Source organism: Aegilops tauschii, chromosome 4, assembly GCF_002575655.3.
Source record: "Aegilops tauschii subsp. strangulata cultivar AL8/78 chromosome 4, Aet v6.0, whole genome shotgun sequence".
Lineage (NCBI taxonomy): Eukaryota > Viridiplantae > Streptophyta > Magnoliopsida > Poales > Poaceae > Aegilops > Aegilops tauschii.
The window spans coordinates 474,650,006-474,722,094 of record NC_053038.3 but is presented as its reverse complement, the minus strand read 5'-3'; the positions used below and the strand labels follow the sequence as shown (position 1 = coordinate 474,722,094).

At 46.0% G+C, this 72,089-nt stretch overlaps 3 protein-coding genes and 1 long non-coding RNA gene across 27 annotated transcripts; 2 read left to right on the top strand and 2 right to left on the bottom strand.

Annotated features, from left to right (window-relative positions):
* The first annotated feature begins 42,676 nt into the window (after nt 1–42,676).
* Nucleotides 42,677–45,436, top strand: LOC109748626 (protein indeterminate-domain 7-like). Its single transcript, XM_020307655.3, has 3 exons — nt 42,677–42,818; nt 43,433–43,829; nt 44,245–45,436. The coding sequence occupies exons 1-3, from the start codon at nt 42,677–42,679 to the stop codon at nt 45,158–45,160; spliced, it is 1,455 nt and encodes a 484-aa protein (XP_020163244.2). The 3' UTR covers nt 45,161–45,436.
* A 6,147-nt stretch (nt 45,437–51,583) lies between these two features.
* LOC109748627 (uncharacterized) lies at nt 51,584–51,967 on the bottom strand. Its single transcript, XM_020307656.1, has one exon. The coding sequence runs from the start codon at nt 51,965–51,967 to the stop codon at nt 51,584–51,586; it is 384 nt and encodes a 127-aa protein (XP_020163245.1).
* Nucleotides 51,968–55,564: 3,597 nt separating this feature from the next.
* LOC109748635 (uncharacterized) lies at nt 55,565–62,180 on the bottom strand. Of its 24 annotated transcripts, XR_012182504.1 has the most exons (13): nt 61,510–62,125; nt 60,943–61,048; nt 60,581–60,620; nt 60,432–60,496; nt 59,499–59,637; nt 59,343–59,412; nt 58,878–58,934; nt 57,923–58,192; nt 57,501–57,754; nt 57,309–57,394; nt 57,117–57,162; nt 56,366–56,465; nt 55,565–56,094 (listed from the first exon to the last, which is right to left on the bottom strand). It is a non-coding gene; the product is annotated as an uncharacterized lncRNA (long non-coding RNA). The 24 variants fall into 24 exon arrangements; XR_012182521.1 differs by lacking the exon at nt 58,878–58,934 and having other exon boundaries at nt 57,099–57,162; nt 60,432–60,500; nt 61,481–62,180; XR_012182506.1 differs by lacking the exon at nt 58,878–58,934 and having other exon boundaries at nt 57,099–57,162; nt 61,481–62,180.
* A 651-nt stretch (nt 62,181–62,831) lies between these two features.
* LOC109748633 (uncharacterized) lies at nt 62,832–63,767 on the top strand. Its single transcript, XM_020307661.4, has one exon. It carries the CDS (start codon nt 63,094–63,096, stop codon nt 63,475–63,477), a length of 384 nt encoding a protein of 127 aa, XP_020163250.1. The 5' UTR covers nt 62,832–63,093; the 3' UTR covers nt 63,478–63,767.
* The last annotated feature ends 8,322 nt before the right edge of the window (nt 63,768–72,089 follow it).

Here is a 72,089-nt window from a genome sequence, read left to right as displayed (position 1 = left end):
AGTAGGACTCCCCCTTTTCCTAGTCCAACTAGGAGGGGGAAGGGGGAAGGAAGGAGAGGGAGAGAGGGAGGGAAAGAGGGGGCGCCGCCCCCCTCCTTGTCCAATTCGGACTCCTCAAGGGGGGGGGCATGGCCAGCCCTAAGGCCCCCTCCTCTCTCTCTCACACAAGGCCCATGTTGGCCCATTAGTTCCCTCGGGGGTTCCGATAACCCCGCGGCACTCCGATAATTATCCGGTGACCCCCGGAACTCATCCGGTATCCGAATATAGTCATCCAATATATCAATCTTTATGTCTCGACCATTTCGAGACTCCTCGTCATGTCCTGATCATATCCGGGACTCCGAACTATCTTCGGTACATCAAAACACATAAACTCATAATACCGATCATTAAGCATGCAGACCCTACGGGTTCGAGAACTATGTAGACATGACCGAGACACGTCTCCGGTCAATAACCAATAGCGGAACCTGGATGTTCATATTGTCTCCCACATATTCTACGAAGATCTTTATCGGTCAAACTGCATAACAACATACGTTGTTCCCTTTGTCATCGGTATGTTACTTGCCCGAGATTCGATCGTCGGTATCTCAATACCTAGTTCAATCTCGTTACCGGCAAGTCTCTTTACTCATTCCGTAATGCATCATCCCGCAACTAACTCATTAGTCACATTGCTTGCAAGGCTTATAGTGATGTGCATTACCGAGAGGGCCCAGAAATACCTCTCCGATACACGGAGTGACAAATCCTAATCTCTATCTATGCCAACTCAATAAACACCATCGGAGACACCTGTAGAGCACCTTTATAATCACCCAGTTACGTTGTGATGTTTGGTAGCACACAAAGTGTTCCTCCGGTATTCGGGAGTTGCATAATCTCATAGTCATAGGAACATGTATAAGTCATGAAGAAATCAATTGCAAATAAACTAAATGATCAAGTGCTAGGCTAACGGAATGGGTCAAGTCAATCACATCATTCTCTAATGATGTGATCCCGTTAATCAAATGACAACTCATGTCTATGGCTAGGAAACTTAACCATCTTTGATTCAACGAGCTAGTCAATTAGAGGCATACTAGTGACACTCTGTTTGTCTATGTATTCACACATGTACTAAGTTTCCGGTTAATACAATTCTAGCATGAATAATAAACATTTATCATGATATAAGGAAATATAAATAACAACTTTATTATTGCCTCTAGGGCATATTTCCTTCAGTCTCCCACTTGCACTAGAGTCAATAATCTAGTTCACATCGCCATGTGATTTAACAACAATAGTTCACATCGCCATGTGACCAACACTCAAAGGGTTTACTAGAGTCAATAATCTAGTTCACATCGCCATGTGATTTAACACCTATAGTTCGCATCGCCATGTGACCAACACTCAAAGGGTTTACTAGAGTCAATAATCTAGTTCACATCGATTATGTGATTAACACCCAAGAGTAATAAGGTGTGATCATGTTTTGCTTATGAGAGAAATTTTAGTCTATGGATCTGCCACATTCAGATCCGTAAGTACTTTGCAAATTTGTATGTCTACAATGCTCTGCATGGAGCTACTCTAGCTAATTGCTCCCACTTTCAATATGTATTCAGATTGAGACTCAAAGTCATCCGGATCGGTGTAAAAGCTTGCATCGACGTAACTCTTTACGACGAACTCTTTATCACCTCCATAACCGAGAAATATATCCTTATTCCACTAAGGATAATTTTGACCGCTGTCCGGTGATCTACTCCTAGATCACTATTGTACCCTCTTGCCAAATTCATGGTGAGGTACACAATAGGTCTGGTACATAGCATAGCATACTTTATAGAACCTATGACTGAGGCATAGGGAATGACTTTTCATTCTCTTTCTATTTTCTGCCGTGGTTGGGTTTTGAGTCTTCACTCAACTTCACACCTTGAAACACAGGCAAGAACTCCTTCTTTGACTGTTCCATTTTGAACTACTTCAAAATCTTTGTCAAGGTATATACTCATTGAAAAATCTTATCAAGCGTCTTGATCTATCTCTATAGATCTTGATGCTCAATATGTAAGCAGCTTCACCGAGGTCTTTCTTTGAAAAACTCCTTTCAAACACTCCTTTATGCTTTCGAGAAAATTCTACATCATTTCCGATCGACAATATGTCATTCACATATACTTATCAGAAAGGCTGTAGTGCTCCCACTCACTTTCTTGTAAATACAGGCTTCACCGCAAGTCTGTAGAAAACTATATGCTTTGATCAACTTATCAAAGCGTATATTCCAACTCCGAGATGCTTGCACCAGTCCATAGATGGATCGCTGGATCTTTGCACACTTTGTTACAACCTTTAGGATCGACAAAACCTTCTGGTTGCATCATATACAACTCTTCTTTAAGAAATCCATTTAAGGAATGCAGGTTTGACATCCATTTGCCAAATTTCATAAAATGTGACGATTGCTAACATGATTCGAACAGACTTTTAAGCATCGATACAAGTGACAAAATCTCATTGTAGTCAACACCTTGAACTTGTCAAAAACCTTTTTCGACAAGTCTAGCTTTGTAGATAGTAACACTACTATCAGCGTCCGTCTTCCTCTTGAAGATCCATTTATTCTCTATGGCTTGCCGATCATCGGGCAAGTCAACCAAAGTCCACACTTTGTTCTCATACATGGATCCCATCTCAGATTTCATGGCCTCAAGCCATTTCGCGGAATCTGGGCTCATCATCGCTTGCTCATAGTTCGTAGGTTCGTCATGGTCAAGTAACATGACCTCCAGAACAGGATTACCGTACCACTCTGGTGCGGATCTTACTCTGGTTGACCTACGAGGTTCGGTAGTAACTTGACCTGAAGTTACATGATCATCATCATTAGCTTCCTCACTAATTGGTGTTGGAGTCACAGGAACAGATTTATGTGATGAACTACTTTCCAATAAGGGAGCAGGTACAATTACCTCATCAAGTTCTACTTTCCTCCCACTCACTTCTTTCGAGAGAAACTCCTTCTCTAGAAAGGATCCATTCTTTGCAACGAATGTCTTGCCTTCGGACCTGTGATAGAAGGTGTACCCAACAATCTCCTTTGGGTATCCTATGAAGACGCACTTCTTCGATTTGGGTTCGAGCTTATCAGGCTGAAGCTCAAAAGCATCGCAACCCCAAACTTTAAGAAACGACAGCTTAGGTTTCTTGCTAAACCATAGTTCATACGGTGTCATCTCAACGGATTTAGATGGTGCCCTATTTAACGTGAATGTAGCTGTCTCTAATGCATAACCCCAAAACGATAGTGGTAAATCGGTAAGAGACATCATATACTGCACCATATCTAGTAAAGTACGGTTACGACGTTCGGACACACCATTATGCTGTGGTGTTCCAGGTGGCATGAGTTGCGAAACTATTCCGCATAGTTTTAAATGAAGGACAAACTCGTAACTCAAATATTTGCCTCCGCGATCAGATCGTAGAAACTTTATTTTGTTGTTACGATGATTCTCCACTTCACTCTGAAATTCCTTGTGTTGGGGAACGTAGTAATTTCAAAAAAATTCCTACGCACACGCAAGATCATGGTGATGCATAGCAATGAGAGGGGAGAGTGTTGTCCACGTACCCTCGTAGACCGAAAGCGGAAGCGTTAGCACAACGCGGTTGATGTAGTCGTACGTCTTCACGATCCGACCGATCAAGTACCGAAGGCACGACACCTCCGAGTTCAGCACACGTTCAGCCCGATGACGTCCCTCGAACTTCGATCCAACCGAGTGTTGAGGGAGAGTTTCGTCAGCACGACGGCGTGGTGACGATGATGATGTTCTACCGACGCAGGGCTTTGCCTAAGCACCACTACAGTATTATCGAGGTGGACTATGGTGGAGGGGGACACCGCACACGGCTAAAAGATCAAATCAATTGTTGTCCCTTTGGGGTGCCCCCCTGCCCCCGTATATAAAGGAGCAAGGGGGGAGGTGCGGCCGGCCAGGAGGAGGCGTGCCAGGAGGAGTCCTACTCCCACCGGGAGTAGGACTCCCTCCCTTCCTTGTTGGATTAGGAGAAGGGGGGAAAGAGGAGGGAGAGAGGAAGGAAAGGGGGGCGCCGCCCCCCTCTCCTTGTCCTATTCGGACTAGGGGGGAGGGGCACGCGGCCCTGCCCTGGCCGCCTCTCCTCTTCTCCACTAAGGCCCACTATGGCCCATTAAGCCCCCGGGGGGTTCCGGTAACCCCTCGGTACTCCGGTAAAATCCCGATTTCACTCGGAAGATTTCCGATATCCAAATATAGGCTTCCAATATATCAATCTTCATGTCTCGACCATTTAGAGACTCCTCGTCATGTCCGTGATCACATCCGGGACTCCGAACAACCTTCGGTACATCAAAACTCATAAACTCATAATATAACCATCATCGAAACTTTAAGCGTGCGGACCCTACGGGTTCGAGAACTATGTAGACATGATCGAGACACGTCTCCGGTCAATAACCAATAGAGGAACCTGGATGCTCATATTGGCTCCCACATATTCTACGAAGATCTTTATCGGTCAAACCGGATAACAACATATGTTGTTCCCTTTGTCATCGGTATGTTACTTGCCCGAGATTCGATCGTCGATATCTCAATACCTAGTTCAATCTCATTACCGGCAAGTCTCTTTACTCGTTCCGTAATACATCATCCCGCAACTAACTCATTAGTTGCAATGCTTGCAAGGCTTATAGTGATGTGCATTACCGAGTGGGCCCAGAGATACCTCTCCGACAATTGGAGTGACAAATCCTAATCTCGAAATACGCCAACCCAACAAGTACCTTCGGAGACACCTGTAGAGCACCTTTATAATCACCCAGTTACGTTGACGTTTGGTAGCACACAAAGTGTTCCTACGGTAAACGGGAGTTGCATAATCTCATAGTCATAGGAACATATATAAGTTATGAAGAAAGCAATAGCAATAAACTAATGATGTGATCCCGTTAATCAAATTACAACTCATGTCTATGGCTAGGAAACATAACCATCTTTGATCAACGAGCTAGTCAAGTAGAGGCATACTAGTGACACTCTGTTTGTCTATGTATTCACACAAGTATTATGTTTCCGGTTAATACAATTCAAGCATGAATAATAAACATTTATCATTATATAAGGAAATAAACAATAACTTTATTATTGCCTCTAGGGCATATTTCCTTCAGTCTCCCACTTGCACTAGAGTCAATAATCTGGATTACACAGTAATGATTCTAACACCCATGGAGTCTTGGTGCTGATCATGTTTTGCTCGTGGAAGAGGCTTAGTCAACGGGTCTGCAACATTCAGATCCGTATGTATCTTGCAATTCTATGTCTCCCACCTGGACTAGTTCCCGGATGGAATTGAAGCATCTCTTGATGTGCTTGGTTCTCTTGTGAAATCTAGATTCCTTCGCCAAGGCAATTGCTCCAGTATTGTCACAAAAGATTTTCATTGGACCCGATGCACTAGGTATGACACCTAGATCGGATATGAACTCCTTCATCCAGACTCCTTCATTTGTTGCTTCCGAAGCAGCTATGTACTCCGCTTCACACGTAGATCCCGCCACGACGCTTTGTTTTGAACTGCACCAACTGACAGCTCCACTGTTCAATGTAAACACGTATCCGGTTTGCGATTTAGAATCGTCCGGATCAGTGTCAAAGCTTGCATCAACGTAACCATTTACAATGAGCTGTTTGTCACCTCCATAAACGAGAAACATATCCTTAGTCCTTTTCAGGTATTTCAGGATGTTCTTGACCGCTGTCTAGTGATCCACTCCTGGATTACTTTGGTACCTCCCTGCTAGACTTATAGCAAGGCACACATCAGGTCTAGTACAAAGCATTGCATACATGATAGAGCCTATGGCTGAAGCATAGGGAACATCTTTCATCTTCACTCTATCTTCTGCAGTGGTCGGGCATTGAGTCTTACTCAACTTCACACCTTGTAACACAGGCAAGAACCCTTTCTTTGCTTGATCCATTTTGAACTTCTTCAAAACTTTGTCAAGGTATGTGCTTTGTGAAAGTCCAATTAAGCGTCTTGATCTATCTCTATAGATCTTGATGCCCAATATATACGCAGCTTCACTGAGGTCTTTCATTGAAAAACTCTTATTCAAGTATCCCTTTATGCTATCCAGAAATTCTATATCATTTCCAATCAGCAATATGTCATCCACATATAATATCAGAAATGCTACAGAGCTCCCACTCACTTTCTTGTAAATACAGGCTTCTCCAAAAGTCTGTACGAAACCAAATGCTTTGATCACACTATCAAAGCGTTTATTCCAACTCCGAGAGGCTTGCACCAGTCCATAAATGGATCGCTGGAGCTTGCAGACTTTGTTAGCTCCCTTTGGACCAACAAAACCTTCCGGTTGCATCATATACAACTCGTCTTCCAGAAATCCATTCAGGAATGCAGTTTTGACATCCATTTGCCAAATTTCATAATCATAAAATGCGGCAATTGCTAACATGATTCGGACAGACTTAAGCATCGCTATGGGTGAGAAGGTCTCATCGTAGTCAATCCCTTGAACTTGTCGAAAACCTTTTGCAACAAGTCGAGCTTTATAGACAGTAACATTACCGTCAGCGTTAGTCTTCTTCTTGAAGATCCATTTATTCTCAATTGCTTGCCGATCATCGGGCAAGTCAACCAAAGTCCACACTTTGTTCTCATACATGGATCCCATCTCAGATTTCATGGCCTCAAGCCATTTCACGGAATCTGGGCTCACCATCGCTTCTTCATAGTTCGTAGGTTCATCATGGTCCAGTAACATAACTTCCAGAATAGGATTACCATACCACTCTGGTGCGGATCTTACTCTGGTTGACCTACGAGGTTCAGTAATAACTTGATCTGAAGTTTCATGATCATCATCATTAACTTCCTCACTAATTGGTGTAGGTGTCGCAGAAACCGATTTCTGCGATGAACTACTTTCCAATAAGGGAACAGGTACAGTTACCTCATCAAGTTCTACTTTCCTCCCACTCACTTCTTTCGAGAGAAACTCCTTCTCCAGAAAAATTCCGAATTTAGCAACAAAAGTTTTGCCTTCAGATATGTGATAGAAGGTGTACCCAATAGTCTCCTTTGGGTATCCTATGAAGACACATTTCTCCGATTTGGGTTCGAGCTTATCAGGTTGAAGCTTTTTCACATAAGCATCGCAGCCCCAAACTTTAAGAAACGACAACTTTGGTTTCTTGCCAAACCACAGTTCAGAAGGCGTTGTCTCAACGGATTTTGATGGTGCCCTATTTAACGTGAATGCGGCCGTCTCTAAAGCATAACCCCAAAACGATAGCGGTAAATCAGTAAGAGACATCATAGATCGCACCATATCTAGTAGAGTACGATTACGACGTTCGGACACACCATTACGCTGTGGTGTTCCGGGTGGCGTGAGTTGCAAAACTATTCCGCATTGTTTCAAATGAAGACCAAAATCATAACTCAAATATTCTCCTCCACGATCAGATCGTAGAAACTTTATTTTCTTGTTACGATGATTTACAACTTCACTCTGAAATTCTTTAAACTTTTCAAATGTTTCAGACTTATGTTTCATTAAGTAGATATACCCATATCTGCTCAAATCATCTGTGAAGGTGAGAAAATAACGATATCCACCACGAGCCTCAATATTCATCGGACCACATACATCTGTATGTATGATTTCCAACAAATATGTTGCTCTCTCCATAGTTCCAGAGAACGGCGTTTTAGTCATCTTGCCCATGAGGCACGGTTCGCAAGTACCAAGTGATTCATAATCAAGTGGTTCCAAAAGTCCATCAGTATGGAGTTTCTTCATGCGCTTTACACCGATATGACCTAAACGGCAGTGCCACAAATAAGTTGCACTATCATTATCAACTCTGCATCTTTTGGCTTCAATATTATGAATATGTGTATCACTACTATCGAGATTCAACAAAAATAGACCACTCTTCAAGGGTGCATGACCATAAAAGATATTACTCATATAAATAGAACAACCATTATTCTCTGATTTAAATGAATAACCGTCTCGCATCAAACAAGATCCAGATATAATGTTCATGCTTAACGCTGGCACCAAATAATAATTATTTAGGTCTAAAACTAATCCCGAAGGTAGATGTAGAGGTAGCGTGCCGACCGCGATCACATCGACTTTGGAACCATTTCCCACACGCATCGTCACCTCGTCCTTAGCCAATCATCGCTTAATCCGTAGCCCCTGTTTCGAGTTGCAAATATTGGCAACAGAACCAGTATCAAATACCCAGTTGCTACTGCGAGCATTAGTAAGGTACACATCAATAACATGTATATCACATATACCTTTGTTCACCTTGCCATCCTTCTTATCCGCCAAATACTTGGGGCAGTTCCGCTTCTAGTGACCAGTCTGCTTGCAGTAGAAGCACTTAGTCTCAGGCTTAGGTCCAGACTTGGGTTTCTTCTCCTGAGCAGCAACTTGCTTGCTGTTCTTCTTGAAGTTCCCCTTCTTCTTCCCTTTGCCCTTTTTCTTGAAACTGGTGGTCTTATTGACCATCAACACTTGATGCTCCTTTTTGATTTCTACCTCCGCAGCCTTTAGCATTGTGAAGAGCTCAAGAATTGTCTTATCCATCCCTTGCATGTTATAGTTCATCACGAAGCTCTTGTAGCTTGGTGGCAGTGATTGGAGAATTCTGTCAATGACGCTATCATCCGGAAGATTAACTCCCAGTTGAATCATGCGATTATTATACCAGACATTTTGAGTATATGCTCACTGACAGAACTATTCTCCTCCATCTTGCAGCTATAGAACTTATTGGAGACTTCATATCTCTCAATCCGGGCATTCTTTTGAAATATTAAAACTCCTGGAACATCTCATATGCTCCATGACGTTCAAAACGTCGTTGAAGTCCCGGTTCTAAGCCGTAAAGCATGGCACATTGAACTATCGAGTAGTCATCAACACGTGACTGCCAGGCATTCACAATGTCTGCAGTTGCTGGCGCAGGTGGTACACCTAGCGGTGCTTCCAGGACGTAATTCTTCTGTGCAGCAATGAGGATAATCCTCAAGTTACGGACCCAGTCCGTGTAATTGTTACCATCATCTTTCAACTTTGCTTTCTCAAGGAACGCATTAAGATTCAACGGAACAACAGCATGGGCCATCTATCTAGAATCAACATATACAAGCAAGATACTATCAGGTACTAAGTTCATGATAAATTCAAGTTCAATTAATCATATTACTTAAGAACTCCCACTTAGATAGACATCCCTCTAATCCTCTAAGTGATCACGTGATCCATATCAACTAAACCATGTCCGATCATCACGTGAGATGGAGTAGTTTCAACGGTGAACATCACTATGTTGATCATATCTACTATATGATTCACGCTCGACCTTTCGGTCTCCGTGTTCCGAGGCCATATCTGTTATATGGTAGGCTCGTCAAGCTTAACCTGAGTATTCCGCGTGTGCAACTGTTTTGCACCCATTGTATTTGAACGTAGAGCCTATCACACCCGATCATCACGTGGTGTCTCAGCACGAAGAACTTTCGCAATGGTGCATACTCAGGGAGAACACTTACACTTTGATAATTTAGTGAGGGATCATCTTATAATGCTACCGTCAAACAAAGCAAGATAAGATGCATAAAAGATAAACATCACATGCAATCAATATAAGTGATATGATATGGCCATCATCATCTTGTGCTTGTGATCTCCATCTCCGAAGCACCGTCATGTTCACCATCGTCACCGGCGCGACACCTTGATCTCCATCGTAGCATCGTTGTCGTCTCGCCAATCTTATGCTTCTACGACTATCGCTACCGCTTAGTGATAAAGTAAAGCATTACAGGGCGATTGCATTGCATACAATAAAGCGACAACCATATGGCTCCTGCCAGTTGCCGACAACTCGGTTACAAAACATGATCATCTCATACAATAAATTTAGCATCATGCTTTGACAATATCACATCACAACATGCCCTGCAAAAACAAGTTAGACGTCCTCTACTTTGTTGTTGCAAGTTTTACGTGGCTGCTACGGGCTTAGCAAGAACCGTTCTTACCTACGCATCAAAACCACAACGATAGTTTGTCAAGTTGGTGCTGTTTTAACCTTCGCAAGGACCGGGCGTAGCCACACTCGGTTCAACTAAAGTTGGAGAAACTGACACCCGCCAGCCACCTATGTGCAAAGCACGTCGGTAGAACCAGTCTCGCGTAAGCGTACGCGTAATGTCGTTACGGGCCGCTTCATCCAACAATACCGCCGAACCAAAGTATGATATGCTGGTAAGCAGTATGACTTATATCGCCCACAACTCTATCTTCTGCAGTGGTCGGGCATTGAGTCTTACTCAACTTCACACCTTGTAACACAGGCAAGAACCCTTTCTTTGCTTGATCCATTTTGAACTTCTTCAAAACTTTGTCAAGGTATGTGCTTTGTGAAAGTCCAATTAAGCGTCTTGATCTATCTCTATAGATCTTGATGCCCAATATACAAGCAGCTTCACCGAGGTCCTTCATTGAAAAACTCTTATTCAAGTATCCCTTTATGCTATCCAGAAATTCTATATCATTTCCAATCAACAATATGTCATCCACATATAATATCAGAAATGCTACAGAGCTCCCACTCACTTTCTTGTAAATACAGGCTTCTCCAAAAGTCTGTATAAAACCAAATGCTTTGATCACACTATCAAAGCGTTTATTCCAACTCCGAGAAGCTTGCACCAGTCCATAAATGGATCGCTGGAGCTTGCACACTTTGTTAGCTCCTTTTGGATCGACAAAACCTTCTGGTTGCATCATATACAACTCTTCTTCCAGAAATCCATTCAGGAATGAAGTTTTGACATCCATTTGCCAAATTTCATAATCATAAAATGCGGCAATTGCTAACATGATTTGGACAGACTTAAGCATCACTACGGGTGAGAAGGTCTCATTGTAGTCAATCCCTTGAACTTGTCGAAAACCTTTCGCAACAAGTCAAGCTTTATAGACAGTAACATTACCGTCAGCGGTAGTCTTCTTCTTGAAGATCCATTTATTCTCAATGGCTTGCCGATCATCGGGCAAGTCAACCAAAGTCCACACTTTGTTCCATACATGGATCCCATCTCATATTTCATGGCCTCAAGCCATTTTGCGGAATCCGGGCTCACCATCGCTTCTTCATAGTTCGTAGGTTCGTCATGGTCTAGTAACATAACCTCCAGAACAGGATTTCCGTACCACTCTGGTGCGGATCTTACTCTGGTTGACCTATGAGGTTCAGTAACAACTTGATCTGAAGTTCCATGATCATCATCATTAACTTCCTCACTAATTGGTATAGACGTCACAAGAACCGGTTTCTGTGATGAACTACTTTCCAATAAGGGAGCAGGTACGGTTACCTCATCAAGTTCTACTTTCCTCCCACTCACTTCTTTCGAGAGAAACTCCTTCTTTAAAAAGGATCCATTCTTAGCAACGAATGTCTTGCCTTCGGATCTGTGATAGAAGGTGTACCCAACAGTCTCCTTTGGGTATCCTATGAAGACACATTTCTCCGATTTGGGTTCGAGCTTATCAGGTTGAAGCTTTTTCACATAAGCATCGTAGCCCCAAACTTTAAGAACGACAACTTTGGTTTCTTGCCAAACCACAGTTCATAAGGCGTCGTCTCAACGGATTTTGATGGTTCCCTATTTAACGTGAATGCAGCCGTCTCTAAAGCATAACCCCAAAACGATAGCGGTAAATCAGTAAGAGACATCATAGATCACATCATATCTAGTAAAGTACGATTACAACGTTCGGACACACCATTACGCAGTGGTGTTCCGGGTGGCGTGAGTTGCGAAACCATTCCGCATTGTTTCAAATGTAGACCAAACTCGTAACTCAAATATTCTCCTCCACGATCAGATCCTAGAAACTTTATTTTCTTGTTATGATGATTTTCAACTTCACTCTGAAATTCTTTGAACTTTTCAAATGTTTCAGACTTATGTTTCATTAAGTAGATATACCCATATCTGCTTAAATCATCTGTGAAGGTGAGAAAATAACGATACCCGCCGCGAGCCTCAATATTCATTGGTCCACATACATCAGTATGTATGATCTCCAATAAATCACTTGCTCGCTCCATAGTTCCGGAGAACGGCGTTTTAGTCATCTTGCCCATGAGGCATGGTTCACAAGTACCAAGTGATTCATAATCAAGTGATTCCAAAAGTCCATCAGTATGGAGTTTCTTCATGCGCTTTACACCAATATGACCCAAACGGCAGTGCCACAAATAAGTTGCACTATCATTATCAACTCTGCATCTTTTGGCTTCAACGTTATGAATATGTGTATCACTACTATCGGGATTCATCAAAAATAGACCACTCTTCAAGGGTGCATGACCATAAAAGATATTACTCATATAAATAGAACAACCATTATTCTCATATTTAAATGAATAACCGTCTCGCATCAAACAAGATCCAGATATAATGTTCATGCTCAACGCTGGCACCAAATAACAATTATTTAGGTCTAATACTAATCCCGAAGGTAGATGTAGAGGTAGCATGCCGACGGCGATCACATCGACTTTGGAACCGTTTCCCACGCGCATCGTCACCTCGTCCTTGGCCAGTGTTCGCTTAATCCATAGTCCCTATTTTGAGTTGCAAATATTAGCAACAGAACCAGTATCAAATACCCAGGTGCTACTGCGAGCTCTGGTAAGGTACACATCAATAACATGTATATCACATATACCTTTGTTCACCTTGCCATCCTTCTTATCCGCCAAATACTTGGGGCAGTTCCGCTTCCAGTGACCAGTCTGTTTGCAGTAGAAGCACTCAGTCTCAGGCTGAGGTCCAGACTTGGGTTTCTTCTCTTGAGCAGCAACTTGCTTGCTGTTCTTCTTGAAGTTCCCCTTCTTCTTCCCTTTGCCCTTTTTCTTGAAACTGGTGGTCTTATTGACCATCAACACTTGATGCTCCTTCTTGATTTCTACCTCCGTAGCCTTTAGCATTGCGAAGAGCTCGGGAATTGTCTTATCCATCCCTTGCATGTTATAGTTCATCACGAAGCTCTTGTAGCTTGGTGGCAGTGATTGAAGAATTCTGTCAATGACGCTATCATCCGGAAGATTAACTCCCAGTTGAATCAAGTGATTGCAGTACCCAGACATTCTGAGTATATGCTCACTGACAGAACTACTCTCCTCCATCTTGCAGCTGTAGAACTTATTGGAGACTTCATATCTCTCAATCCGGGCATTCTTTTGAAATATTAACTTCAACTCCTGGAACATCTCATATGCTCCATGACGTTCAAAACGTCGTTGAAGTCCTGGTTCTAAGCCGTAAAGCATGGCACACTGAACTATCGAGTAGTCATCAGCTTTGCTCTGCCAGACGTTCATAACATCTGGTGTTGCTCCTGCAGCAGGTTTGGCACCTAGCGGTGCTTCCAGGACGTAATTCTTCTGTGCAGCAATGAGGATAATCCTCAAGTTACGGACCCAGTCCGTGTAATTGCTACCATCATCTTTCAACTTTGCTTTCTCAAGGAACGCATTAAAATTCAACGGAACAACAACACGGGCCATCTATCTACAATCAACATAGACAAGCAAGATACTATCAGGTACTAAGTTCATGATAAAATTAAGTTCAATTAATCATATTACTTAAGAACTCCCACTTAGATAGACATCCCTCTAATCCTCTAAGTGATCACGTGATCCAAATCAACTAAACCATAACCGATCATCACGTGAAATGGAGTAGCTTTCAATGGTGAACATCATTATGTTGATCATATCTACTATATGATTCACACTCGACCTTTCGGTCTCAGTGCTCCGAGGCCATATCTGCATATGCTAGGCTCGTCAAGTTTAACCTGAGTATTCTGCGTGTGCAAAACTGGCTTGCACCCGTTGTAGATGGACGTAGAGCTTATCACACCTGATCATCACGTGGTGTCTGGGCACGACGAACTTTGGCAACGGTGCATACTCAGGGAGAACACTTTTATCTTGAAATTTAGTGAGAGATCATCTTATAATGCTACCGTCAATCAAAGCAAGATAAGATGCATAAAAGATAAACATCACATGCAATCAATATAAGTGATATGATATGGCCATCATCATCTTGTGCTTGTGATCTCCATCTCCGAGGCACCGTCATGATCACCATCGTCACCGGCACGACACCTTGATCTCCATCGTAGCATCGTTGTCGTCTCGCCAATCTTATGCTTCTACGACTATCTCTACCGCTTAGTGATAAAGTAAAGCATTACAGGGCGATTGCATTGCATACAATAAAGCGACAACCATATGGCTCCAGCCAGTTGCCGATAACTCAGTTACAAAACATGATCATCTCATACAATAAAATTTAGCATCATGTCTTGACCATATCACATCACAACATGCCCTGCAAAAACAAGTTAGACGTCCTCTACTTTGTTGTTGCAAGTTTTACGTGGCTGCTACGGGCTGAGCAAGAACCGTTCTTACCTACGCATCAAAACCACAACGATAGTTTGTCAAGTTGGTGCTGTTTTAACCTTCGCAAGGACCGGGCGTAGCCACACTCGGTTCAACTAAAGTTGGAGAAACTGACACCCGCCAGCCACCTGTGTGCAAAGCACGTCGGTAGAACCAGTCTCGCGTAAGCGTACGCGTAATGTCGGTCCGGGCCGCTTCATCCAACAATACCGCCGAACCAAAGTATGACATGCTGGTAAGCAGTATGACTTATATCGCCCACAACTCACTTGTGTTCTACTCGTGCATATGACATCTACGCATAAAACCAGGCTCGGATGCCACTGTTGGGAACGTAGTAATTTCAAAAAAAATCGTACGCACACGCAAGATCATGGTGATGCATAGCAACGAGAGGGGAGAGTGTTGTCCACGTACCCTCGTAGACCGAAAGCGGAAGCGTTAGCACAACGCGGTTGATGTAGTCGTACGTCTTCATGATCCGACCGATCAAGTACCGAACGCACGGCACCTTCGAGTTCAGCACACGTTCAGCCCGATGACGTCCCTCGAACTCCGATCCAGCCGAGTGTTGAGGGAGAGTTTCGTCAGCACGACGGCGTGGTGACGATGATGATGTTCTACCGATGCAGGGCTTCGCCTAAGCACCGCTACAGTATTATCGAGGTGGACTATGGTGGAGGGGGGCACCGCACACGGCTAAAAGATCAAATCAATTGTTGTCCCTTTGGGGTGCTCCCTACCCCCGTCTATAAAGGAGCAAGGGGGGAGGTGCGGCCGGCCAGGAGGAGTCCTACTCCCACCGGCAGTAGGACTCCCTCCCTTCCTTGTTGGATTAGGAGAAGGGGGGAAAGAGGAGGGAGAGAGGAAGGAAAGGGGGGGCGCCGCCCCCCTCTCCTTGTCCTATTCGGACTAGGGGGGGAGGGGCGCACGGCCCTGCCCTGGCCGCCTCTCCTCTTCTCCACTAAGGCCCACTATGGCCCATTAAGCCCCCGGGGGGTTCCGGTAACCCCTCGGTACTCCGGTCAAATCCCGATTTCACCTGGAACATTTCCGATATCCAAATATAGGCTTCCAATATATCAATCTTCACGTCTCGACCATTTCGAGACTCCTCGTCATGTCCGTGATCACATCCGGGACTCTGAACAACCTTCGGTACATCAAAACTCATAAACTCATAATATAACCGTCATCGAAACTTTAAGCATGCGGACCCTACGGGTTCGAGAACTATGTAGACATGACCGAGACACGTCTCCGGTCAATAACCAATAGCGGAACCTGGATGCTCATATTGGCTCCCACATATTCTACGAAGATCTTTATCGGTCAGACCGCATAACAACATGTGTTGTTCCCTTTGTCATCGGTATGTTACTTGCCTGAGATTCGATCATCGGTATCTCAATACCTAGTTCAATCTCGTTACCGGCAAGTCTCTTTACTCATTCCGTAATACATCATCCCGCAACTAACTCATTAGTTGCAATGCTTGCAAGGCTTATAGTGATGTGCATTACCGAGTGGGCCCAAAGATACCTCTCCGACAATCGGAGTGACAAATCCTAATCTCGAAATACGCCAACCCAACAAGTACCTTCGGAGACACCTGTAGAGCACCTTTATAATCACCCAGTTAGGTTGTGACGTTTGGTAGGACACAAAGTGTTCCTCCGGTAAACGGGAGTTGCATAATCTCATAGTCATAGGAACATGTATAAGTCATGAAGAAAGCAATAGCAACATACTAAACGATCGAGTGCTAAGCTAACGGAATGGGTCAAGTTAATCACATCATTCTCCTAATGATGTGATCCCGTTAATCAAATGATAACTCATGGCTATGGCTAGGAAACATAACCATCTTTGATCAACGAGCTAGTCAATTAGAGGCATACTAGTGACACTCTGTTTGTCTATGTATTCACACAAGTATTATGTTTCCGGTTAATACAATTCTAGCATGAATAATAAACATTTATCATGATATAAGGAAATAAATAATAACTTTATTATTGCCTCTAGGGCATATTTCCTTCACCTTGAACTTTTCAAATGTTTCAGATTTGTGTTTCATTGAGTAGATATACCCATATATGCTCAAATCATCTATGAAGGTCAGAAAATAATGATACTTGTCGTGAGCCTCAACACTCATTGGACCGCATATATCAGTATGTATTATTTCCAATAAGTCAGTAGCTTGCTCCATTGTTCCGGAGAACGGTGTTCTAGTCATCTTGCCTATGAGGCATGGTTCGCAAGTATCATATGATTCATAATCAAGTGATTCCAAAAACCCATCAGCATGGAGCTTCTTCATGTGCTTTACACCAATATGACCTAAACAGCAGTGCCACAAATATGTTGCACTATCATTATTAACTTTGCATATTTTGGCTTCAATATTATGAATATGTGTATTACTACGATCGAGATTCAATAACCCATCGAGTGTATGACCATAGAAGGTTTTATTCATGTAAATAGAATAACAATTATTCTTTGACTTAAATGAATAACCGATTTGCAATAAACATGATCCAATCATATTCATGCTCAACGCTAACACCAATTAACATTTATTTTAGATTCATCACTAATCCCGAACGTAAAGGGAGTGTGCGATGGTGATCTTATCAACCTTGGAATCACTTCCAACACACATCGTCACCTTGCCCTTAACTAGTCTCTGTTTATTTTGCAACTCCCATTTCGAGTTACTACTTTTAGCAACTAAACCAGTATCAAATACTGAGGGGTTGCTATAAACACTAGTAAAGTACACATCAATAACATGTATATCAAATATACTTTTGTTCACTTTGCCATCCTTCTTTTCCGCCAAGTATCTAGGGCAGTTCCACTTCCAGTGACCATATCCTTTGCAGTAGAAGCACTCAGTTCCAGGCTTGGGTCTAGCTTTGGGTTTCTTCATGGGAGCAGCAACTTGCTTGCTATTCTTCTTGAAGTTCCTCCTTATTTCCCTTTGCCCTTTTTCTTGAAACTAGTGGTCTTGTTAACCATCAACACTTGATGCTCTTTCTTGATTTCTACCTTCGCTGGTTTCAGCATCGCGAAGAGCTCGGGAATAACTTTCATCATCCCTTGCATATTATAGTTCATCACGAAGTTCTAGTAACTTGGTGATAGTGACTAGATAACTTTGTCAATTACTATCTTATCTAGAAGATTAACTCCCACTTGATTCAAGCAATTGTAGTCCCAGACAATCTGAGCACATGCTCACTGGTTGAGCTATTCTCCTCCATCTTGTACGCAAAGTGCTGTCAGAGGTCTCATACCTCTCGACACGGGCATGAGTATGAAGTACCAATTTCAACTCTTGGAACATCTTATATGCTCCATGGCGTTCAAAACATTTTTGAAGTCCTGATTCTAAGCCGTAAAGCATGGTGCACTAAACTATCAAGTAGTCATCACATCGAGCTTGCCAAACATTCATAATGTCTGCATATGCTCCTCAATAGTTCTGTCACCTAACGGTGCATCAAGGACACAATACTTCTGTGCAGCAATGAGGATAATCCTCGGATCACGGACCAAGTCCGCATCATTGCTACTAACATCTTTCAACTTAGTTTTCTCTAGGAACATATCAAAAATAAACGGGGAGCAACATCGCGAGCTATTGATCTACAACATAGATATGCTAATACTATCAGGACTAAGTTCATGATAAATTAAAGTTCAATTAATCATATTACTTAAGAACTCCCACTTAGATAGACATCCCTCTAATCATCTAAGTGATCACGTGATCCAAATCAACTAAACCATGTCCGATCATCACGTGAGATGGAGTAGTTTTCAATGGTGAACATCACTATGTTGATCATATCTACTATATGATTCACGCTCGACCTTTCGGTCTCAGTGTTCCGAGGCCATATCTGCATATGCTAGGCTCGTCAAGTTTAACCCGAGTATTCTGCGTGTGCAAAACTGGCTTGCACCCATTGCATGTGAACGTAGAGCTTATCACACCCGATCATCACGTGGTGTCTCGGCACGACGAACTTTCGCAACGGTGCATACTCAGGGAGAACACTTGTACCTTGAAATTTAGTGAGAGATCATACTATTCTAGCATGAATAATAAACATTTATCATGATATAAGGAAATATAAATAACAACTTTATTATTGCCTCTAGGGCATATTTCCTTCAGTTTATTCATGTGTCAGTTTACTTTGTCTACATCATGTCATCTTGCTTAAGGCGTTACTCCGTTCTTTATGAACTTAATATTGTAGATACATGCTGGATAGCGGTCGATGTGTGGAGTAATAGTAGTAGATGTAGACAGGTGTCGGTCTACTTGTCTCGGACATGATGCCTATATACTGTTGGGGAACGTAGCAGAAATTCAAAATTTTCTACGCATCACCAAGATCAATCTATGGAGTAATCTAGCAACGAGGGGAAGGGGAGTGCATCTACATACCCTTGTAGATCGCGAGCGGAAGCGTTCAAGAGAACGGGGTTGATGGAGTCGTACTCGTCGTGATCCAAATCACCGATGATCCTAGCGCCGAACGGACGGCACCTCCGCGTTCAACACACGTACGGAGCAGCGACGTCTCCTCCTTCTTGATCCAGCAAGGGGGGAGGAGAGGTTGATGGAGATCCAGTAGCACGACGGCGTGGTGGTGGAAGTAGCGGGATTCCAACAGGGCTTCGCCAAGCGCTGCGGGAGGAGGGAGGTGTGTCACGGGAGGGAGAGGGAGGCGCCAGGGCTTAGGTATTGCTGCCCTCCCTTCCCCCCACTATATATAGGGCCACGGGAGAGGGGGTGGCGCAGCCTTGGCCCTTCCTCCAAGGAAGGGTGCGGCCAGGGAGGAGTCCTTCCCCCCCAAGGCACCTCGGAGGTGCCTTCCCCCTTTAGGACTCTCCCTTTTCCTTATCTCTTGGCGCATGGGCCTCTTGGGGCTGGTGCCCTTGGCCCATATAGGCCAAGGCGCACCCCCTACAGCCCATGTGGCCCCCCGGGGCTGGTGGACCCCTTTGGTGGACCCCCGGACCCCTTTCGGCACTCCCGGTACAATACCGATAAAGTGCGAAACTTTTCCGGCGACCAAAATAAGACTTCCCATATATAAATCTTTACCTCCGGACCATTCCGGAACTCCTCGTGATGTCCGGGATCTCATCTAGGACTCCGAACAACTTTCGGGTTACCGCATACTAATATCTCTATAACCCTAGCGTCACCGAACCTTAAGTGTGTAGACCCTACGGGTTCGGGAGACATGCAGACATGACCGAGACGACTCTCCGGTCAATAACCAACAGCGGGATCTGGATACCCATGTTGGCTCCCACATGCTCCTCGATGATCTCATCGGATGAACCACGATGTCGAGGATTCAATCAATCCCGTATACAATTCCCTTTGTCAATCGGTATGGTACTTTCCCGAGATTCGATCGTCGGTATCCCGATACCTTGTTCAATCTCGTTACCGGCAAGTCTCTTTACTCGTTCCGTAACTCACATCATCCCGTGATCAACTCCTTGGTCACATTGTGCACATTATGATGATGTCCTACCGAGTGGGCCCAGAGATAACTCTCCGTTTACACGGAGTGACAAATCCCAGTCTCGATTCGTGCCAACCCAACAGACACTTTCGGAGATACCTGCAGTGCACCTTTATAGCCACCCAGTTACGTTGTGACGTTTGGTACACCCAAAGCATTCCTACGGTATCCGGGAGTTGCACAATCTCATGGTCTAAGGAACTGATACTTGACATTAGAAAAGCTCTGAGCAAACGAACTACACGATCTTGTGCTAGGCTTAGGATCGGGTCTCGTCCATCACATCATTCTCCTAATGATGTGATCCCGTTATCAACGACATCCAATGTCCATGGTCAGGAAACCGTAACCATCTATTGATCAACGAGCTAGTCAACTAGAGGCTTACTAGGGACATGGTGTTGTCTATGTATCCACACATGTATCTGAGTTTCCTATCAATACAATTCTAGCATGGATAATAAACGATTATCATGAACAAGGAAATATAATAATAACCAATTTATTATTGCCTCTAGGGCATATTTCCAACAGTCTCCCACTTGCACTAGAGTCAATAATCTAGTCCACATCACCATGTGATTAACACTCACAGGTCACATCACCATGTGACCAACATCCAAAGAGTTTACTAGAGTCAACAATCTAGTTCACATCTCTATGTGATTAACACTCAATGAGTTCTGGTTTGATCATGTTATGCTTGTGAGATAGGTTATTTAGTCAACGGGTCTGAACCTTTCAGATCCGTGTGTGCTTTACGAATATCTATGTCATCTTGTGGATGCTACCACGCGCTACTTGGAGCCATTTCAAATAACTGCTCTACTATACGAATCCGGTTTACTACTCAGAGTTATCCGGATTAGTGTCAAAGTTTGCATCGGCGTAACCCTTTACGACGAACTCCTTTTCACCTCCATAATCAAGAAAATTCCTTAGTCCACTAGATACTAAGGATAAGTTCGACCGCTGTCATGTGATCCATTCCCGGATCACTATTGTACCCCTTGACCGACTCATGGCAAGGCACACTTCATGTGCGGTACACAGCATAGCATACTGTAGAGCCTATGTCTAAAGCATAGGGGACGACCTTCGTCCTTTCTCTCTCTTCTGCTGTGGTCAGGTCTTGAGTCTTACTCAATACTCACACCTTGTAACACAGCCAAGAACTCCTTCTTTGCTGATCTATTTTGAACTCTTTCAAAATCATGTCAAGGTGTGCGTTCTTTGAAAGTATCATCAGGCGTCTTGATCTATCTCTATAGATCTTGATGCCCAATATGAAAGCAGCTTTATCCAGGTCTTCCTTTGAAAAACTCCTTTCAAACAACCCTTTATGCTTTCCAGAAATTCTACATCATTTCGGATCAACAATATGTCATTCACATATACTTATCAGAAATGTTGTAGCGCTCCCACTCACTTTATTGTAAATAAAAGTTTCTAACAAACTTTGTATAAACCCAAAAACTTTGATCACTCCATCAAAGTGTATATTCTGACTCCGAGATGCTTGCTCTAATCCATGGAAGGATCGCTGGAGCTAGCATACATTTTAGCATCCTTAGGATCGACAAAACCTTTCTGATTGTATCACATACAACCTTTCCTTACGAAAACTGGTAAGGAAACTTGTTTTGACATCCATCTGCCAGATTTCATAAATGCAGCTCATGCTAACATGATTCCGACGGACTTAAGCATCGCTACGGATGAGAAAATCTCATCGTAGTCAACTCCTTGAACTTGTGAAAATATTCTTTGCCACAAGTCGAGCTTCATAGATGGTAACATTACCGTCCATGTCCGTCTTCTTCTTAAAGAACCATTTATCTCAATGGCTTGCCGATCATCGGGCAAGTTCACCAAAGTCCATGCTTTGTTCTGATACATGGATCCTATCTCGGATTTCATGGCTTCTAACCATTTGTCGGAATATGGGCCCACCATCGCTTCTCCATAGCTCGTAGGTTCAGTATTGTCTAACAACATGATATCTCAGACAGGATCACGTACCACTCTGAAGTAGCACGCATCCTCGTCGTCCTACGAGGTTTGGTAGTGACTTGATCCGAAGTTTCATGATCACTATCATAAGCTTCCACTTCAATTGGTGTAGGTGCCACAGGAACAACTTCCTGTGCCCTGCTACACATTAGTTGAAGTGACGGTTCAATAACCTTATCAAGTCTCCACCATCCTCCCACTCAATTCTTTCGAGAGAAACTTTTCCTCGAGAAAGGACTCGTTTCAAGAAGCAATTACTTTTGCTTCCAGATCTGAAATAGGAGGTATACCCAACTGTTTTGGGTATTTCTATGAAGACGCATTTATCCGCTTTGGGTTCGAGCTTATCAGCCTGAAACTTTTTCACATAAGCATCGCAGCCCCAAACTTTTAAGAAACGACAACTTAGGTTTCTCTAAACGGTGTCGTCTCAACGGAATTGCGTGGTGCCCTATTTAAAGTGAATGCGGTTGTCTCTAATGCTTAACCCATAAACGATAGTGGTAATTCGATAAGAGACATCATGGTATGCACCATATCCAATAGGGTGCAGTTATGATGTTCGGACACACCATCACACTATGGTGTTCCAGGCGGTATTAATTGTGAAACACTTTCCACAATGTCTTAATTGTGTGCCAAACTCGTAACTCAGATACTCATCTCTATGATCATATCACAGACATTTTATCCTCTTGTCACGACGATCTTCAACTTCACTCTGAAATTACTTGAAGCTTTCAATAATTCAGACTTGTGTTTCATCAAGTAAATACACTCAGCATCTACTCAAACCATCTGTGAAGTAAGAACATAACGATATCCACTACATGCCTCAGCACTCATTGGACTGCACACATCAAAATGTATTACTTCCAACAAGTTGCTCTCTTGTTCCATCTTACTGAAAACGAGGCCTTTCAGTCATCTTGCCCATGTGGTATGATTTGCATGTCTCAAGTGATTCAAAATCAAGTGAGTCCAAACGATCCATCTGCATGGAGTTTCTTCATGCATATATACCAATAGACATGGTTCGCATGTCTCAATCTTTTCAAAAACGAGTGAGTCCAAAGATCCATCTACATGGAGCTTCTTCATGCGTTCTATACCAATATGACTCAAATGGTAGTGCCACAAGTATGTGGTACTATCATTACTATTTTATATCTTTTGGCACGAACATGTGTATCACTGCAATCGAGATTCATTTTAGGTGCAAGACCATTGAAGGTATTATTCAAATAAACAGAGTAACCATTATTCTCCTTAAATGAATAACCGTATTGCGATAAACATAATCCAATCATGCTCAACGCAAACACCAAATCTTGATGGTAGAGGGAGCATGCGATGCTTGATCACATCAACCTTGGAAACACTTCCAACACACATCGTCATCTCACCTTTAGCCAGTCTCCATTTATTCCGCAGCTTTTATTTCGAGTTACTAACACTTAGCAACCGAACCGGTATCTAATACCCTGGTGCTACTAGGAGTACTAGTAAAGTACACATTCATATAATGTATATCCAATATACTTCTGTCGACCTTGCCTGCCTTCTCATCTACCAAGTATCTGGGGTAGTTCCGCTTCAGTGACCATTCCCCTCATTACAGAAGCACTTAGTCTCGGGTTTGGGTTCAACCTTGGGATTCTTCACTAGAGCAGCAAATGATTTGCTGTTTCATGAAGTATCCCCTTTGCCCTTGCCCTTCTAGAAACTAGTGGTTTTACTAACCATCAACAATTGATGCTCCTTCTTGAATTCTACTTTCGCGGTGTCAAACATCGCGAGTTGCTCAAGGATCATCATCTATCCTTGATATGTTATAGTTCATCACGAAGCTCTACTAGCTTGGTGGCAGTGACTATGGAGAACCATCACTATCTCATCTGGGAGACTAACTCCCACTCGATTCAAGAGATTGTGGTACTCAGACAATCTGAGCACATGCTCAACGATTGAGCTTTTCTCCCTTAGTTTGCAGGTTTAAGAAACTTGTCAGAGGTCTCATACCTCTTGACGTGGGCACTAGTCCGAAATCCCAATCTTAGTCTTCGGAACATCTCATATGTTCTGCGACGTTTCAAAAAACGTCTCTTGTGCAACAATTCTAAACCGTTGGCATTACGCACTGAACTATCACGTAGTCATCAAAACGTGCATGTCAGATGTTTCGTAACATCTACAGACGACGCTGAGGTTCAGCACACCGAGCGATGCATTAAGGACATAAGCCCTCTGTGCAGCAATGAGGACAATCCTCAGTTTATGGACCCAGTCCGCATAATTGCTACTACCAACTTTCAACTAAATTTTCTCTAGGAACATATCTTAAACAGTAGAACTAAAGCGTAAGCTATGACATAATTTGCAAAGACCTTTTGACTATGTTCATGATAATGAAGTTCATCTGATTAATGAACTCCCACTCAGATAGACATCCCTCTAGTCATCTAAGTGATACATGACCCGAGTCAAACTAGGCCGTGTTCGATCATCACGTGAGACGGACTAGTCATCATCGGTAAACATCTCCATGTTGATCGCATCTACTATACGACTCATGTTCGATCTTTCGATCTCTTGTGTTCCGAGGCCATGTCTGTACATGCTAGGCTCGTCAAGTCAACCTAAGTGTTTCGCATGTGTTCCGAGGCCATGTCTGTACATGCTAGGCTCGTCAACACCCGTTGTATTCGAACGTTAGAATCTATCACACCCGATCATCACCTGGTGCTTCGAAACAACGAACCTTCGCAACGGTGCACAGTTAGGGGGAACACGTCTCTTGAAATTTTAGTGAGGGATCATCTTATTTATGCTACCGTCGTTCTAAGCAAATAAGATGTAAACATGATAAACATCACATGCAAATCATAAAGTGACGTGATATGGCCAATATCATCCTGCGCCTTTGATCTCCATCTTCGAGGCGCGGCATGATCACCTTCGTCACCGGCATGACACCATGATCTCCATCATTGTGTCTTCATGAAGTTGTCTCGCCAACTATTACTTCTACTACTATGGCTAATGGTTAGCAATAAAGTAAAGTAATTACATGGCATTTTCTGTGACACGCAGGTCATACAATAAATTAAGACAACTCCTATGGCTCCTGCCGGCTGTCATACTCATCGACATGCAAGTCGTGATTCCTATTACAAGAACATGATCAATCTCATACATCACATATATCATTCATCACATCCTTTTGGCCATATCACATCACATAGCATACCCTGCAAAAACAAGTTAGACGTCCTCTAATTGTTGTTGCATGTTTTACGTGGCTGCTATAGGATTCTAGCAAGAACGTTTCTTACCTACGCAAAAGCCACAACGTGATATGCCAATTTCTATTTACCCTTCATAAGGACCCTTTTCATCGAATCCGATCCGACTAAAGTTGGAGAGACAGACACCCGCTAGCCACCTTATGCAACTAGTGCATGTCAGTCGGTGGAACCAGTCTCACGTAAGAGTACGTGTAAGGTCGGTCCGGGCCGCTTCATCCCACAATGCCGCCGAATCAAGATAAGACTAGTAACGGCAAGTAAATTGACAACATCAACGCCCACAACTACTTTGTGTTCTACTCGTGCATAGAAACTACGCATAGACCTAGCTCTGATACCACTGTTGGGGAACGTAGCAGAAATTCAAAATTTTCTACGCATCACCAAGATCAATCTATGGAGTAATCTAGCAACGAGGGGAAGGGGAGTGCATCTACATACCCTTGTAGATCGCGAGCGGAAGCGTTCAAGAGAACGGGGTTGATGGAGTCGTACTCGTCGTGATCCAAATCACCGATGATCCTAGCGCCGAACGGACGGCACCTCCGCGTTCAACACACGTACGGAGCAGCGACATCTCCTCCTTCTTGATCCAGCAAGGGGGGAGGAGAGGTTGATGGAGATCCAGCAGCACGACGGCGTGGTGGTGGAAGTAGCGGGGTTCCAACAGGGCTTCGCCAAGCGCTGCGGGAGGAGGGAGGTGTGTCACGGGAGGGAGAGGGAGGCGCCAGGGCTTAGGTATTGCTGCCCTCCCTTCCCCCCACTATATATAGGGCCAAGGGAGAGGGGGGCGCAGCCTTGGCCCTTCCTCCAAGGAAGGGTGCGGCCAGGGAGGAGTCCTTCCCCCCCAAGGCACCTCGGAGGTGCCTTCCCCCTTTAGGACTCTCCCTTTTCCTTATCTCTTGGCGCATGGGCCTCTTGGGGCTGGTGCCCTTGGCCCATATAGGCCAAGGCGCACCCCCTACAGCCCATGTGGCCCCCCGGGGCTGGTGGACCCCCGGACCCCTTTCGGCACTCCCGGTACAATACCGATAAAGTGCGAAACTTTTCCGGCGACCAAAATAAGACTTCCCATATATAAAGCTTTACCTCCGGACCATTCCGGAACTCCTCGTGATGTCCGGGATCTCATCTGGGACTCCGAACAACTTTCGGGTTACCGCATACTAATATCTCTATAACCCTAGCGTCACCGAACCTTAAGTGTGTAGACCCTACGGGTTCGGGAGACATGCAGACATGACCGAGACGACTCTCCGGTCAATAACCAACAGCGGGATCTGGATACCCATGTTGGCTCCCACATGCTCCTCGATGATCTCATCGGATGAACCACGATGTCGAGGATTCAATCAATCCCGTATACAATTCCCTTTGTCAATCGGTATGGTACTTGCCCGAGATTCGATCGTCGGTATCCCGATACCTTGTTCAATCTCGTTACCGGCAAGTCTCTTTACTCGTTCCGTAACTCACATCATCCCGTGATCAACTCCTTGGTCACATTGTGCACATTATGATGATGTCCTACCGAGTGGGCCCAGAGATAACTCTCCGTTTACACGGAGTGACAAATCCCAGTCTCGATTCGTGCCAACCCAACAGACACTTTCGGAGATACCTGTAGTGCACCTTTATAGCCACCCAGTTACGTTGTGATGTTTGGTACACCCAAAGCATTCCTACGGTATCCGGGAGTTGCACAATCTCATGGTCTAAGGAACTGATACTTGACATTAGAAAAGCTCTGAGCAAACGAACTACACGATCTTGTGCTAGGCTTAGGATTGGGTCTCGTCCATCACATCATTCTCCTAATGATGTGATCCCATTATCAACGACATCCAATGTCCATGGTCAGGAAACCGTAACCATCTATTGATCAACGAGCTAGTCAACTAGAGGCTTACTAGGGACATGGTGTTGTCTATGTATCCACACATGTATCTGAGTTTCCTATCAATACAATTCTAGCATGGATAATAAACGATTATCATGAACAAGGAAATATAATAATAACCAATTTATTATTGCCTCTAGGGCATATTTCCAACATATACATGATCATTGCCTTGGATATTGTCATGATTATTTGCTTTTCTATCAATTGCCCAATAGTAATTTGTTTACCCACCGTATGCTATTTTTAAGAGAGAAGCCTCTAGTGAAAACTATGGCCTCGAGGTCTACTTTTGTCATAAATTAAAATCCAAAAAAACCTTGTTGCAATTTTTCTTTACTTTATTTGTGTTTTATTTATCTATCAATCACTACAAAATTTAATCTTTGCAAATAACCACCGAGGGATTGACAACCCCTTGTTCGTGTTGGGTGCAAGTATTTGTTATTTTGTGTGCAGGTACTGCTAACGAGGTGTTGCGTGGTTCTCTTACTGGATTGATAACCTTGGTTCTTAACTGAGGGAAATACTTATCTCTACCGTACTGCATCACCCCCTCCTCTTCGGGGAAATCCCAACGCAGCTCACAAGTAGCACTACGTCACGGGGATGCTGGAACACAATAATGAGAAAGAAGAACAAAACCGGTAACGAGGATAAATGTATAGTTAGCATGTGATGACTCAGGAGGATACCGATGCATCCCGGGTCTTGTGAAGTATCGTGAAGCAAAGGGGACAACACATGATAACTAAAGGTTCACTCGAATATCACTCGTGTCCTCATAGGGATCGATATGGACGTCCACGTTTCCGCTATCGGTCATTGAACGAAGGGGTTTCATTCATGTCTATGAGTTACCGTACCTACAGGGTCACAAGCTTAAGGAAATCATGATATGCCGAGTGTTAGTAGGACGGGAGTGATTAGAATATATTTGTGAAATTGTTTCATTAATATTTAGAATAATTTGAAGTCATAAAGATTGATATTCTTATCCAGGTGTACATGTTCGGTTCCATGTGGTGTGGCGCCGAGCAAATTTTTCTCTAGGGTTTTGTTGGGCTCACCGGGGGTTGGCACCGCACAACATGGTGCCAAACATGTACACGTCGGCGCCACTTAGTTTGGCGCCGAGGTTGTTTGACGCCATGTTGTGCAGCGCCGACCCTAGGGGCCAGATTGCAAAATAGTTTTGCCCAGCGGCGAGACGTGCCCGAAGTCGCTCAAAGGGGCAAATTTGTCAAAAAATACACAAATAGTTTTGCCCAGCGGCTAGACGTGCCAAGTAGTACTGAAATCGCGTCTCATGTACTTAGTTTTAGTTCAACTAAGACTAAAATATTCCGATTGCAAAGTTTGCCTCCAAATCTCTTATGGAAATATGCCATAAATACAATAGTATTTTTATTATTAATTCCAAGTTTATAATTAAGAGTTTATATTCTATGCTATAACTGTTATGGTTCTTGAATATGTGATTTGGAGGAAAACTCATAAGCACGTGTAAAATGATAAATGGTAAAACTTGTTTTCTAGTCTAGCCTCTAGGACTAGCTCAACTGTTATGTGATGATTATGTTATCTTGATCATGGGCATTTTTTTAGTGTAACAAGGATGCCAACAACAGTGAGGGTATGATTTTAGTAGAACGATCATATCGAATTGACCCAACTTGTTTGTTATACTTTGAGATGTTATCGTCACAAGCCTACAGTTATAACACAGAGAGTTAATGTATGCTTTAGTTTCTACGACCATGAGAGTAAAGTCACTTCATACTAGATGAGACACTTTGGGGTTGCTACAACGTTGTCTATAACACGGTGATCATAAGGACAACTTACAGGGTTTATCGAAAAGTATGAAAAGGGGATAGATATCTCAAGCGTGGGATTTGCTCCTCCGATGATGGACAGATATTCTTAGGGACCTCGGCGTGACGACATCTATCATTGTTTGGCATTGGAATATGACAATGAGAAAGAAGAACAAAACCGACAACGAGGAGATTGATATAGTGAGCATGGGTAAGACTCATAGGGATACCAACATATCTCACCATGGGTTTTGTAATGTATCATGAAGCAAAGGGAATATCATATGGTAACGAAACGTTCAGTCGAATATCTGTTGGAAATATGCCCTAGAGGCAATAATAAATGGTTATTATTATATTTCTTTGTTCATGGTAATTGTCTATTATTCATGCTATAATTGTGTTATCCGGAAATCGTAATGCATGTGTGAATACATAGACCACAACGTGTCCCTAGTAAGCCTCTAGTTGACTAGCTCGTTGATCAACAGATAGTCATGGTTTCCTGACTATGGACATTGGATGTCATTGATAACGGGATCACATCATTAGGAGAATGATGTGATGGACAAGACCCAATCCTAAGCATAGCATAAAAGATCGTGTAGTTTCGTTTGCTAGAGCTTTTCCAATGTCAAGTATCTTTTCCTTAGACCATGAGATCGTGCAACTCCCGGATACCGTAGGAGTGCTTTGGGTGTGCCAAACGTCACAACGTAACTGGGTGACTATAAAGGTGCACTACGGGTATCTCCGAAAGTGTCTGTTGGGTTGGCACGGATCGAGACTGGGATTTGTCACTCCGTGTGACGGAGAGGTATCTCTGGGCCCACTCGGTAATGCATCATCATAATGAGCTCAATGTGACTAAGGCGTTAGTCACGGGATCATGCATTGCGGTATGAGTAAAGAGACTTGCCGGTAACGAGATTGAACAAGGTATTGGGATACCGACGATCGAATCTCGGGCAAGTAACATACCGATTGACAAAGGGAATTGTATACGGGATTGATTGAATCCTCGACATCTTGGTTCATCCGATGAGATCATCATGGAACATGTGGGAGCCAACATGGGTATCCAGATCCCGCTGTTGGTTATTGACCGGAGAGGCGTCTCGGTCATGTCTGCATGTCTCCCGAACCCGTAGGGTCTACACACTTAAGGTTCGGTGACGCTAGGGTTGTAGAGATATGTGTATGCGGAAACCCGAAAGTTGTTCGGAGTCCCGGATGAGATCCCGGACGTCACGAGGAGTTTCGGAATGGTCCGGAGGTGAAGAATTATATATAGGAAGTCCAGTTTCGGCCACCGGGAAAGTTTCGGGGGTTATCGGTATTGTACCGGGACCACCGGAAGGGTCCCGGGGGTCCACCGGGTGGGGCCACCTGTCCCGGAGGGCCCCATGGGCTGAAGTGGGAAGGGAACCAGCCCATAGTGGGCTGGGGCGCCCCCCATGGGCCTCCCCCCTGCGCCTAGGGTTGGAAACCCTAGGGTGGGGGGGCGCCCCACTTGACTTGTGGGGTAAGTTACCCCCCTGGCCGCCGCCCCCCCTCCAGATGGGTTCTGGCCGGCGCCCCCCTCCCAGGGGGCCTATATAAAGGGGGGGAGGGAGGGCAGTAGCATTACAGCCTTGGGCGCCTCCCTCCTCCCCTGCTACACCTCTCCCTCTCGCAGAAGCCTGGCGAAGCCCTGCCGAGACCCGCTACATCCACCACCATGCCGTCGTGCTGCTGGATCTCCATCAACCTCTCCTTCCCCCATGCTAGATCAAGAAGGAGGAGACGTCGCTGCACCGTACGTGTGTTGAACGCGGAGGTGCCGTCCGTTCGGCACTCGGTCATCGGTGATTTGAATCACGGCGAGTACGACTCCGTCATCCACGTTCATTGGAACGCTTCCGCTCGCGATCTACAAGGGTATGTAGATGCACTCCTTTCCCCTCGTTGCTAGTATACTCCATAGATGGATCTTGGTGAGCGTAGGAAAATTTTAAAATTATGCTACGATTCCCAACAGTGGCATCATGAGCCAGGCCTATGCGTAGTTACTATGCACGAGTAGAACACAAAGCAGTTGTGGGCGTTGATGTTGCCAATTCTTCTTGCCGCTACTAGTCGTATCTTGTTTCGGCGGTATTGTAGGATGAAGCGGCCCGAACCGACCTTACACGTACGCTTACGTGAGACAGGTTCCACCGACTGACATGCACTAGTTGCATAAGGTGGCTAGCGGGTGTCTGTTTCTCCCACTTTAGTCGGAACGGATTCGATGAAAAGGGTCCTTGTGAAGGGTAAATAGAAATTGGCATATCACGTTGTGGTCATACGTAGGTAAGAAACGTTCTTGCTAGAAACCTACAAGCCACGTAAAAAACTTGCAACAACAATTAGAGGACGTCTAACTTGTTTTTGCAGCATGTGCTATGTGATGTGGTATGGCCAGAAGATGTGATGAATGATATATGTGATGTATGAGATTGATCATATTCTTGTAATAGGAATCACGACTTGCATGTCGATGAGTATGACAACCGGCAGGAGCCATAGGAGTTGTCTTTATTATTTTGTATGACCTGCGTGTCATTGAATAACGCCATGTAAATTACTTTACTTTGTTGCTAAACGCGTTAGCCATAGAAGTAGAAGTAATCATTGGCGTGACGACTTCATGAAGACACAATGATGGAGATCATGATGATGGAGATCATGGTGTCATGCCGGTGACGAAGATGATCATGGTGCCCCGAAGATGGAGATCAAAGGAGCATAATGATATTGGCCATATCATGTCACTATTTGATTGCATGTGATGTTTATCATGTTTTTGCATCTTATTTGCTTAGAACGACGGTAGTAAGTAAGATGATCCCTTATGATAATTTCAAGAAAGTGTTCCCCCTAACTATGCACCGTTGCGAAGGTTCGTTGTTTCGAAGCACCACGTGATGATCGGGTGTGATAGATTCTAACGTTCGCATACAACGGGTGTTGACGAGCCTAGCATGTACAGACATGGCCTCGGAACACACGCAATACACTTAGGTTGACTTGACGAGCCTAGCATGTACAGACATGGCCTCGGAACACGGAGGACCGAAAGGTCGAGCATGAGTCGTATAGAAGATACGATCAACATGGAGATGTTCACCGATCTTGACTAGTCCGTCTCACGTGATGATCGGACACGGCCTAGTTAACTCGGATCATGTTTCACTTAGATGACTAGAGGGATGTCTATCTGAGTGGGAGTTCATTGAGTAATTTGATTAAATGAACTTAATTATCATGAACTTAGTCTAAAATCTTTACACTATGTCTTGTAGATCAAATGGCCCACGTTGTCCTCAATTTCAACGCGTTCCTAGAGAAAACCAAGCTGAAAGATGATGGCAGCAACTATACGGACTGGGTCCGGAACCTGAGGATCATCCTCATAGCAGCCAAGAAAGATTATGTCTTAGAAGCACCGCTAGGTGAAGCACCAATCCCAGAGAACCAAGACGTTATGAACGCTTGGCAGCAGCGTGCTGATGATTACTCCCTCGTTCAGTGCGGCATGCTTTACAGTTTAGAACCGGGTCTCCAAAAGCGTTTTGAGAAACATGGAGCATATGAGATGTTCGAGGAGCTGAAAATGGTTTTCCAAGCTCATGCCCGGGTCGAGAGATATGAAGTCCCCGACAAGTTCTTCAGCTGTAAAATGGAGGAGAATAGTTCTGTTAGTGAGCACATACTCAGAATGTCTGGGTTGCATAACCGCTTGTCTCAGCTGGGAGTCAATCTCCCGGATGACGCGGTCATTGACAGAATCCTCCAGTCGCTTCCACCAAGCTACAAGAGCTTTGTGATGAACTTCAATATGCAGGGGATGGAAAAGACCATTCCCGAGGTATATTCAATGCTGAAATCAGCGGAGGTGGAGATCAGAAAAGAACATCAAGTGTTGATGGTGAATAAAACCACTAAGTTCAAGAAGGGCAAAGGTAAGAAGAACTTCAAGAAGGACGGCAAGGGAGTTGCCGCGCCCGGTAAGCCAGTTACTGGGAAGAAGTCAAAGAATGGACCCAAGCCTGAGACTGAGTGCTTTTATTGCAAGGGAAGTGATCACTGGAAGCAGAACTGCCCCAAATACTTAGCGGACAAGAAGGCCGGCAACACCAAAGGTATATGTGATATACATGTAATTGATGTGTACCTTACCAGTACTCGTAGTAGCTCCTGGGTATTTGATACCGGTGCGGTTGCTCATATTTGTAACTCAAAACAGGAACTACGGAATAAACGGAGACTGGCAAAGGACGAGGTGACGATGCGCGTCGGGAATGGTTCCAAGGTCGATGTGATCGCCGTCGGCACGCTACCTCTGCATCTACCTACGAGATTAGTTTTAAACCTCAATAATTGTTATTTAGTGCCAGCTTTGAGCATGAACATTGTATCTGGATCTCGTTTAATTCGAGATGGCTACTCATTTAAATCCGAGAATAATGGTTGTTCTATTTATATGAGAGATATGTTTTATGGTCATGCCCCGCTGGTTAATGGTTTATTCTTGATGAATCTCGAACGTGATGTTGCACATATTCATAGTGTGAATACCAAAAGATGTAAAGTTGATAACGATAGTCCCACATACTTGTGGCACTGCCGCCTTGGTCACATTGGTGTCAAGCGCATGAAGAAGCTCCATGCAGATGGACTTTTGGAGTCTCTTGATTACGAATCATTTGACACGTGCGAACCATGCCTCATGGGTAAGATGACCAAGACTCCGTTCTCCGGAACAATGGAGCGAGCAACCAACTTATTGGAAATCATACATACCGATGTTTGCGGTCCAATGAGTGTTGAGGCTCGCAGAGGATATCGTTATGTTCTCACTCTCACTGATGATTTAAGTAGATATGGGTATGTCTACCTAATGAAACACAAGTCTGAAACCTTTGAAAAGTTCAAGGAATTTCAGAGTGAGGTTGAGAATCAACGTGACAGGAGAATAAAATTCTTACGATCAGATCGTGGTGGAGAATATTTAAGTCACGAATTTTGTGCGCACTTAAGGAAATGTGAAATCGTTTCACAACTCACGCCGCCTGGAACACCTCAGCGAAACGGTGTGTCCGAACGTCGTAATCGCACTCTATTGGATATGGTGCGATCTATGATGTCTCTTACCGATTTACCGCTCTCATTTTGGGGCTATGCTTTAGAGACTGCCGCATTCACTTTAAATAGGGCTCCGTCGAAATCCGTTGAGACGACACCATATGAATTATGGTTTGGGAAGAAACCTAAGCTGTCGTTTCTAAAAGTTTGGGGATGCGATGCTTATGTCAAGAAACTTCAACCTGAAAAGCTCGAACCCAAGTCGGAAAAATGCGTCTTCATAGGATACCCTAAGGAAACTATTGGGTATACCTTCTACCTCATATCCGAAGGCAAGATCTTCGTTGCCAAGAACGGGTCCTTTCTGGAGAAGGAGTTTCTCTCGAAAGAATTGAGTGGGAGGAAAGTGGAACTTGATGAGGTGATAGTCACCCCTTCCGAACCGGAAAGTAGCGCAGCACGGGAAGATGTTCCTGTGGTGCCTACACCGACTGGGGAGGAAGTTAATGATGATGATCATGAAGCTTCGGATCAAGTTACTACTGAACTTCGTAGGTCCACAAGGACACGTTCCGCACCAGAGTGGTACGGCAACCCTGTCCTGGAAATCATGTTGTTAGACAACGGTGAACCTTCGAACTATGAAGAAGCGATGGCGGGCCCGGATTCCGACAAATGGCTAGAAGCCATGAAATCCGAGATAGGATCCATGTATGAAAACGAAGTATGGACTTTGACTGACTTGCCCGATGATCGGCGAGCCATAGAAAACAAATGGATCTTTAAGAAGAAGACATACACGGATGGTAATGCGGCCATCTATAAGGCTCGACTTGTCGCTAAGGGTTATCGACAAGTTCAAGGGGTTGACTACGATGAGACTTTCTCACCCGTAGCGAAGCTGAAGTCCGTCCGAATCATGTTAGCAATTGCCGCATAATATGATTATGAGATATGGCAGATGGACGTCAAAACGGCATTCCTTAACGGCTTCCTTAAGGAAGAGTTGTATATGATGCAGCCGGAAGGTTTTGTCGATCCTAAGAATGCTAATAAAGTATGCAAGCTCCAGCGCTCAATCTATGGGCTGGTGCAAGCATCTCGGAGTTGGAACATTCGCTTTGATGAGATGATCAAAGCGTTTGGGTTTACACAGACTTATGGAGAAGCCCGTGTTTACAAGAAAGTGAGTGGGAGCTCTGTAGCATTTCTCTTATTATATGTGGATGACATATTATTGATGGGAAATGATATAGAATTCTTGGAAAGTATAAAGGCCTATTTGAATAAGTGTTTTTCAATGAAGGACCTTGGAGAAGCTGCTTATATATTAGGCATCAAGATCTATAGAGATAGATCAAGACGCCTCATTGGTCTTTCACAGAGTACATACCTTGACAAGATATTGAAGAAGTTCAATATGGATCAGTCCAAGAAGGGGTTCTTGCCTGTATTGCAAGGTGTGCAATTGAGCACGGCTCAATGCCCGACCACGGCAGAAGATAGAGAAAAGATGAGTGTCATCCCCTATGCCTCGGCCATAGGGTCTATTATGTATGCCATGCTGTGTACCAGACCTGATGTAAACCTTGCCGTAAGTTTGGTAGGAAGGTACCAAAGTGATCCCGGCATGGAACACTGGACAGCGGTCAAGAATATCCTGAAGTACCTGAAGAGGACTAAGGATATGTTTCTCGTTTATGGAGGTGACGAAGAGCTCGTCGTAAAGGGTTACGTCGACGCTAGCTTCGACACAGATCTGGATGACTCGAAGTCACTAACCGGATACGTGTATATTTTGAATGGAGGAGCAGTAAGCTGGTGCAGTTGCAAGCAAAGCGTCGTGGCGGGATCTACATGTGAAGCGGAGTACATGGCGGCCTCGGAGGCAGCACAGGAAGCAGTCTGGATGAAGGAGTTCATTACCGACCTAGGGGTGATTCCCAATGCGTCGGGCCCGATGACTCTCTTCTATGACAACACTGGAGCTATTGCCCTTGCAAAGGAGCCCAGGTTTCACAGGAAGACCAGGCATATCAAGCGTCGCTTCAACTCCATTCGTGAAAGTGTTCAAAATGGAGACATAGATATTTGTAAAGTAAATACGGACCTGAATGTAGCAGATCCGTTGACTAAACCTCTCCCTAGGGCAAAACATGATCAACACCAGGACGCAATGGGTGTTCGATTCATCACAGTGTAACTAGATTATTGACTCTAGTGCAAGTGGGAGACTGTTGGAAATATGCCCTAGAGGCAATAATAAATGGTTATTATTATATTTCTTTGTTCATGGTAATTGTCTATTATTCATGCTATAATTGTGTTATCCGGAAATCGTAATGCATGTGTGAATACATAGACCACAACGTGTCCCTAGTAAGCCTCTAGTTGACTAGCTCGTTGATCAACAGATAGTCATGGTTTCCTGACTATGGACATTGGATGTCATTGATAACGGGATCACATCATTAGGAGAATGATGTGATGGACAAGACCCAATCCTAAGCATAGCATAAAAGATCGTGTAGTTTCGTTTGCTAGAGCTTTTCCAATGTCAAGTATCTTTTCCTTAGACCATGAGATCGTGCAACTCCCGGATACCGTAGGAGTTCTTTGGGTGTGCCAAACGTCACAACGTAACTGGGTGACTATAAAGGTGCACTACGGGTATCTCCGAAAGTGTCTGTTGGGTTGGCACGGATCGAGACTGGGATTTGTCACTCCGTGTGACGGAGAGATATCTCTGGGCCCACTCGGTAATGCATCATCATAATGAGCTCAATGTGACTAAGGCGTTAGTCACGGGATCATGCATTGCGGTACGAGTAAAGAGACTTGCCGGTAACGAGATTGAACAAGGTATTGGGATACCGACGATCGAATCTCGGGCAAGTAACATACCGATTGACAAAGGGAATTGTATACGGGATTGATTGAATCCTCGACATCTTGGTTCATCCGATGAGATCATCATGGAACATGTGGGAGCCAACATGGGTATCCAGATCCCGCTGTTGGTTATTGACCGGAGAGGCGTCTCGGTCATGTCTGCATGTCTCCCGAACCCGTAGGGTCTACACACTTAAGGTTCGGTGACGCTAGGGTTGTAGAGATATGTGTATGCGGAAACCCGAAAGTTGTTCGGAGTCCCGGATGAGATCCCGGACGTCACGAGGAGTTCCGGAATGGTCCGGAGGTGAAGAATTATATATAGGAAGTCCAGTTTCGGCCACCGGGAAAGTTTCGGGGGTTATCGGTATTGTACCGGGACCACCGGAAGGGTCCCGGGGGTCCACCGGGTGGGGCCACCTGTCCCGGAGGGCCCCATGGGCTGAAGTGGGAAGGGAACCAGCCCATAGTGGGCTGGGGCGCCCCCCATGGGCCTCCCCCCTGCGCCTAGGGTTGGAAACCCTAGGGTGGGGGGGCGCCCCACTTGACTTGGGGGGTAAGTTACCCCCCTGGCCGCCGCCCCCCCTCCAGATGGGTTCTGGACGGCGCCCCCCCCTCCCAGGGGGCCTATATAAAGGGGGGGGAGGGAGGGCAGTAGCATTACAGCCTTGGGCGCCTCCCTCCTCCCCTGCTACACCTCTCCCTCTCGCAGAAGCTCGGCGAAGCCCTGCCGAGACCCGCTACATCCACCACCACGCCGTCGTGCCGCTGGATCTCCATCAACCTCTCCTTCCCCCTTGCTGGATCAAGAAGGAGGAGACGTCGCTGCACCGTACGTGTGTTGAACTCGGAGGTGCCGTCCGTTCGGCACTCGGTCATCGGTGATTTGAATCACGGCGAGTACGACTCCGTCATCCACGTTCATTGGAACGCTTCCGCTCGCGATCTACAAGGGTATGTAGATGCACTCCTTTCCCCTCGTTGCTAGTATACTCCATAGATGGATCTTGGTGAGCGTAGGAAAATTTTAAAATTATGCTACGATTCCCAACAATATCATTCATGTAATCATAGTGAACACCAAAAATTGAACAAACAAAAATGTTAATCTTACAACATGCCTCGAACACCACCGATCCAGCACCATAGTGAATATATCTACAGAAGCATCAAAAGAGGAACAAGGGTTACTTGGCATATGGCAAAAAGGGCAAGCAATATCTGTAAAGAACATAGTGATTGCTAAGAACTGATTGGACAATCGAGTTGAAACTTGACATTTGATAGTGTTGGAAGCCCCCACCTATAATCACCTCATGAATCTCCATTGCCCAGAAATATAATGGGAAAAATAAATGGAATATAGGGAACCAACGGCGAACACAATTACCACCAGCGAGTAAGAGCAGCCGTAGACAGGAGGAGGCGATGAGCAGGCAGACGTAGCGCGGGACAACCGAACAACGGAACCAGAGCAAACAAGTCAAGCGGCGGCGGCGGGGACGGCAACGCGAGAGAAGACAGATAGAAGAAACAGATCAAAAGGGATAATACAAAACCTAAAATGTTGAAGGACTAAGAGCATCTCTAGCCGCGCCCCCAACAGACGTCCCCCAGGCGACTTTTTAGCGTCGGCGCCCAAAAATCGGCCCAGTCGCGCCCCCAGGAGCCTGTTTTTCGTCGGTTTGGGCCGAAACTGGCGCCTGCGGACCCAGGCCGAACCCGGCGCGCTACGGGGCGCTCGGGAGCGCCGGGGCGAGCAATTTTGGCGCGAACGAGGATGGGCCCGCCAAGTCAGCGAGACACCGCTTCGTCGCCCTCATCGCCTCGGTTCCCACACCCGCCACGTGTCGCCCGGCATGCAGCCTCGCGCCGCCCCCGCTGTGGCTATAAAAGGCGACCTCCCCTCCGGTGGACGCCACATTTCTCATTTCGCCCCATTCCAGCGCACAAAGCAACACTCTCCCCGCCTTCGTCCGCCGACGAACAGATGGCCGAGAGGTTCCCAGGCGACGGCGCGGCGGCGAACGGCTTCTGCCGCCGCCATCTCCAAGAGCCGGAGGCACGCCTCCTCTACGAGGTCGAGTACCCGATGCCCCCGGACATGCGGGTGCCGGGGGCCTGGAGGCTAAGCGCCGGCGGCATCCCGGTGTCGCCTGTGCCCGAAGGGGCAGCGCGGCGGGCTGAGATCACCCGCATCCGCTCGTCCCTGACGGAGGAGCAGCAGAACGAGCCGCGGTACGCTGCGGACAGCCACACCATGTGGCCCATGTACTTCGCGCGCCACCGCGAGGAGCAGAACGCCTACACCAACAGCGTCATCCCCCGCGGCTGCCTCAACGCCGACGGGCGGCGTGAGTGGTGGGGCGTGCCCGGCCACACCCTCGAGGCCGTCCTCGACCACATCGAGACCGGCAACGTGCCGCCCCTCGAGTACCCACCGCGGCCGTCCTTCTCTCGCTGTCGTGGCAGCTCCTGGACGCCGCGGCGGATGGAGCCGGGGTCGTCCTCGTCGTCGGGCCCCGGCTCGCTGGCGCTCCGCCCCGTCAAGCCCGAATCGGAGGAGACATCGCTCGGGCGCCGCACCCGCAGCGGCGCCCTCGTCATCAACGAGGGTGCCCGGCCCTTCCCGCGCTCCCTCCGCCTGGTTTGGCCGAAGCCCGAGCCGGGGCTGTTCCCCGTGAAGCCGGAGCACGTCGACATGGTGGCCCCCGACGATGAGTCCGCCCTCAAGTGGGCGAAGGAGGACTACGTCCGTGAACAGGTGCGCCGCCAGCGCCGGGTGTACCTAGAGCTCCAGGCCCGTCGCCGCGGGCGCGAGGAGGGCGGCGTCATCGTCCTCGACAGCGACGAGGAGGACGAGGCCGGGTCGTCCAGCGTCCCACCACGTGTCGGCGTCCCTTGCCAGGGCTGCAGCAGGGACGGCGGCGGTGCAGGCGAGGCGCGCGACGACGACGACGACGGCGGCGACTACACCCGCTTCTACAGGCTTCTCGGCATGTAGACGACGGCGGCGGCGGCTAGGCGTAGTTTGGCGTAGTTAGTTTGCAGGTTTTTATGTTTTTGCACAAATTTCAATGCAGTTTCGCCGCGTTCGTGCAAAAATCGCCGAGTTTGCAAAAATTTGAACGGAATATCGCCGAGCCCGCGACGACCTGTGGGCCGACGACTGGGAACGAAGTCGCCCCCAGGGGCCAATCTAGCGTCGGTTCGCCCCCAGGCGGCTCTTTTTCGGCGCCCTGGGGGGCCGAACGGCTGGAGATGCTCTAAAGTGTAATAGGAAAAACCAAAAAGGGAAAACCAAAAACCGAAAATCATGCGAGAGGTCCCCTCCCGCGACAAGTGTCGAACGCGCAGCACCCCGAAAAAGTCTAATGAGTTCCAACGACGCGACACTTGTCACACGGAGAATACCCTGACTGACATTAGCGGGGTACTCCTTAATTAGTGATTTCGTTCCCTTGCCATCTCCACACCGATCTCTCGCTGGGCTGGACTTGGGCCGTAATAGTAGTGGCTGGGTGGACTTGAGCCATAACACACTGTCTTATATGTAACCAAACAACATCACTTTGCATATGTGTAAAACAGACCGAGCATCTCTAGCAGACCCCGCATAAGTGGTCAAACTCGTAAATTTTTTGCGTTTTACAGTTTTGGGCGAAAAAAGTGTCCAGAACAGAAACCATAAAAGTAGTCCAACCTGTAAATTTTTTAAGGGCCACCGCAAATGGACACCCGAAACCCTTATCTTTGAAGGTTGGAAGGCCGAATATAGGGGGCCCCGTATACCGGTCAAACCTCGTCGGAGCAAACACGCCGCCGCGGAGTTTGTCGGAATCCGCCCTAAACTCGCCGGAATTCATCACCGCACATCGGAAAAGGCCGCTAGACGCCGCAATCGATCGCCGCCAGTTCGAATTGGACGAGCTCGACATCGTCGTGGCCTCCCATGACCTCAGCCTGGCCGCCGGAATCCTCCCGACGCGGCAGGCAAAGGGGCACGGCTCGCCTGGCAATAGAGCAAGGCGCGGACGACGGAGGCGACGGGGCGTGGCCCGCAAGGCTGGGCGCGGACGAGGGATGCGACGGGGCGTGGCCGGCGAGGCTGGGCGCGACCGACAGGGACGGGGCGCGGCCGATGGGCGATGGGGCGTGGCTGGCGGGCGACGGGGCATGGCTTGCGGGCGACGGGGCGCGGCCGACGGGGTTGGGCGCGGCCGACGTGGCCGGCGCGGCCGGCTGGAGGAAGGGGCGGCAACGACCGGACTGGAGGAAGGAGCTCTTTATTCCAGTTTTACAGTTTGTTTTAAGTATCTGTTCGGCCGCGATATTTTTCGACCCGCAAACGTGATTTTCGTGAAACTGCAAACGCGTTTTGCGGGGTCTGCTAGAGTTGCTCTTACAACCAAACATCGGTGCTTGTGTTTCTGCTCACCAAGACTCAAGGGAATGCACGCAAACGAACCATGTGCACGACATGACTTTTTGTCTGTTTTCATTCAGTCTGGCTGAGTCGGGCCACAAATTCAGAATGCCCAAAATCCAATAATCCACTATCAAACGCCTCCATAACACGCACAGAAAGCAAGCGTACACAGCTACCGCACAGCCCACGCACACTCGGACAGCAAGCTCACACCCACACACACACACACACACACGCTGCAGGCAGTCACGAAGCACAACCAAGCGCATTGAGGCCGCGGCCTGACTAAAGCGCCAAATGTTAAAGCAACAAGCAAACTCGAACGGCTGCACCAACGAAGAAGAAGCAGGGGTTAATAGTACCGGCCGGTTAGAACAAACGCGGCCAACGGTTTGTCGCTTCTCCCGGATCTCTCCCTTTGTTACTTGTACCGTCTCCTGCCTGCTCTCGAGTACAGATACAACCATTTTTATTCATCAATCAGTCTGTCCGATGGCGACATCGTCCCTAGAAAACTGCATTATCAGTTAAGCATCTTGGAGATCATCCTCGACGTCGACTGGCCAATTAATTTACTTACCCAGGGTGAAACATGACATGCACTTGGTCCTCGCCCGTCGATAATTACAAGGTGCTAATCTCAGTAGGAAAACCAGCGATCTCAGTAATCCCAGTGCTAGCTAAAATCAGGGGCCTATCTACGTACAATCTGCATGATGCACGTAACAGTAGCGAACTGCGACAGTAGGAACATGTAGCTCAAGACTACTTTTCTCTTCATTTTTATTTATGTCTGATGAAATAAATAAGATAAACAGAACATTCCGTGCCAAGGGGGAAACCAGATTCTGATTCCACTGTTTTTCTAATACTAAACGCGAGCATTGCCGTCCTTGACACGGACTGGAAGGGGATTTTCGCCGTTTACCTGCTGTCCGGTTGCAGTCTCACCGTTGTGCATAAAATCCAGCATCCACCCCTCACTACGCTGGCACCCTCTGGAACAGCCAGCAGCTCAAGTCCCCAACAACAATGTCGCACACGTCGGAGGAAGAGTCTCTCAGCAGCTTCCAGCAGCAACCGAAGCTCGAGGTCGGCGCGGCGGGGCCGAGCAGAGGCGACCCGGCGGCCATGCCCGTGGTGAAAAAGCGACGAGGTCATCCAGGGAATCCAGGTATGTTGCCTCAACTCAAGTTTCAACTGTTGTTTGTCTGATGAACACACGTGCAAGTGCAATATAACAATGAGATGCACCAGATAAATGTTTAAAATGGCGACTGGGCATGGCATGTTAGAAAGCTTAAGTTTATCATATCGTGCATGGTTCAGTAGAAAGTCTCTAGTTTATCATATCGTGCATGCTGGTTCAGTGGCGTATAGATTTGACCAACAAACTCATGATGTTTATCATTTTGTTAACATACATTTCTGCTATAAGTTCTATCACTTTTTCAAAACATGTACCTCCATGGTTTAAAGCAAAAAAAGAACGAACCTTAATGAGTTCAGCTCATAGTATGAAGTATTTTCCAGGTGTGTCATGAGGAAAAGTAAAGAAAATGGTAGTTTCAAGTTCAGACCGCCAATCATATTTGAAATTTTAACACACAAATGGTACAAAGGAATTGCAAATGGATACTAAAAAAAACGGACTTTGATTTACAAAATACTAATTGCTAGATTAACCCAAAACATATATACTAGCTTGACAGAACCTGAAGCGACGAAAAAAAAGAGAGTTCCAAACTGTGCTAACCTAACATTGGTTTCATGATGTCCATCTTGCAGATCCAGACGTGGAGGTAGTAGCTTTATCACCCAAGACACTCGTTGCGACAAACCGATACATATGTGAAGTCTGTCATAAGGGATTTCAGAGAGATCAGAACCTCCAGCTCCACAGGAGGGGGCATAACCTGCCATGGAAGCTCAAGCAGAGAAGCAGCACCGACGCCAAGAAGAAGGTGTATATCTGCCCTGAGGTCACCTGCCCGCATCACGATGCAACTCGAGCTTTGGGTGATCTCACGGGCATAAAAAAGCACTTCTCTAGGAAGCATGGGGAGAAGAAGTGGAAGTGCGACCGATGTTCGAAGAAGTATGCTGTCCAATCTGACTGGAAGGCTCACACTAAGATATGTGGCACCAAGGAGTACCGATGTGATTGCGGAACAATCTTCTCAAGGTATGCTTCTCGAGGATAATCACACCAAGAATTCAAGCAAATGCATCATTAGCCATGAAAAACAAATATATTTACCAAGGTTCAAGGATACATGAACATGCTATATAGACCGAAGTACTGACGTCGTATTTACAAAATGCAGACGCATAGTCTGCAGCTACTTGCAACTGAAAATCACATGCTATATGTAGCTTATGTCTCTGTTGCTTACGAGGAAACTATTGTTTTTACCTTTCCATATTCACACAGTTTACATACTACTATTTGAAGCAATGCATTGCAATATTTTAGCATCTGTGGCAGGCCCTGATGGGAGTATCATATTAGACTAGCCATGGAGCTCACCGCAGCCATGCCATTTAAAATGCAACGTTTCTTGGAACTCGACATTTAGCTCTACTTTATGTCAATGCAGAAAGGATAGCTTCATCACGCATCGGGCCTTCTGCGATGTACTAGCCGAAGACAACTCAAGGGTTAACCACAGCCTTGCTACAATGGTGGGAAGTCTGCATGGTCAGCATGACATGTATTCACATGGGGTGCCTAGCCCCACTGATATGGTTGCAAACATGTCCAGTAACGACCATAACTCAGACATGCATCTAAGATCTTTATCTCCATATGCTCTCATCACAAGGAACACTGCCTTGTTCTCCAACCAGATACCACACAAGGATCCAGGATTCCCACTTGATGGAAGTGCATCAGGCTACCCTTACATGTCCATGAACTCCCCATACATGTCCGCGACAGCCCTGCTGCAGAAAGCTGCAGAGATGGGAGCAAAGACCAGCCAAGATCCCATTTCACCGTTGCTTTTGAAAGGCTTCGCAAACAACTTCACCAGTGCTAGAGACCATATGGGCATATCTTCTGGAAGCCAAGGAGATTCTATGGGGAATTCAGCAGCTAACAGTGTTTGCATGAAGGCTGCTGAAGATGAGAGCATGAATGGTCACAACAATATCTTGATCAACTCAGCATGGACCAGCGGCATGATGACACCGACTACCGTGCCTTTAATTGGGCTCATGAACAATCCATTTTCCATGAGACAAGAGAAGGAGAGCCCTCAGATTATGCCTGATATCCAGACGCAGCACAACAGACAGGAAAACATTTCAGGGGTAGGAGATGCGGGCCTAACACAGGACTTTCTAGGGTTAGGAGGCAACGGAAATTTGGATATAAGCTCTGGGACCTATAATACGGATGTGACAGCATTGAGCTATTCCGATGAGCAACAGAAAAATCAGGAGCATATGTATTCTTACCATGAATCATCGCTTGACTCCACTGCATTGGACAAACCTATGTGGGATTCATGATGCTGTGATGCAAAAGGGTTTCCTTACTCTGGTAGTTCAATTTCCGCTAAGCTGCCCGAGGTGCAGAATTGGCCATTAAGAAGGTATAGCATGTATGAGACAGTGCACCATGTGTTTTGTTAACTTGAATATGGTCAAGAACTAGAGATACCATTTTATTGGCAAAATCAGAAAGTAGCCAGGTAATCTTATCAACTTAATGGGGCCATTCGGGGAGGATTTAAGTAACTATTGTATTTTCATTTAGCAGAAATATTAATAAATATTTTGGAAGAAGTTGGTTCTAAACCTTGAATTGGTGAATGTAGATTGTAGATCAATCTATTCATACCAAAGAATAGTTGGGATCAACAATGTTATAAAAAACAGTCATTCAAAGCAAACAACAGAGTATTCCTTAGAGCATCTCTAGCCCTTGCCATAAACTTTAAGGCCATCTCCAATGTTGGATGCTTAGAGCATCTCCAACAGGCGCGCAAGCGCGCGGCACGCTAAAACTGTACGAATAAATCCGAGGCCACCGTCGATCATCCGAGGACCAAGCAATCACACGAGGCACGACATCGAGATTTGTTAACGAGGTTCACCGATATGGCTACATCCCCGGGGCTTGACTATGGGCGCTCCTCCCCATGACACGGCTACAATACCGCACCCGGCCGCCTTGGACGCCGGCACAAGCCGCCGGCTTCCCCTGCGTTCCGGTGCTATTATGTTGGCATAGGTTACATCGTGTGTCTAGCCCTGCTATATATGAGAGGCCTAGGATACAAGTGTCCTACTTGGACACGACTTCATATCCTATCTAAACACAATACAACTACAAGTCCAACTGTAACCTACCTTGTACACTATATTCGACACAACTCTAACAAACTCCACCTTGGCGAATATACTCCACCACCTTGAATTCGTCCATGCGTCAAACTTCCATGTACATTGGACTTGAGTTTATCCCATGAGTACCGCTGCTACTCCAAAGACTCCATATGACTCCACCTGCAACTTGTAGTCCCTTTTTTTCTTAAGCACAGTCAATGCTTGAGCAAAATTAAGTTCCTCTTTACTCTAGTCCGTGCTCCCAACTTCCAGAGTATCCGTCCAACGCCATCACACACTGATCACTAACCTGCGTGAAAGTGAACAACTCACATATTGGGCGTCACACATAAGAATTGCCTGAACTCAACATCACCGCTCCTTTCTTGACCGCCTGTCTGAAACTTGAAGGAATTTCACCATTGCTTGTAGTCATCCCAAGTCAAATTCGCAGTTGTCTCACCACATGTATGACCACCAGAGCCTTGGCCCGTCTCCATGTCCCGTGCGCGCCGCACGCCTCGCCGCTATTACCGCGTCGAGCCTCCGCTGTCCCGGTCGAGTCTCAAGGGTCGCGAACCCACACCACTCAACCCCCACTGCAGAGTACCACCGATCATCACCGACCGATGACGAGTTTCACGCTTCCATCAGACCACTGGGCTCCAGTCCGAACTGCATGTCACTCGCTTTTCCCCTTGCTGAATAGGTTTCGATTCCCTGGATCCTTACACCGTAGCCCCTCAATCCAGCTCCACCTTCAACATGACTCCATGGTAGATGATCAGTCCATCCCCACGCCCCGTCAACTTCAAGCTCCGTGTGTGCATCACCTTGAATCAACCCCGCGCCATAGTCTTGTCGAAGCTACACAAGCCCTCGGGCCTGCGCCACGTGTTTCCACGCCCAGAAGTCGGTCACCATCAGCACTACGCTCCTATGTCGTCGTTGCCGATCCCACCACCGTCTTCTGTACCAACCGACTTGCGTCGATCCGTCAGATTGCCTATTTCGACCCGGCCGAACATATCCGACTGTAATCATGCTCCACCCTGCATCACAACTGCTTGCACATCTGTGCATGTCTTGGACGCCATGTGTTTGCATGATCCTGCTCAGCACGCTCCAGACTCCTCGAATCCTCAAGTGCGACTGCCATCCATACACAAACTGTGTACCAAACAAAAGAAGACCAAAATAAAATCTCTTGTAGCGTTCCTGTGAGCACGTACCAAAAGAGATCAATGACAAGCTAGCTAGTCAAACTCCAATCCGTCACATGTAGCTTCTGGACTTTTATTTCTTTCCTCTTTCTAGATAGCATCACGCATGATTCTTGGTCCTTGTGCTAATCTTTTTTGTTCCAAACAAATCTCCGACTTGCCTTGCAGCTTCGACACGTCAGAACTCCACGATGCTCCCGCGAACAGCATGTCCCGCCTGCAGCTCCCCATGTGCCTTGCCGCACCATGGCTCTGCCAGGCGCCTGGGCCATCATAGCCGCTGCCACCCGTGCGCGCCTCGGACTGGGCCGCCTTGTGTCCACGTTCCTTCGATCTTGCCGAGACCGAGTCGATCTAGAGCACCACGACACCTCGTCTGCTCCATCCGATCTCGCCGGGAATTTGCCGTACGTCTGCACGCTCGCCCGAATCGAACCACTAGATCAGTCGCCGCACGTTCCACGATGTACACTCGCCCGACCTTGTCTGCTGCTAGCACACGCACCTTCCGATCGCTTCTTGAAGATTGCAACATGACCAACTCTGTCTCTAGCTCGCAACTCGCCGACGATACTGTCCCGTATTACGATTGCTTCCACAGGTTTCTGTCGATGTTCTCTTCGTCCTCTAGATCAACAATTCACAGCCTCCGAACAACCTAGCTCATGATACTATTTGTTAGAATAAATCCGAGGCCACCGTCGATCATCCGAGGACCAAGCAATCACACAAGGCACGACACCGAGATTTGTTAACGACGTTCACCGATATGGCTACATCCCCGGGGCTTGACTATGGGCGCTCCTCCCCATGACACGGCTACAATACCGCACCCGGCCGCTCTGGACGCCGGCACAAGCCGCCGGCTTCCCCTGCGTTCCGGTGCTATTATGTTGGCATATATAGGTTACATCATGTGTCTAGCCCCGCTATATATGAAAGGCCTAGAATACAAGTGTCCTACTTGGACACGACTCCATATCCTATCTAAACACAATACAACTATAAGTCCAACTGTAACCTACCTTGTACATTATATTCGACACAACTCTAACAAAAATCATATCCATTCATGTAAAAAACAACAACGAAAAAAAGTGGGCGAAATCATACCTTGTGGGCATTTCATCGAACATCTTGTGCGCATCGGCCGCCCGCGCAACAAGCGAGCTCGCCGGTGCTTCGGTGGCCGCCACATCTGTCGCACGCTCTGCAAGTCTCTTCTTCGGCCGCCTAGAGGAGCCGTCTGCCGCCTTGTTCTTATCCGGACACCTTGCCCGCCTTCGGCACCGCCGCATTTGGGAGCTTCGAGAGGGGGGCCCGTGGCTTCACCGCGGGCGGCGGCGCGGCGCCACCCGCCGAGGTCGTCTGTGGCGCCATGAATAGGCCGCGCGCGAGACCGGTGCTTGGAGGAGCACCGGCGGAGGCGAAGCCAAAGCTCCCCGCGCTAGGGTTTGCGCCAGCGGCAGCGGCGAAGGGGTCGCGGGTGTAGGAAAGGGTGAGGGGGATGTCGGCGCGGCCGTCCTTCGGGCGAATTCGCCGGCGGCGGCGAGGGGCAGGGCAAAAGTGGCGCGGTCAGAAAGGGTGGCGGCAGTGTGGCGCGGGCGCTCGAGTGTGCAGCGCTCGGGAGCGGGCGCACGAAATAAGCAGCGCGCGGTGCCGTTTAGCTCCGCGCACTGAACCGCTTATGCCGCACGCGCATTTTTTGCGCCCAGAACAGCTGCGCGCGCAATAAATGGTAATTTTCCAGCATCGCGCTAATATCGCGCGCGTGTTGGAGATGCTCTTATATAGGTGCTTTTGGTAAAAAAATATCCAAAAAATAAAATGGAATCTAGCGTCCTTTCTTCCAATGCCAGGCGCTAATAACGAGCTCTAATTTCTATTAAGAAATATAAGAGTATTTTTATAGGGGAGTAGAAGGAAGGGCCCAACCCTCTCGTACGGAAAAGAATGAGCCTAGCGCTCGATGCTTTTCTTTGCAGGGACGTAAACAGCCTAACCGACAATCTACCAGGATTTATATCCTAGCGCCCTGGCCTTGCTACTGCCGTTGAAGATGGCTCAAGTCCCTAGACGAACTACCCCACAAAACTTAACTCCCTCTCTCTCTCCTTAATTAGCTTTCATCTGCCATGCATAGACATGGCAATGTCGTTGAGGCCAACGGTACCGCTACCATCCAACGGCGTCATGAATTCCATCATGTCATCATGGCCGTTTTGCATACTACAATGGGCAAAATCATCTCCATCTATGGACATCACATTTCGCTCAAAATAAATATATGGACATCACATGATTCTTCACCAATTGTTGCATTGAAACGCCAAAATTCACCAAAGAAGAAGAAAAACAAGAAAATTTACCTCTCTGGCATTGTGTCGGTCACCTCACAAGCATCATGGTCTTCAACCAGCATCGCTGGCCATAGAGGGCGGGGAGGTGGCATGGGGGTGACCGCCGACGGTGTGGGCTCGACCGGAGGGGAGAAGATGGCGTCAGAGTGGGCCGCGGCCTTCTTCTCTTTGCCGCCCCGACCTCCAAGCATTGCTACCCATTGTACGTCGAGCTTGTCATTCTCCCCATCTTAGGAGCGTCCTGATTTTTGTACATATTTTTTGTCATTGATATCACCCTATTTTCTTAAAAAAACCTCGCCCTCCCCACAATTCGGCAATCAACGTAATCGACCGGATTAGTACTTTGTTCAGGTCAATTAAATCTGTATCAGTACTGCTACATAAAAGGGAAAACAGTGGCACTGGAGTAGGAGTAACAGTAGTCGCCGCAAAACTGACGACACAGCACGTGCGCATTGCACACTTTACACTGACTTAAAAAAGCAAGCGAGTTTAAGTAGGCCGTGCGATGAACATGTGGCTCTGGTGCTGTCCAGATTCGTAGTAGCACGAGCGTGTTGAAGTACGGTGGTGCAGCTGACCACGTGTGTCCAGTGCAGGCATCTAATTCCACTTATCCTGTGACCTGGCAGGCTGGCACCACTTACCACTCTCGTTTTTCGTCTACCTGAAAAAGAGAATTTCATTCAATCGTTCGTATCAAGATAGTACAATCGTACCAAGAGCACGGCCTACTGATAACCTTTTTTTTTTGAAATTTCAACCGCGGGGAACTACCCCACCTGAATCTTGTTAGAGCATCTTCAACAGACGCGCAACCGCGCGGCGCGCTAAAACTGTTTTACAGTGCCGAAATAGCGTTATTTTGCGCGCAGCAGGGCGCTGGCTCCAGCGGCCGCTGTAAAATATGATGCGCGCGCGCAGCTCTAGCAGACGCTGCAAAAAACGGCGCGCGCGAGCAACTGGTACCATGCAACACATACGAATAGCATATAGGTAAATATTAAACATATAGAAAAATTCATACGATACAAATAGCATAGTTCATCAAGCCCAACACCACAAACTCTGCCGCAACCGCTCTAGACAGGCGTTTCGCGAGGCGAACTTCTGCCTTCTTCTTTCGCCGGTGAGGCTAGCTGCGGTTCCTCGGCCCCTCCGCTCGTCTCTCCGGCGGCGGGAGGGGCCGGGGACCCCGGCGATTCCGCTCCGGCATGTAGTTAGATTAGGCCTAGTCTTCCTTGGAGGCGTCGCATCGGTGGCGGGATCGACGCCGCATAGAAATAAGATGGTCCTGCTTTTCCCCCACCCCGGCGATGCTTCAATTGGCAGCGCTGGGAGGCAGTTGGCCCCCGTGTCTCGCTGGATTTCAGATCTGACGATGTTTGGTTGTGTTGGCCGGCGTTCATTGCTCTTCCCGACGAAGACGTTGTTTAGTACAAGGTATGTTGCTGCTCTGGAGCATGTGATGTGGATGGTGGTTTACGGTGGCGTCTTTCTTTTCCGATCTCAGTGGATGAAGGAGACGGTGCCGGGATCTGACGGGCTTGGGGATGATCCCCGGTCGACAAGCCACATAGCCTCGGTTATGTCTCGTGCAGCAGACCGTTCAATCACTCGCCCAGCAGCATGGTCTGCATTGGAGTTCTTTCAGATTTGGGAGATATGGTTGCTATCGTCCATCTCCGGCGTTGCCATGGCGACGATGGAGTCCAACGATGCTTAAGAGATTGGGTTTGCACAAGGATCTTTCTGGATCAAATTGTAAATCTTCTTATTATCTTGGGGTCCTTGGTGCAAAGCTCCAGGACAATTGTTTATGTGTTTGTCTTATGGATTGAATATGTGTGTACATCCTGTAAGTTATTTGTTGAATGAACATGTGGTAGTTCCTCAAAAAAACTACTCCTCGTTGTCGACCTCCTTCTCCTCGGTGGTGTAGTCTGATGACAGAAACGCGTCATTCCATCGAGGATCATTGTCATCAAAGATCGACGTCGGTCCCAGGTCACACTGCGCTAACGCCAGTGCCTTCCGCTCACGCCTGACCGCCCGATCCACGGCTCGTTGTGCCCTCCTCTCCGCCAGAAGTCGTTCTCTTGGGTGACATCCTCCGGGAAGCGCAGGCGCCACTCTGCCATGGCGTATTCACCCGCCTCGGCGATGAGGAGGCGGCGCTCCCGCCTACGCTGGACGCGGCAGTCCTCCTCGGTGACTAGCCACGGCGGAGGCGCGAGCTCCTGCGCCTGCTCGCACGTCCTGGCGTCGGAGAAGTTCATCTGCGCCCGTGGCCTTCCGAGGCGCCACGCCGCCGCGTCGTACGCGCGGGCGGCCTCGTGGGCGGTCTCAAACGTCCCGAGACTGAGACGCACGTCACCGGAGTGGATCTCCGCGTAAAACATGCTGGAGGGGCCGGCGCGGACGTCGCGGTAGCTGGAGCTGCTCTAGGCGCGCGGCGGCATGTCGGCGGCGGGGGAGCAGGCACGGCGGCGGTGGGGCGCTGGAGGCGAGGAAGAAGGGGGCGGCAGGGAAGAAGAAGGCGCTGGAGTGGCGGTTGGCAGGCTCGGGCACGCGCGTTTTGTAGAGCACGCCAGACGCCGCGTGCCGGGCCGCTTTTTCGCGCGCTTGCTGGAGCGCGCCAAACCGCTACGCGCGTGCTAAAACATGCTTTTCCACCGCGCATGTGATATATAGCGTGGCTGTTGGAAATGCTCTTATTGAAGGGGGGGGGGGGGGGGGGGGGGGGAGCATCACACACGCGCGAACGCATGCACGAGACACTGGTCAGTCCTGAACCTCCCCCGCCAGAGAAGGGTGTCATCGCGGCGGCAGGCGTTGATGATGAGGACAAGGGAGGGCGTCGCTTCCTAGAACACCACGGCGTTCCGACGCTTCCACAGATGCGAGCAACACAGCAAGATGAAGCAATGGGAAGGCCCCGCCGACCGTTGTGGACGCGTCAAAGCGGTGGAGCTCTCGAACAGAGGCACCGACGGTCGAGATATTCAGGCTGCTCCAAAAACCGCGGGCGAACGGGCAGCGAAAGATGAGGCGATCGGTTGTCTCAAGAGGCTCAAGGCAGGTGGCGCCGGCGACATCAACCATGGTTTTCCGGAGCACGCCGTCGCGAGTGTGCACCCACTCTTGCGTGAGTAGCCACGCGAAGAAGCAAACGCAGGAGGGGGCACGCTAGCCCCAGAGGAACGAGAAGGCGGGTCCCTCGACACTGCCCATGGTGGAGACGACGTATGTCGCACGATCGGAGAGAGCACAATGCCGAGCACCGCAGAGCTTCAGGCGGAACTCATCCTCACCGCGGCCGAGGGGCGTGAGAGCCCACGAGCGCCAGCAAGGTTGTGTGCTCCCTTGCCGCCACCCTGGCCAGTGATCATCCCAGAAAGAGGTCTTCTGCCCATCTCCGATGATCACCTACTCCCTCCGTTTCAAAATAGATGACTCAACTTTATACTAACTTTAGTATAAAGTTGAGTCATCTATTTTGAAACGAAGGGAGTAGGAGAGAGCGTGGTAAGGGGGGAGGAGCGCCAGTGGGTGCCAGTGCACGCCACACACAACGGGCACGCTGGGGAACGTGGAAGGCGGCCACCAAGCGAGTTCCGCACCCAAGATGCCCAACGCGACGGAGATGCACTGTGCAACCGGCTCAACATCTTCAGAAGCAAGCAGTCGTTCTGGACTACGAGGTCACGCACCCGCAGCCCACCCTCCTATTGATAACTAGATGCACACAACATGACCAGTCTAACAAAAACAAGAAAAATAAATAAAGCGCATGGTATGACACTAAGAGAAGAAAACTAAAATCCTAGGGTCCTTGTCATCTCATTGGTTCCCCATGCCCACCCAGGTTCGCTCTGGAGCTTCCCATTCAAGCCAAGGCCACCGAAGACAAAGTGCATGGGCAAACTTTTGGAGGTGCAAGATTCATCTTGGGTAGCTCTGGATTCCCCTTTGCAACAGAGTGCCTAAGTCCACAACACACCTTCTCTTCCGGTGCACATTTTCCATTAATGGTACGTGCCATGGTCAAAGATTGGATGCACATGCAGGGATTCCACCCTGACACATGGCAAGGTCTTCAAGACATCAAATCTTTGTGGTTTGTTATCGTGCACGACGGCCTTGGTAGCTGAAGGGCCATGGCTTCTCTTACTATGCTTGTAACATGGGAACTTTCGAGCAAGTGCAACACAAGACTAATCAACAAGGTTGCTACGCCGGCAATCATCATGTCCAAGATCCGTTACTAGGCCAAGACTTGGGGGCTAGCGGGTGCAACTTATTTGTGTAACTTGATGCCTTGAGAGTAGGCTTATGTTTTTGTGGCCGATTACTAGCCTTCGGCCTCAAAAATTGTTCTAAACTCTCTCGCTTAATTAGTGAATGTGGCAAGCATTTTGCCCTTTAAAAAAAACCTAGGGCGTTGAAAGGCCCATCCGTACACTAAACCATCGACCATACCGAGTAACAACATCATCCTTGCATTGTATGCTCCAGCCAGATAGGCACCGTACAAACAACTTCATATTTTTTCAGCATCTACAGAGTAGATCAAGTACTGAGCCAATGAGTAGAATAACCTGAGTGAAAATCACATGTAGCCCGTGTAAAATCTAGAAGTGTCAAGTCCAAAAATAAATGAGATGACGTCAATGAATATAAAACCATCGTCAGACATGTTGATGACATATTACTTACTATGGTCCACATGGATCATAAATGAGACGAGAGCTTATCAATGGGGATCCGGAAGTTTTTAGGAGGCTCCAAAGAGTTTTGGAAGTTTCAAACAATTTGGAAAAAAATTATTACTGTACATAATACATCAAGGTCTTCTCTATGTAATGTAAAATTTATTAATACTCATTTATGCAAAAAAAAAACATGAGTGATCCGTAATACAAAATGGTATATCAATTATTATTATTATTTGCAGGGTGTGGTATATCAATTATATATATACATATGTATCTCTTTTTCTGTAGCCCTAAAATAAGCATATTTCATCGTGAATTTTACAAGTGGGGTGATGAACATCTATACATACATGTAAAAATTGGAATAATTTATTGAAACTCTCAAATGTGTTCTTCAAACTTCTCAAAAAGTGGGCTCCAAGTAACCCGGGATCTATTCATGCTTTCCACAATTTATGACTCTTTTGGAGCAGTATGTATATTGGCTTCAGAGCTCAAGTGGTTTTTAACATTTCAGCTTTTTTAGAAAAAATGCATTTATATTCTTTTCTTTGGTATACTATTTCCTCTGTTTCATATTAGTTATCGCTCAAACAAATGTATTGAGCATTGAAATATGTCTAGATACATCCATTTTAGCGACAACTAATATGAAACGGAGGGCGAGGCGGGAGGACAATACGAGTCTTCAAAGTTCGGCGGACTATTTGTGATAAAAAAAATAACTTTATCTGAAACTCTCCTAGTTTTTGAAATTTCATAGATTGGGCTCCAAGGTCGGGCTCGATATCTTTGTGCGATTTGCACTATGTATTTCGCCAAGGACGGCAGGATCACCATCTTCTTCCTCCAAACATTTTGTTTATCTTCTTTCTCATATCCGCTCAACGCGTGACCCGCTACCTCTACTCTAGCCACCGTGAGCAGCGTTCCTGTCAGAGTCCTCATTGGTGATGTCGTCGTATGGCTCCATCTGATCCGACTGGAGATCTATACTATATGTTGGCACCTCTTAAGCCTCGGAGTAGCCTCCGCATGTGACAATGTAACGAACCACAATGGCGGCGGCTCTGGCTCGTTCCCGGCTTAGCCTCTCTGCTGTCCTCATGCCTCGCCGGCGAGCACCACAACGCCCCCATTTTGGCTTTCGAGCTCCACCTTTCCTAACTTTCTTCCCCCATAAAATCGACTTATTCCTATTTACTAGCAAAAATGCCCGTGCGTTGCAACGGGAGAAAAAATGTCACGACCCTAACCCGATAAGTAATCAAAAATCTATCCTCGACCAAAAATCTATCTTACTGACCTGTTCATTTAATCAAATCGAGACTCATGCAAACTCGAGACTCTGAATATTCAGGACGCGGAATGGAGTGCAGAGTTGAAATCCTAGAATAGAAGTACAACTGTACATGAGGAGGGACATGAACAACCTCGTTCGCAGAATGGCCTTCATGGCGAACTGACCCAAAGATGATGATGTAGATCTTGCGGATGGTCGTCCACCGCAGGTCCAGTACTTCATCATCCACAACCGCCGCAAGCACTGGCCACACGCCCTACCGTGAAACGCTGCGCGCTACTGTTTGCCACGCTGCTAATCCCGTCGCCTCCAGCCACCATTGTTGTCGCCACCATCCGGAAGCTTGACTTTGGCACTGCCCAGTTAATCATGCCCAGACTGCAGCTCCCAGATCTTTGGGTCTGAATGTGATGGCAATATGCATCAAGGTGATCCCCTGCTTGTTGCTTTAGTGAACTCGGTAGGCTTGGCATAGGGGATGCAATTTATTGCCCAACCACATCTCATACTGGAAACATGATGAGCCCCAAATTATTTCTATCTCGAAATAGATATATCGATGCTAAACAGAACTCTGCGCATGGTTAAAACTGACAGACAACATCCTGTTCTTGCTGTACTTTTAAAATTGAATTCAGATTGACCAAAATAGGTACCATTTGAAAGCTTATGACAAAAGACTTCTACCTTTATTTTCAAAATACTAACTGCATCTATTGTGTGCGATTTCTTCTAATCTACACATCAAACTATCATCTTAGGTATTATATAGATGTTACCTTTGAAACGTAGCTGGCCAATTTGATTTCAACTTGAGAACTCGGATGAGTTTCTTCTTAGTGGATATCTGCTTCTTCGTTTGGAGATGCACACATCAGCCTGAACCAGCACCCAAGTGATGTGAAAATGAATGTTCTTTGCGTAAACATTTCTTCAGCTTTAGCTAGTAACAAATATATCATTCACCATATGATATCAATACAGTGGAACATATAAGTACGTTCTTTTTCAAAGCTTAGCACAAGGAACCAAATCATCCAGTTAGTCGGTTCACTTAAAATCAATCCACATACTTGTCATGACGCAGACATTTTACCTTTGATAAACTAAGTAATTGGCAATTTAGCATTCGCAGATATTGTTATATTTTCTTGTTAGGAAAAGCAATCAAAATTCCCCAAAAGGTGTTAAGTTGTCACACAGTTGTATGTCTGTATGTCTTGTCCAGAAGGTTTAAGCAACTGCAAAATGTGGGCCATTAAGCAAGTTGAGATTACTTTTTGCGGAGAATAAATATGATCCCAAAAGAATAATTCCCTGTGGTTACTTGGAAAATAAATGTGATGCCGAGTAATTAACTTCATAATTAAGCACACAAGCCAACCACAATCAAGCACACAAGTCATCTGCATCAGTACCGTTACACTAACATGTAGCAACAACACGTATTTTATCATGATTCCCTTGGAATCTGTACAGTGTAGTGATGAATGTGTGGCACAAAAAAGAGACCTGCATTATGGTTGGTACCTTGAAGAAGGCCTTGCTCTTGTGCTGGTTGTCCAGTGCTCATGAACTGAAAGAAACAAGAAGACCATGATGAAAAACAACCAACGACAACTTTGGCAAATTTTCAGCATATCAGAATCTGAGGAAAGCATGAACACATTAGCGACAATATATGTTAGACAAAATAATCAATTTATTTTATAAACTTAATACCAGCCAATCAGTGCTGTTATCTCGTCGCTCCAACTTTTTGATCTACTCTGTGATGATATTCTTATAGAAGGCTTAGATTGCAGCTTCTGGAGGCAGTAACAACACAAGTGATCATAAAAACAAGCAGGAAAGCACCGGTTGCGATTTCCAAAACAATAAGCCAAGTCAATTGCTGGACTTTAACATGCTTACTGTGTTATCAATTGATGAAAAATTGGCACAGCTTCTAGGATAATCCTGCTAGTACAACTGTAACAGTTACAATAATAATCTTGGTTTTTTCATTTGAATAAAAGAACACAAACCATCATGAGGCCCCTATGGAATCAGCACAACCATGATTCTGATCTCTTTTTTTTTTGCGTGGACCATGATTTTGATCTGCTATAAGATTTATCCTTAAGTTCATAGTATTCAGAGTTCAGACCTCACCAGTGGAAAAACTCCTAGCAAAGCCATGTATGCGTGAAAGAAACATCAACAGTTAGTATTATCTAGATAATCATGGGAAGAACATATAAAATTAATAAAGTCCTAAAGGAATAAATCAAGCGTGGGAAATTTACATGGTTGCTAGCTAGCTAGCATGGGCTATTGGCCAATGAAACACGTACCGGAGGATCAATCAGGTATGATGTATGGTCGTTTCGTGCACATCTGGTTGGCTTGCTTCATCGTCGTTGCCGGCTACTACTTGTACATCTGGTCAGCTTGCTTCTTCGTACTTCTACAACAGTACCTTGCTCTGAAGTGGATTTGAGTTTCACTCACTCCCTCCAGATCCTCCCGAGGAGAGGCGCTCCTCACGCGGGAGACCAGTGCCCTCGCACCGCTGCACCCTGCCGCACCCTTCCTTCTTCTCCTACCTCTCCTAGCAAAAAGGCCTGTGCGTTGCAACGGGAGAAAAAAATCATCACATTTGATTTAATTTATTATGACCCAAATCAATTATTACACCCCTTAGCATTCAACTTCTAACCATGACTCTCGGTATACTTCTAATCTTAGGTTTTCAATAATAAAAGAAATTCAACCATGACAAATGTGCACACTGTTAGTTGCGGAAAATTCTGTTGGTACCAAATTCTTCAACATATATTGAAAATAAGTATACTTATATAGCTTCTACATTCTCGAAAGAAGAACGGGTTGGTTGTTTCAAATAGAAGATCTCTGGAAACTTATGGACCAAAGTAAAAATGAATGTACGAAATAACGATACACAAATTAGATTATGCTAGATAGACCTTATTTTCATGATCAAAATGAATGTACTTGTTTATCGTGTTGCTTCAGAGTAACTTGCATACATAAGCAAGTTAGCACAGAACCAATAGAAATAAGATAACCACTACAGAGTTCAATCGGACCTCTCACATTACAGAACAATTTGCCCCTTCCTTTTGGTTCGCATTTCTTTACAGTTTTTCTTACTGTTTGGCGTTCTATGACCATCTAGACAGTATTTTCAGATAACTTTGTTGTCCTTGCTACTAAAGTTCAGTTCTCGACATGTTTTACCCCATGTACTACGCTTCTACGCAAAGAAAGAAAAACATGTACTACTACCCTGAAGCAATTGAAGTCAGACCCTTCCCTCATGCAATCAAACTGGAAGTGTTGCTCCTGCATCAGAGGAAACAAAAGTTCAGCAGTACCAGGGGAAAACAGAGGCCTGTATCCCATAGGTATGCTGATCAGAGGAAACTTGGAGCATCCATTAAGCAAAATTTCACGTATGAAACCCATCATGATCTATCTTGATCATAAGATCCTCAGAACTTATGACAAACGGAGGATACACCATTTGAACTGCACCACTGAATGATCAATTCCAGGCATGGTGAATTTGTTCCAGAATAGGAGAACTCCAGCATATTATTTAGTTGTGAAACCTGACCAATAGTATGTCACATTGGTAGCTAGTTACAGTAAGTCTACATTCTGCCCTTGACCACTGAGTAAGTCTCTTGTTTTTTTTTCAAGCATGTCAAACACATCATTGCATGAAGAACAATCAAGGGACTGGCGCACCTTGATTAGTAATAATATATATAGCTAGTAAGAGAACTCTCTTCTTCATCTTTAAAATCACAAGGATGTCCTGAAACAGCAGTATAGTTTCATCATTTTCAAGAGCCTCCATCTCCGAGCACAAGTATAATTATCAATTGCAGCATCCACTACTACCTCGAAAATAGTTGCTGAAGATGGAAAGTTAAGGAGCTCAGGCCTTAGCTGGTCAGCTACATTGGAAAACTAACATAGAATTGTCTAAGGAGGCTCTGTTGTACCTTGGTTGATGTTTTCAGCATTCAAAACTCTTTAGCTGGACAATCAAAAACAGATAATTGCTTGCATCAATTTAAATTTCTACTTGCTGCAGCGAGTTTCACAAAGGAAAGAAGATGGCAAAATAATACAAAGTTTCCATCCTATAACCATAAGTAAACTCTGTTGTAAATCAAAAATAGCTACAACAGGAGCCGGTCCGCACTTTCATCCAAGTGCAGAACATATAGATAGGAATTGCTATTCAAAATCTTGCAACTTATATGCCCTGTTTTTCATCCTATAACCATCAGTAAACTCTAGTTGTAAATCAAAAATAGCTCCATCATAATTTGCACACACAAAAAGATACCTGCGGCGAAGTAGGCACAGAAGGGTACATATACATTTTGTGTGCCCCTTGTATGATTTTTGGGGAATAGTTTTTGGCATCTATCATATATATACGGTGGCCAAAAACTATTCCACAAGAGGATACAACAATAAGAACCCAGGGGGTGAATCATTATATTTTAGCATGGACACCATGATGTTTCAGCATTCTGTCATTGCATTGAACAGGCAGAACCTTCTTGGCAAAGGTGCATTAGTATTACCTTCATCAGAGTGAATATTGCCACTGAACAACACTCATGGTCCAAGAGAGAAATATTATTGTAAGGTACGTTACTTCAAGTGATCATCGATAGCAAGGGAAACAGTGTATTGTATCACTGCTGTTTTATATTTGAAATCTCAGTGCACATCACATATATGTTTTCTAGCAATACCAAGCTTTGATCTAAAACAGAACATATCCACGTTACCCTCAGGATAACTAAACAACAATACCTGACAGAGGGTCACCCAGTTGAATCCATCCATATTGGCACCAAAATCAAAAGTTCCAGGTAGCTCTAGCTTGCCAAATAAAAACTGAATGATTATGATTTATACACCTAGGTGATATCCGTGTGCAGATCATAATGGTTATACTGTACCTGTTGCCAACATTGCTAGCCACATCACAGATATTAATACCTAAAGGGTTGAAGGACAAAATATTCAGTACTTACTATGAGTAAAGGAAAAATCATAAAAAATTGTATCTATGGACTTGCAAAGACAATCAAGAGCAACGGCTCATGTGAAAGATTGCATTGGGTGTATATATGACTCATTTTTTTTCCAACAAATTGTCACTGATAGCACAAACATTTGTAATTTGGAACTAACTGGACAGAAAAATAGGATGCAAATTTATGTCCTCTCGCATGAAACACATCATTACAGCTGCAAAATTATGTCATGGAATAGAAGCTACCATTAATCATGTTAGTGCAAGAGGCTTCAAACACGCTACCTAGATACTCCCTTTGGATCACCCTGGTAGCAGCCATGCCCTGTTCCGCCAGCAGTGAAGACCCCGTGGTCCACCCTGAGTTTTTGCATGGTTCATCTTCTCTGCACTGAACACTTTGGAGATGAGATTCTTCTGCCTACTCTGCTTTTGGAAAAACATATAAAAGGCCTACAGATCAAACCGTCACATATATGACCACTTCAGTTTATATAATTTATTGATTCTCTTAAAGTTAAATGATGTCTCGTCATATCATGTTTGTTTAAATATATAATCAATTACAAGGGATTAGAGGCCAGATGTATGAAATATTTAGAATTTTGGCTGCTGCACAGTCATTACCAGTAGCATGGATAGATATCTAGCTGATTCTACAGTTCATTTACTTGAGAATTGCTGACACATTTTGTTCTACATGCAATTGCAAATTGAATACAGGGGAGTAGCTAAAACCGAAAGAAGAGAAGGAGCAAGGATGTACACGCCTGCTGGAAAGTACCTAAAACTGAAAGAAGAAAAGGAGCAAGGATGTACGCACATGTTCCCTAAGCAGTGTCTCAACCTTACCACGCCGGCTAAGAAGAATCCCTGATCCTCCCTGTCTTTCACTTGACGTTCGGCTCCCTCTTCCCCAAGCTCGCACCCGCACCTTCTTCTCCCTACTTCTCCTCCTCCCTGAATCCTCCTCTTTCTCTCTTTTCCACCAGGGAAAACTGAAGCCCCGCCATGGCCTGGAGCTCTCTACCTGCAAGGAATTCCGCTGCCACGCCGGATCCCTCCGTCTCACGCCCCCGTCCACCGTCGCCCGGCTTTAGCGAGCTGCTGCCTAGGTCGCCGGATCCCTCGCTCCGGCTTTCCTCGTCGTCACCGGTGAGCCCCCGCCTAGCCGCCCGCCTTCGGATTAGCCTCCCCAACCCCTGGCACGCACGAATCCGGCCCCTGCAAGCTCCAGCCGCCGCCGCCGTTCTGCATCGAGCAGCCGTGCCACCCCAACCGCTCGAGCCGCCGTGTTGAACCGATCCAGAAGGTCCGCTCGAGCGTCATCCGCGTGTAGCCGGTCGGGTAGGGTGGGCGCGCCGGCGGGGTGGGCGGTGGCGGCGCGCGGTGAGGGGCGTGGCAGGGGGTGGAGATGGGATAGGAGGCAGGGCATGCGGGGGGAGTGGGGCTGATTTCCTTTCCTTTCGCTCGGGCGTACCGGTTCGTGTTAACTTATTGTGAGGACTGCTGATTTCCTTTCCTTTCGCTCGGGCGTACCGGTTCGTGTTAACTTATTGTGAGGACTGCGCGTAGAATACTCAAAAACAGGGGCTTCTTTGCAAAAATTGCGCGACGGTGAATCCGACAGACTCAATCCGTGCTTTATTATTAGGGAGAGATTTTTAGGCAACTTATCAATAGCAAATGCCCTAAAAAAGGGTAACGTTGGTCAGCCAACATCAACTAGAAGAGGGGTGGCAACCGAACTACATTTGATGGCAGTTTTAATTGTGAGGGAAGATTAAATGACGACAGTTTTAAAACGAAAAATGTCTTCACTGAAGAAACTATCATGCAAGGAACTACCGTCCCCTCACAACTAAAATCCAGCTAAAACGTTCGCAAATGTCGCCCTCCCTGACAAACGTTCGCCGGTTAACAGGGTCCTTGAAAAATTAAATTTATAACCTTACCAAAATATCCAACGATGCTCGAACTTTATATCGTGGGCTAGATTAGCATCTCTCCGGAAGTGCTACGTAGATATCACTGCCAGCTAGACGAAGCATCGCATCGAACACCCAAAGCGATACCTCAATGATTTGGCTGGCGGGCCCACCCCACCTCACCCCGACCCCCGGCCCCGGCCCGCCATCTGAACCCGCACTACACGTCACACTCCCCCCCGTCCAGCTCGTCGCATACAAAAGACGCGTCGCGGAGCGCGCTGCTCCACCAGCCCGAGCTCCTCCGATGTCACCCACCTCCTCCACCTCGTCCATGGACGACCAGCCGCTCCTCCCCCTCGCCCGCGGCGACTACCGCCTCTTCGTCTTCCTCTAACGACACCACCCAACCACGTGAGGCGAGAAGAATCAGCATCGGGGCCTTGATCTAGACTAGAGCCGTCCTCGACCAGGATCCAAGAAGAGGGAGGTTTCCCACCGTGCTGGCATGTCGGCGGTGGTTGCGCAGGACGTGGCGCCGCCCATCGAGGCTGCCTCGGCGGCCGAGGTGGAGTGGGCGGCGTGCGCGTGCTGCGGGCTCAGGGAGGAGTGCACTGCGGCGTACGCGGCCGGCGTGCGCGCGCAGTACGCCGGGCGGTGGCTGTGCGGCCTATGCGGCGACGCCGTGGGCGAGGAGCTCGCCGCGGCTGGCGCCGGCGGAGGAGGATCGGCCACGGCGGAGGTAGAGGCGGCGATCGCGAGGCATGCGGCCTTCTGCCGGTCGTCGCCCGCAGCGGCCGAGCGGCTCATCGCCGCGGTGCGGCGGCTGCTCCGCAGCCAGAGCGGGAGGAAGCCGAAGGCCGTGGTGGTGCTCGAGTTCCAGGAGGCCTGAACCTGAAGCAGATCGAAGATCTGTTCGTTCAGAAGCTAGCTTAAAATTCTCTTCATCTACAGTACAATTCAGTATGCTTTCGTAATTTATATACATATATATTTAGTTTCTGAATACTATCTAGACGCTTAATTTGGAGACCAATTCTGCAATATCTTCAGCTTATTTGTGTAAATCTGATGACATGATGGAAGTAAAACCACATTGTAGATGACACGAGAAAAATGTATAAACGGAGCTGAGATCGAATAATTCCAATTTAAGAAGCGTCAAACTATTGAATCAAATAATGGCAAAGGTATTGCATTCCGGGTTTTCTTTGACCTGGCACTTTGGGACTTCAGGCTTTGCGGAATTTGGCATATGCCAGAGGCATTCAGACAAGCATGCCAGAGCATTTTAATAGCAGCTGTCTTTTTCTCACCTGCAGTTCTAAAATTTACAAGCAACAATAATGCAAGATTATACTCCCTCCGTCCCATAATATAAGAACGTTTTTGACACTAGTGTAGTGTTAAACACGTTCTTATATTTTGGACAGAGGGAGTTATATGCATATATAGTCTAGAAGAGTATCATTCACGACAAACGAGTAGACCCTTTCCAGATCACGCGGACAGGTCGATGCATCTACCCAACAGAGTCACTGTTGTGCTTCCTTATACGGTAGCATCAGAGTGCAACTTGCAGGTGTGCGAGCCACTTCAAGTAGAAAGCAATGTTAGTAACAAGTTGTTCATTGCAGGGAAGTTACTTAAAGTGGAAAATGTATCCACCTGAAGTTGTGGTAAGGCCTCAATTGAAGTGCAAAGTGTATCCAGCTAAGTTACTTGAAGTGGAAAACAAGAAGTAACTTGCACACAGAAAAGGATGAAGACTAGAAGTGTAAAGCAAGAACAGATATGCAAGCCAATTGCAGAAAGTAAGAAATATTTTGATGCTCTTATCTGCTAGCTGGCCTGCTAATGGGAACCATGCATGTTCTGATGCTCCCCCTCGTTTGTTTAAATAATCATGAAACAGGAGACCTAATTTTGCCTAAGTCAACTTTTGCTCACAAACAAAATGCAAAGCTTGCGACGGATTGGAAGCCACCGGGCAATAATTGCAACTACTGTAAGGTGCTTTCGATCTGATGTTGATCAGCGCAGGGGTGGTTGATTGTAGTCATGGAGATGCCAATCTTCCACCAGAGGTTTGGTGTGTGACGTACGTACGTTGATCCGTCGCTGGAGCGAATATCAACTCCGGCGCGCCCGACGCAAAAATGAACTGAAAAATATCATCCCCGATCGGGCTTGGTCCTTCCACATGAAATTGTCACCATCACTACACGCATGCAATTGAGTGAGTGTTGAAAAACTGCCGAATATTTAGTGCACCAGGTTTCACTTTCACTCGACAGTAGTGGGAAGCTAATCGAGTGTAATCAACTCAGCACCGGCGACAGATTAGCTAACAGCCAAGAACTAGCCTCGGTTGCGCCCGAATCTTCCTCGCGCGACGTAATCATCGCCTCTTCCATTTCCTAATTAGCTGCCAATCATGTCCTTTCTTCTACCCCCTGTAATTTTATAAGCGCCATTTTTTAGTTTTAGAGGAAAAGGGCAGGAAGGCACCGGCTCCACTGCATTGATCAATGAAACCAAGCTTTGTTAATGAAAAATACAAGTAGGCCAGAGTAATAGAGGAGGGTCCCGATCTAGTTGCTCCAGCTCCTTCATCACACCCAACAGGTGTTCTTTGGCAAGCCCTGAGAATGCGACCTCCCACTGAGACAGAATAGAGGCAAAATTTATGGACGTGGATTTTTGGCTCTGGGAGCGTATGCTCCTTAATGAACAGTGAAATTGAATAAATAGTAAATAAAATTTTAAATGTAACATTCCAAATTGAAAATAGGTCATTCATGCATATCATATTTTATTGCATTTTTGTTTTGCGATCCTCGAAATTCTAAACAACTCAAGGACCCACGGGGAGAGTTGGGGATTTTACGTTTTTCCTATTTGAATTTTATCAAATATTGAAACAGGGATCATTTTGGTTTTAATAATTTTTCTCTCCGAAAATATTTCTTATTAAAATAAATGAGAGGAGATAATATGGCTTCTCCAAAATAAAGGAAATATTGGAGAAAAAAAATATTAAAATCAAATAAATAATTTTATTTGAACTAGAAAAATATGCATTTTTCAAATTTGCATTTTAGGGCCAAGAAAATGTTCATCTTCTTCTAAATATTTTATTTAGATGATGAAAATTTGTTTTGGTATTTTTAGATTTTTATTTATTTTTTTAGAATTTTTCCGGCGAAATCTGGTTTTTTAAAAAAAATCCCGCCGGACCGGACTGGGCCGAGGCCCAGCTGGCCCAGCCAGCGTCGCCGCCTCCCTCCCGTGCGCGAGACGGACCCGCCGGAGTCCGCCTGCGCCACGCCGCCGCGCCGCCCCTCCTCCAAGTCGGCCTCGACCCCGACCCCCTCATAAATACCCCGCCGCCGCAAGCCCGACGTCGCGCCGCCCCGCCGGAGGTAGCCGACGCCGCCGCCGCCGTTGCCCTTTTTTTCGGTTAACCGTTCGGTTTTTTTTAAACCCTGGATCTAGTTTTTTTAATAGATTGGTTCGTTCGGTTTTCCATCGATTTATTTATTTAGCGGACATTCGTCCGTACGTTCGTTTTAACGAACGTTGTTCGTCGGTTAGTCGCAGACAACGAACGTTCGTTCGTTAGCATATTCGTCAGTTTTTTCTTTTTTCAGGGTTTTTTCGCGATTATTTTCGATCGCGATTTCTGTCCAAATCTTCGATCTAGTATAACTTTTCGCTCGTTTATCCAAATCAGGTGAAACAAGCGTCTAGATCTTCTTCTCGAAGTCCTCTTTCTGTTTAACCAACTTGAACAAGATTTTGGTACTGTAAAATTTGACTTTAGTCCACATTAGTAAACGGATCTTGTTTCTTTCGCAGTTTGAGTTTCGTTGCTCCGTTTGATTTGATTCTTTTTGTCAACCGGAGTTCTTCAGTTGAACTTTATGGTTAGATCTTCTTATTTGAGTTTTACCCGTGCATCTTTGCTTGATTGCTTATGTATGCTATTGTTTGTTTGTGATAGAATTCCCGGAGTGCGAAGCGTGCTACTACGAGTCTCTAGGTTTTGCAGATCGTCAGCAAGGCAAGTAACACATTGATCATACCCCTTTCATACCCAGTTTTATGCATTAGTTACAATCCTCAGACACTGCATGATTAGGATGTGATTAACTTGTGGGTATTTGGGAAGTAGATGATGAGGTAGAACCTATTGCTCTATTTATTATCAAACCCTGCGAGTTACTTATACGTTATGCTTATATTGCTATGCTATGCTCATAGACGTGGATTGGGTTTGACAGTATCCATGACAGATGTGAGTATGTTAATTCATGGTTCAACTTAAGGTGGCAACTTTAATACACATCTGGGTGGATTGCTTGTGGGCACCTGGAGAATCCAGTGTTGTCCTAGGGTATCCCGGAGTACCCGTGTGATCATCCTACGGTCTGCCACCCAGGCTCAAAGGGATCATAAGATTATTCATGCTAGAAACTTCCGTGCGCAGCCACAAGCCATTATGGGCTCTGGCATAGTTCAGTATGTTCCGTGACCTCTTTCAGTGGTAGGCTAGCAGATGTAGAGGGAAAGTAGGTGTAACTGTCTACCCAGAGTAAAGAGTTAATGCTTCTGAAAGACTGTGTCTCGGTCATCCGTTTCTCAAACACCATGAAGTGCGAGAAATCCAACGGAGGAGATCGAGTCTTGTGGGGAAAAGTGTGCAAACCTCTGTAGAGTGTATAAACTAATCATGGTTAGCCGTGTCCCCGGTTATGGACATTTTTGAGTATCTGGTACTTGAATCATTGATTTGATCTCTGAAGGAAATATGCCCTAGAGGAAATAATAAAGTAATTATTTATTTCCTTATTTCATGATAAGTTTTTATTATTCATGCTAGAATTGTATTAACCGGAAACATAATACATGTGTGAGTACATAGAGAAACAGAGTGTCACTAGTATGCCTCTACTTGACTAGCTCGTTGATCAAAGATGGTTATGTTTCCTAGCCATAGACATGAGTTGTCATTTGATTAACGGGATCACATCATTAGGAGAATGATGTGATTGACTTGACCCATTCCGTTAGCTTAGCACTTGATCGTTTAGTATTCCGCTATTGCTTTCTTCATGACTTATACATGTTCCTATGACTATGAGATTATGCAACTCCCGTTTACCGGAGGAACACTTTGTGTGCTACCAAACGTCACAACGTAACTGGGTGAATATAAAGGTGCTCTACAGGTGTCTCCGAAGGTACTTGTTGGGTTGGCGTATTTCGAGATTAGGATTTGTCACTCCGATTGTCGGAGAGGTATCTCTGGGCCCACTAAGTAATGCACATCACTATAAGCCTTGCAAGCATTGTAACTAATGAGTTAGTTGCGGGATGATGTATTACGGAACGAGTAAAGAGACTTGCCGGTAACGAGATTGAACTAGGTATTGAGATACCGACGATCGAATCTCGGGCAAGTAACATACCGATGACAAAGGGAACAACGTATGTTGTTATGCGGTCTGACCGATATAGATCTTCGTAGAATATGTGGGAGCCAATATGAGCATCCAGGTCCCGCTATTGGTTATTGACCGGAGACGTGTCTCGGTCATGTCTACATAGTTCTCGAACCCGTAGGGTCCGCACGCTTAACGTTTTGATGACAGTTATATTATGAGTTTATATGTTTTGATGTACCGAAGGTTGTTCGGAGTCCCGGATGTGATCACGGACATGACGAGGAGTCTTGAAATGGTCGAGACATGAAGATTGATATATTGGATGACTATATTCGGACACCGGAATGGTTCCGGGGGTTATCGGATATATACCGGAGTACCGGGGGGTTACCGGAACCCCCCCGGAGGCTATTGGGCCTCATGGGCCCAATTGGTGGAAGAGGAGAGGCGGCCAAGTGGCAGCCGCGCGCCCCTCCCTCCCAAGTCCGAATTAGACAAGGAGGGGGGCGGCGCCCCCCCTTTCCTTGCCCCCTCTCTCCTTCCCTCTCCTCTCCTAGTCCAACAAGGAAGGGAGGGAGTCCTACTCCCGGTGGGAGTAGGACTCCTCCTGGCGCACCTCCTCCTGGCCGGCCGCACCTCCCCCCTTGCTCCTTTATATACGGGGGCAGGGGGGCACCCTAGACACAACAATTGATCGTTTGATCTTTTAGCCGTGTGCGATGCCCCCCTCCACCATAGTCCACCTCGATAATACTGTAGCGGTGCTTAGGCGAAGCCCTGCGTTGGTAGAACATCATCATCGTCACCACGCCGTCGTGCTGACGAAACTCTCCCTCAACACTCGGCTTGATCGGAGTTCGAGGGACGTCATCGGGCTGAACGTGTGCTGAACTCGGAGGTGCCGTGCGTTCGGTACTTGATCGGTCAGATCGTGAAGACGTACGACTACATCAACCACACTGTGCTAACGCTTCCGCTTTCGGTCTACGAGGGTACGTGGACAACACTCTCCCCTCTCGTTGCTATGCATCACCATGATCTTGCGTGTGCGTAGATTTTTTTTTGAAATTACTACGTTCCCCAACAGTGGCATCCGAGCCTGGTTTTATGCGTTGATGTTATATGCACGAGTAGAACACAAGTGAGTTGTGGGCGATATAAGTCATACTGCTTACCAGCATGTCATACTTTGGTTCGGCGGTATTGTTGGATGAAGTGGCCCGGACCGACATTACGCGTACGCTTACGCAAGACTGGTTCTACCGACATGCTTCGCACACAGGTGGCTGGCGGGTGTCAGTTTCTCCAACTTTAGCTACACCGAGTGTGGCTACGCCTGGTCCTTGCGAAGGTTAAAACAGCACCAACTTGACAAACTATCGTTGTGGTTTTGATGCGTAGGTAAGAACGGTTCTTGCTCAGCCCGTAGCAGCCACGTAAAACTTGCAACAACAAAGTAGAGGACGTCTAACTTGTTTTTGCAGGGCATGTTGTGATGTGATATGGTCAAGACGTGATGAGATATAAGTTGTTGTATGAGATGATCATGTTTTGTTGAAGTTATCGGTAACTGGCAGAAGCCTTATGGTTGTCTCTTTATTGCATAAGATGCAAGCGCCAAATAATTGCTTTACTTTATCGCTATGCGATAGCAATAGTTGCAAGAGCAATAGTTGGCGAGACGACCATGTGAAGACACATTGATATAGATCAAGATGATGGAGATCATGGTGTCATGCCGGTGACGATGGAGATCATGACGATGCTTTGGAGATGGAGATCAAAGGCACAAGATGATGATGGCCATATCATGTCACATATTATGATTGCATGTGATGTTTATCTTTTATACATCTTATTTTGCTTAGTTCGGCGGTAGCATTATAAGATGATCTCTCACTCAATTATCAAGGTATAAGTGTTCTCCCTGAGTATGCACCGTTGTGAAAGTTCTTCGTGCTGAGACACCACGTGATGATCGGGTGTGATAGGCTCTACGTTCAAATACAACGGGTGCAAAACAGTTGCACACGCGGAATACTCAGGTTAAACTTGACGAGCCTAGCATATAACAGATATGGCCTCGGAACACTGAGACCGAAAGGTCGAGCGTGAATCATATAGTAGATATGATCAACATAGTGATGTTCACCATTGAAACTACTCCATCTCACGTGATGATCGGACATGTTTAGTTGATTTGGATCACGTGATCACTTAGAGGATTAGAGGGATGTCTATCTAAGTGGGAGTTCTTAAGTAATATGATTAATTGAACTTAAATTTATCATGAACTTAGTCCTGGTAGTATTAGCATATCTATGTTGTAGATCAATAGCTCGCGTTTTGCTCCCCTGTTTTATTTTTATATGTTCCTAGAGAAAACTAAGTTGAAAGATGTTAGTAGAAATGATGCGGACTTGGTCCGTGATCTGAGGATTAACCTCATTGCTGCACAGAAGTATTATGTCCTTGATGCACCGCTAGGTGACAGACCTATTGCAAGAGCAGATGCAGACGTTATGAACGTTTGACAAAAGCTCGGTATGATGACTACTTGATAGTTTAGTGCATCATGCTTTACGGCTTAGAACCGGGACTTCCAAAATGTTTTGAACGCCACAGAGCATATAAGATGTTCTAAGAGTTGAAATTGGTATTTCATACTCATGCCCGTGTCGAGAGGTATGAGACCTCTGACAGTACTTTGCCTACAAGATGGAGGAGAATTGCTCAGCTAGTGAGCATGTGCTCAGAATGTCTGAGTACTACAATCACATGAATCAAGTGGGAGTTAATCTTCCAGATAAGATAGTGATTGACAGAGTTCTCTAGTCACTATCACCAAGTTACTAGAACTTCGTGATGAACTATAATATACAAGGGATAATGGAAACGATTCCCAATCTCTTCGTGATGCTGAAATCGACGAAGGTAGAAATCAAGAAAAACATCAAGTGTTGATGGTTGACAAGACCACTAGTTTCAAGAAAAGGGCAAAGGGAAGAAGGGGAACTTCAAGAAGAACGGCAAGCGAGTTGCTGCTCAAGTGAAGAAGCCCAAGTCTGGACCTAAGCCTGAGACTGAGTGCTTCTACTGCAAAAGAACTGGTCACTGAAAGCGGAACTGCCCCAAGTATTTGGCGGATAAGAAGGATGGCAAAGTGAACAAAGGTATAGTTGATATACATGTTATTGATGTGTACTTTACTAGTGTTTATAGCAACCCCTCAGTATTTGATGCTAGTTCAGTTGCTAAGATTAGTAACTCGAAAGGGAGTTGCAGAATAAACAGAGACTAGTTAAAGGTGAAGTGACGATGTGTGTTGGAAGTGGTTCAAAGATTGATACGATCATCATCGCAGACTCCCTATACTTTCAGGATTAGTATTGAACCTAAATAAGTGTTATTTGGTGTTTGCGTTGAGCATGAATATGATTTGATCATGTTTATTGCAATACGGTTATTCATTTAAGTTAGAGAATAATTGTTGTTCTGTTTACATGAATAAAACCTTATATGGTTACACACCCAATGAAAATGGTTCGTTGGATCTCGATCGTAGTGATACACATATTCATAATATTGAAGCCAAAAGATGCAAAGTTAATAATGGTAGTGCAACTTATTTGTGGCACTGCCGTTTAGGTCATATTGGTGTAAAGCGCATGAAGAAACTCCATGCTGATGGGATTTTGGAATCACTTGATTATGAATCACTTCATGCTTGCGAACCATGCCTTATGGGCAAGATGACTAAAACTCCGTTCTCCGGAACAATGGAGCAAGCAACTGGCTTATTGGAAATAATACATACTGATGTATGCGATCCGATGAGTGTTGAGGCTCGCGGCGGGTATCCTTATTTTCTGACCTTCACAGATAATTTGAGCAGATATGGGTATATCTACTTGATGAAACATAAGTCTGAAACATTTGAAAAGTTCAAAGAATTTTAGAGTGAAGTGGAAAATCATCGTGACAAGAAAATAAAGTTTCTACGATCTGATCGGGGAGACAAATATTTGAGTTACGAGGTTGGTCTTCAATTAAA

Coding starts and splice junctions, on each gene's coding strand:
- LOC109748633 (XM_020307661.4), top strand. CDS start 63,094: ATGTCGGCGGTGGTTGCGCAGGACGTGGCGCCGCCCATCGAGGCTGCC.
- LOC109748627 (XM_020307656.1), bottom strand. CDS start 51,967: ATGTTTTACGCGGAGATCCACTCCGGTGACGTGCGTCTCAGTCTCGGG.
- LOC109748626 (XM_020307655.3), top strand. CDS start 42,677: ATGTCGCACACGTCGGAGGAAGAGTCTCTCAGCAGCTTCCAGCAGCAA. Junction 42,819..43,432: donor AGGTCATCCAGGGAATCCAG/GTATGTTGCCTC, acceptor TCCATCTTGCAG/ATCCAGACGTGGAGGTAGTA. Junction 43,830..44,244: donor TGCGGAACAATCTTCTCAAG/GTATGCTTCTCG, acceptor ATGTCAATGCAG/AAAGGATAGCTTCATCACGC.